This window comes from Sarcophilus harrisii, chromosome 1 (genome assembly GCF_902635505.1).
Source record: "Sarcophilus harrisii chromosome 1, mSarHar1.11, whole genome shotgun sequence".
In the NCBI taxonomy this organism is placed as follows: domain Eukaryota; kingdom Metazoa; phylum Chordata; class Mammalia; order Dasyuromorphia; family Dasyuridae; genus Sarcophilus; species Sarcophilus harrisii.
Genome location: NC_045426.1, coordinates 688,323,019 through 688,395,107, shown reverse-complemented (window position 1 = coordinate 688,395,107; position 72,089 = coordinate 688,323,019). Strand labels below are relative to the sequence as shown.

The 72,089-nt window shown below is 40.0% G+C and overlaps 1 protein-coding gene across 1 annotated transcript; it reads left to right on the top strand.

Moving 5' to 3' along the window:
* The first annotated feature begins 54,481 nt into the window (after positions 1-54,481).
* MYL2 (myosin light chain 2) lies at positions 54,482-69,310 on the top strand. The gene is made up of 7 exons (XM_003761017.2): positions 54,482-54,672; positions 58,611-58,700; positions 59,881-59,956; positions 61,754-61,858; positions 62,721-62,799; positions 65,426-65,474; positions 68,945-69,310. Exons 1-7 carry the CDS (start codon positions 54,670-54,672, stop codon positions 69,041-69,043), a joined length of 501 nt encoding a protein of 166 aa, XP_003761065.1. The 5' UTR covers positions 54,482-54,669; the 3' UTR covers positions 69,044-69,310.
* Positions 69,311-72,089: the final 2,779 nt, after the last annotated feature.

The window sequence follows — 72,089 nt, the reverse complement described above, 5'->3', positions numbered from 1 at the left end:
TTCAATGACAAGAGGGATACTGGTAATGTTAAAAACCTATTAAATAAACATATAAAGGAAGTGATCATGGTTCACCTGAAATGTAGGATAGCATAAAAATTGAGTCACTCAATCAAAAGAAGGAAAATATAGAATCCTTCTCTGTCTACCTCTATAGAAGAATGCTCCAAGAAAGAAAGGAACTATTGAACATTTGATGCTAAGTATTAGATATGAAGGCTTTGCCCAAAGAGGAGAAGGAAGGAGCTGCAGGCCCTTCCAATAACGAGACAGTGTATACACAAATGTTGCCAGCTAAGGAATCATCTAGTAACAATCCAAAGAGGAACAAATGAGTGGTGATGGTCGATGACTCTCAACTCAAGATTATAGAGGCATTTATTTGTCAACCTGTCAGTAACAACAGGAAAGGCTATATTAAAGATCAGACCATTTAAAAAAATGAAAAGAGCAAATGTTTTGTTTATGGTTGAATCTGAACTTTTAATTCAGGTAATTTTTAAATTAATAAATTTAATTAATTATTTAAAATAAATAGATCTTTATTAAATATATTCTATTTTTCTATCATTTAGCTTTCTTCCTTTATCCTTCCCCTAATTGTTCCCAGAAAGCTATCCCTTATAATAAAACGTTTTTTAAATGAGGAAAGTAAAGAAAAAGATCACTCAAACCAATCAATCTCTATTGTAAAGGAAATGTTCCTATAAAATTTGGGAGGTATGTAAAGCCTTTATTTTCATGAATTATCTCCTCAAATATAGTATAAAAATCTCTTGGTCAAAAAGTAGGGATGTTTAACCTATTCTTTGTATAATTCTAACTTTGTTTTTGTAATGGTTGTTCCAAATTACTTATCCACCAACTGTGCATGAGAGTGCCCATCTTCATACATATCCTCCAGCATTTATTATTCCTCTCTTTTTCCATCTTTGCCAATTTTCAGGGTAAGATTTGAAATCTCAGGATTTCTTTTTATCTGCACTTGCCTTTTTATTATTGATTTGGAGCACTCTTTTATATGGTTGTCAGTAGTTTGCAATTCTTTTGATAACTATTTGTTTATATCCTTTGCTCACTTAGCTCCTGAACAATGATTTTTCTTATTTATTTGTTAATTGTTTACATATCTTTGATATATAAAAGCCTTTGACAGAGATATTTGATACTCAGATTGTTTTCCCCATTCTACCATTTTCTATTTTATACTAGATGTACAAAATCTTTTTAATTCCACATAATCAAATGTATCTATTTTTTCTTTTGTAATTACTTATATCTTTTATTTGGTTAAGAGTTAATTTCCTACCATAGCTATGAAAAGCAAATGATCTCTTTCTCTTCTAATGTTTTATGATATGGTCTTTAATATTCAGATCACGTATCCATTTTTATTTTATTGTAGGTTATGGTATAAGATGTTAGTCTAAACCTAATTTCCGCCAGACTGCTGCTTTCCATTGTTTCTAGCAATTCTTCTAAAATAGGGAATTCTTTCGTACGTGATTTACGCTTTGAGGTTTATCAAATTCTGGGATGACTTCCAATATTTCTGATTCTCCCCTGTCTAATCTGTTCTATTTATTTGTTTTACTGTTTTAAAAATTAGTACCAAAGGGTTTTGATTACTGCTGTTTTATAATATTGTTTGAGGTTGGGAAATAATATTCTTCAGTGGAAATTACTAACCAAATAAGGGAAAGAAGCAGTGGGTATATAGTGGATAGAGAACTGGATCTGCAGTAAGAAAGATATGAATTTAAATCTGACTTTAGACACTTACTAGCTCTGTAACCCTCATCAAGTCATTCAACCTCAGTTTCCTCCTCTGTAAATGGAAAGAATAATAGCACCTACCTCCCAGGGATATTGTGAGGATAAAGTGAGATAATAGCTGTAAAGCACCTTGCAAACTTTAAAGCATGCTATAAATGCTAGCTATTGATATTATTACAAAAGATACATCATTTTGATTACATCAAATTAAAATGCTTTTACAGAAACAAAATTAATATAATAAAAAGGGGAGAAAAAACTTTACATTAAAAATGATCTGATTATGATCTGATATCCAATATAAAAATTAACAGAAACCCATAAGACATTGTCCAAAAGATAATGACCAGTGTCCAGTGATCAAAGGATATGAATAACTATCAAAAAAAATCCAAACTATTAACAAACGTGTTTTCATTTCACATCCAGCAAATTGGCAAAGGTGATAAAAGATGGGATTAATGTTGACATGGCAAGGAAAAAGTTCAATTGAGAAGGATTTCAGGTTTTAGTGTATTACCCATAATGAGTTAACTGAATGATATGGAAGTAAAAACTAGTGAAGTCATCACCTGAATTGTGAATGAAGGAGATATGAGTCTCATTGTCCCTTGCTCCATCAGACTACATCTAGGTATGATGTTTAATTCGAATGCTTCATGTTAAGAGGGCATTGATAAGCTGGAAGCATCCTGAGTGATCAACCAAGATGGCAAAGGGCCTCCAAGAAGTTCATGTCATATAAGGAACTCCTAAAGAACCCAGGGAAATTTAGCTCAAATAGACAAGACTTAAATAGGACATGAAGGGTGTCTTTCCATATTTAAACGGTTACCTGGGGGAAGAAAGATTAGGCTTATTCTGCTTGGACCTAGAGGATAGAACTAGGAACAATGAGAAAAAAATCTCAGAGAGGCCAATTTCAACTTAATTCAAGACAAAACTTGTTGACAATCAGAGCTTTTTCAACAAGGAACATGATACCTTGGAAGGTAATGAGTTTCCCCTCTCTAGATATCTTAAAGGAGAGCTAGATGATCAAATACTGAGGATACTGTAGAGACAAACCTTATTCAGACGTGGTTTGGATTATATAGCATATGAGATCCTTTCTGCCTCTGAGATTCTGTGCTTCGGTGTTGCCCAGGGAATTGCATTTTAAAAGACAGCCAAAGAGAGAGAGAGCAATACTTAACCCAAAGGAATGACTCTTCATATAAGGGAAATGGGGAGGAGGGAATTTTCAGGCATCAGTGAGGATGATTGGGGAGGGCAGCACTATTGGGATGGAGTTATCTCCAACCACAATATCACTTAGACCTTCTCTTCCTTCACCCGCATCCTACCCATTCCCAGTAGGATGCTGCTTTTCCATTAGATAGCCTGACTTAGAATGACTGCAGTTTGCCTTTTTTTTCCTCAACAGATGGTCAGGAATTCACATCACACACAGGATAATGAGATGGCAGTCATTTGTTTTCATTTTCTCTCCTACTCTCCTACTCGAAGTTTGCCTATTGATTCAGCTCAGGAAAAATCCATGCTCTGTGTTTTTAGAATCTTCCCAAAGTTCCTACTTCTATTCCTATTCTTCATACCTCCCTATCCCCTGCCCCACCCTACTAAAGATGTGCTCTTCAGAGGGGGCCAAAGGTATCCAGTCATAAGGAGGATTTGCTTGGATCCTAAGGAAATTCAGTAACACACATTTATTAAGCATTCACTACGTGCTAGACTATGGAGCAAACGTCACAGTTCTGTCTTCAAGGAACTTACATTTTCCAGGGAGAAGCAAAACCTGCACATAAGCAAATGGATCCCATATCATTTCAATGGGGACAGATTGATAATAAATTTGAGGAAATCAGAGGTGGTCTCGGATAGGGGGTGGCTCCTGAGTTTTGTTTGAAAGGGAATTTGTTTGATCAAGAAAGGGAGAGAGGAAGGTAAAATAGAAACTGGGCAACGTATATACTTTGGGAAAATCTGAGAAGAAAGGTAGCCCTTGGGAATAGGAGGAGTCAGGGAGTTAGGACACCAAGTCCTAACCAAAATTCATCTGTAAAAATGAAGGAGGCAAGGAGGGCAGGGAGTAGATGAAATGATTTGTTAAACTCCGTTCTAGCTCAAAAACCCCGTGAAACCTTTTTTTTAAATTCAATTTTATTTTATTTTCAGTTTTGATTTTTCTCCCTTCCTTATCCATTTAGGACTAAAAAAAAAAGTTATTATAAATATATAAAGTCATATAAAACAAATTACTGCATTAGCTATGAACAAAAAGAAAGAGGAAAAAGGAAAGAGGGAAGGAAGGAAGGAAGGAACAAAGAAAGGAAGGGAGGGAGGGAGAAAAGAGGAAAGAGGAAAACAAGGAAGAAGAGAAATTATGCTCTTCAGTCTGGACTTTGAGTCCATCACCTCCTTATTTGGAGGTGAATAATGTTTCATCATGAGTCCCTCAGAAATTTGGCTGATCAATGTGTTGATCATAGTTCCTAAGTCTTTCAAAATGGATTATCCATACATGAAAGTGTATATTATATAAATTATTATAAATACATATATAAATAAATTGAATGAAGTTATTATATAAATTGTTCTTCTGGTTCTTTCAGCTCACCTCACTTTGAATTAGTTCATATAAGGTTTTCCAGGATTTTCTGAAACTATCCCCTTCCTCATTCCTTACAATAAGTTTCCATCATATTTATATATCAAAATTTGTTCAGTTGATGGGCATTCTTTGAGTTTTCAATTTTTTCCAATGAACCACATCAAGACCGGCTCTAAACAAAAAATCCCGTGATTCTAAGAATCAGTCCCCTGGACACTGATAGTCACCTGCCTGGTTTGTGGCAGAGCCAAGACTAGAAACAAGATGTCCCAGCTCTCAGCTCAGTATACTTCCGGCCATGCTATGCTGCCAACTCATTGGCAGAGAGAGGTACAAAGGACCTGTCAGGCTTCCTCTGAGGGATGCTCAGTATTGGCAGTGTCTGACATTTCTTTCTTTCTTCCTTCCTTCCTTTCTTTCTTTTTTTCTTTCTTCCTCCTTCTCTCCTTCCTCTCTCCCTCCCTCCCTCCTTCTCTCCCTTTCTTCTTTCCTCCTCCCTCCATTCTCCCTCCCTCCTCCTTCCCTCCCTCTCTCCCTCCTTCCTTCTTTCCTTCTTTCTTTCTTTCTTTCTTTCTTTCTTTCTTTCTTTCTTTCTTTCTTTCTTTTTCTTTCTTTCCTTCCTTCCTTCCTTCCTTCCTTCTTTCCTTCCTTCCTTCCTTCCTTCTTTTCTTCCTTCCTTCCTTCTTCCCTCCCTCCTTCCCTCCCTCCCTCCCTTTCTTCCTTTCCTTCCTTTCTTTCCTTCTTTCCTTCCTTCTTTTTCTTTCTTTCTTCCTTGTTTCTTTTTTCCTTCCATTAAACTAGGTACAGATTAGCATCAATTGCTCTGTGACTTATGGTTTTGAACAGTTGATCAGGACATTGAAATATTATAGGTCCAGACTTGGAAGGAAACTTAAAGTCCATCTTATTCAGTGCCCTCATTTTAGGTACTAGGAATGTTTAGATACCAGGATATTGTAAGCATCATATGTTATTGGTCAGTTGTTTCAATCATGTTGAACTCTTCATGATCCCATTTGGGGTTTTCTTGGCAAAGATACTGGACTGGTTTGTCATTTCCTTCTCCAGCACATTTTCCAGGTGGAAATTGAGGCACACAGGGTGAAGTGATCTGTCCAGGGTTCCACGGCTAGTGAGTGTCTGAAACTGGATTTGAACTTAGATCTTCCTGACTTCAGGCTTGGCATTCTAGGCACCATGGCACCACCGAACTGCCCCAGTGAGCATCCTAAGCAGAGTTCAGACCCAGATCCCTTGGCTCCAGAATTTGAATGCTGGTCTCTCTGCCTCTTGAGCCAGCTCCTGCCCACTCTAGCAGGCTGCTTCTAACCTTTGTAATTACAGTAGTAGGACATTAATACACCTTGGTGGTATTGAGTCTAATTGAATTCTGCTTGCTTTCATTGCACCATTGAGCTCTTCAAAGAAACAGTATGGATTGGTTGTCTCCTAGACGCCAAGTCCAATCAGTAACTGCTTTCCACTACTAAGACTGGCCCAGCTGCATCCCTGACTCTCTGCTCTGCTTTTCTCCTAGGGTCAGTACACATCACCCAGGATCTGTCGGGGTGTGCATTCCCAGCTTTAGAACTCGCCCCACTGATGCGGATCTCAGCCCGGCCATAATTTATAGTCTTAGCGACTGGCTCAGACAGATTAAGTACCCAAGGTCACACCATTGGCTACTGTCAAGTCACTTTAGCAAGCATTTATTGACCACTTCCTATGTGCCAGGACATGTGCAATGCAAATAGAAATAGAAAGAGAGCATGGCCATTCCTACTCTCAAGAGATTATGTTATAATGGGGAAGACAAAAAGGGAGTTGAAAGAAGGGAGAGAGCCCACATCAGGACATGGAAGAGAAGCCCAGACAGTTGGCCATGGAACTAGGAGAGGAGGGAAGAAGTGAGCCTGAAGGTTGCTCGGATAATTCCTCAAAATAGAGCCCACCAACCAGAGGACGAGGCCCAAGGGATGGAGGGTATTTAGTGGGGTGAGAAAGCTGCTTGAAGATGGGGGAGGAGTTGTGGAAGTCTCAGGTCTTCCTAATTCTGTTCCCCCCATTCTCTCCCCTGTACCAGGCTGCCTTTCCTTCCCTCTGACTTTAAATTGATTCTTATTCTTTCTTCTAATATCCTTGTCTGCTCTTCCTTACATCCTTCATGATTCTAAGCAAAATGAGGGGGTGCAAAAAAATTCTCCAGGCCATTTTCCTGTCATCTCAGGTCTGTTTCCAGAAAGCCCTGGTACTCCCACTAATGCACTGCTTCATGAGCTGCCCCTGCCCCTTCCATGGACAATCCATGTCCATTTATTGGATAATCTGTGTATTCATAGCACACTGCCACTTGTCCACTTGTGAAACACACACACACACACACACTCACACATAAACACACACACACTCACATATAAACACACACACACACACACTTCATATACACAGTGTCTCCAAAGTCTCTGTGTAGTTTTAAGCAATTGTACTAAGACTTTTGGGACATCACATGTGTACACACATACACACATATATACATTATTCATAGGCATATATAATTATAATATATGTTCATGTGTGTCTTCTTGTACAGATGTATAATATAGCATTCCTATGCATATCCACATTTTTCATATATATATACATTCAGACACAAAAATATGAACATGTTTCATATATATAAATGCCATCATATATATGCATATACATATATATGTATACATTACTCATTTATACATTGCCCATATACATAAGGGCAGTTACATAGCACAGCAGGTAGAGTGCATGAGTTCAAATACATCTCAGACACTTAATTGGCTATGTGACCCTGGGCAAGTCACTTACCCTTTTGCTTCAGTTTCCTCAGCTGTAAAATGAGCTGGGAAAAAAAAGCAAATCACATCGATATTTCTGCCAATAAAATCCCAAATGGGGTCATGAATATATACATATTATATTATACTATTTTCATTCACATAGACAGATACCATTTTCACATATACATACCTCTTTATATGCACATTCATCATATATTCATACATGTAGTCTTCATACATGCATATGTCCCTTCCTTCCCCATCCTAATTTTTGTCCCTGTGCCCCCAGCACTCAGTAAAGTACCTGGCATATAATAAATGCTTAATAAATGTTTATTGAATTGAATTAAATCATCCTCATATTCATCATCACTTCTACAGCCTCTATCATCATTACCATCACTTCCACTGCCATCATCACCATCATCATCATTTCCACCACCATCATCACCATCACCTTCACCATCATCATCATCACCATCACCTTCACCATCATCATCATCACCATCACCTCCACAGTCATTACCATGATCATCATCACACATTCAAAAAGGAAGCAAATTAGGCAAGTTAAGAAAATGATTTACACCCAGTGCTCAACTTCTAAGGGCACATTTGTACAGATTCTGAAAATTGGGTGCTGTGTCGAGTAAACACACAGTAACTTTTAAAGAACACACGATACACAGCTGAGCTCCGGGGAGTCTGGCTGATACTTAACGTCAGCATAACGAATTTTTTAAAAAGTGTACCATAAATTTTGCAGAATGCTGTCAAGTCAAAAATTATGTGTGCGTGTGTGTTTTTTTTTCCAGAGGTGCAATTTCTCAAGTCACTATTGCTAATAATATCTCAGTTTGTTAAATCTGAAAGAATTGGGTGTGTGCTAGGGAAAAAATATAGAATTTCCATAGCTCCCATTTCAGCTTTGTGCTATATTCCAGCATGGCCTGCGCCAGGGGTAAAGGGAATTAAATATCAGTTTGGTTTCTAAAATGCTGTGCTGTGATGGTCATGGGAGTGAACTTATGGAGGAAGAAGGGACCTCAGCCAATGAATTTCTCCAAGTCTCAATTTCTTCATTTTTAAAATGGAAATAATAATAGCCCTTACCTATTATGAAATGAAATATCCAAAATTGGAAGTCACTCTAGAGGTCATCTAGTCAGAAGACCAAGGTTTAGAGTTGGAAGGGACCTAAGAGGTGAGAATAATGAGGCAGATGAAGGTTAAGTGACTTGCCCAAAGTCACACAGTTAGTAAATGTCTTAGATGGAATGTGAATCCAGTTCACTCTAATTTGAAGTCTGGTGTCCTTTGTATTGTGCCATGCTGCCTCTTCCAACTCTTTCATGTTGCAGATGAGGAGAATGAGAAAAGAACACTAGCGTCACAGCGAATAGAGCACCGGCTTGGGAGTCAAGGTGTGCTGAGTTCAAACTTGACCTCAGATACTCACTAGCTGTGTGACCCTGGGCAAGTTACTTGATCCCAATTGCAAAGAAGGAAGGAAGGAAGGAAGGAAGGAAGGAAGGAAGGAAGGAAGGAAGGAAAGGAAGAAAGGAAGGAAAGTGAAGGAGGGAAGAAGGAAGAAAGAGGGAAGGAGAGAAAGGAAGAAGAGAGACAAAGAGATAAAGAAAGAAAAAGAAAAAATAGCAGTAAGATTAAATGGTTTCTCCAAAGTCACAGAAATAGTAGAACTGGGAAGTCAAACCCCAAGTTCAATGATCATTCCACTACATCATAGTATCTTTCACCTTGTACTTTCAAGGCCCTAATCCCTAATTGCCAAATTTTGGTCCAGCCCAAGTCCTTACTAACTCTAAGCTTATGGTCCAATTTAAGTGTTGTTCAATAATTTTTCAGTTTGTCTGACTCTCTAAGAACCCATTTTGGGGTTTTCTTGGCAAGGATACTGGACTGATTTGTCATTTCCTTCTTCAGCACATTTTACAGGTAAGGAAACTGAGGCAAACAGAGTTAAGTGATTTTATCAAGTAAGTATCTGAAGTTGGATTTGAACTCAGGAAGATGAATCTTCCTGATGCTCTCTATCCACTATGGTATCCCCTAGCTGCCCCAATGAAAGAACCTCCAGAGATTTAGATTAAAGACTTTCTTGTAATTTAGATTTAGAGCTGGAAGGAGCTTCTGGAATTACTTAATCCTATTTCTTTTTGCAAGTGAAGAAATAGAGGCACTGACTCTAAGTGACGCTTATAAGATATGAAGGGGAAGAGATAGAATTAACCTTCTCTGACCTCAATTCCATCACTAGGAATACAACCACTATCCATACATTAAGTGACTTGCCTAAAGTCACACACGCTTGTCCGAGGTAGGAAGCCAGGACTCTCTGATCCCAAAGGTAAGCTTGCTATCTCCATTATGACATGGTAACTATTTCACAACTAATAAAGAGTAAGCTCTTTTTTTTTTTTTTTTTTTTTTTGCTTCTTACTTGTAGACCTAGAATTTAAACTTACATCACTGATCTGTTCCAAATATTATCTTTTTTCTGTTATACTATCTAATGGGTGGGAATAGTGGCCCAGAAAAACCAAAAAGGAAGAAGATCCAAAAATAATTTTTGCAGCCACGCTTGCTTCCTAATGAGGTTTTTGCTTCAATGGATGTTAAAGTTAGGTCCATGGCCTCAATTGCTTGGATGAATAGCTTACCCCTGAAAAAATGCTTCTTCAATATTTCCAAGGATCCCCGTGCTGCTAGCTAAGGCACATCATCTATGAGTGCAGGTCAAAACTCATCCATGCCCTTTTTCTCATAAGGTGTCATCATAGCAGAGCTATAACTAGGATTGGGTAACATAGGTATTGTCCCAGGGCGCTGAAATCTAAAGGGCACTGGCACTTGTATTCTTTAGAATTTAGAAAGAGCTGAGCCTTGCAACTAACTAGCAAGAATGACTAGTTAAAACAGCATGCCAGCACACTGTATAGTTCCTCTGCACCTCACTTCCTATAACCTTTAGTGGCAGGTAAGCACCTCTCCAGTCTTGCCCTGTCCAATTGCCCTGTCCAATCTTCAACAAAAGTTGATAGTTATCATGACCTACTGTCTCTTCTAGCATAGGATTGTGTCTCCCAAGCTATTCCCCGAGATCTCATCACCATCCAATCCAACCCTTGCTCAAATCCCTTCTATAACCCTGGACAAATAGCCTCTGATTCTTTGATTCAAGTCATTCAGCCTATGATTGAAGGCTTCCAGTGAAATAGAACTCATTGTCTTCTAAAGTACTTGTTTGAAATTGTCTTTAAAAAATTGACTTAAACATTGGAGACTAAATGTGGATCAAAGCATAGTATTTTCACTTTTTTGTTGTTTGTTTGCTTTTTTCTTTATCATTTCTCCCCATTTCATCTGATTTTTCCTGTAGCATGATAAATATGGACATTTGTTTAGAAGAATTGCACATGTTGAGCCTATATCATATTGCTTATTGTCTTAGGGAGAAGAGGAGAGAGGGAGAAAAATTATGAACACAAGGTTTTGCAAAGGTGAATGTTGAAAACTAGTTTTGCATGTATGAGGGAAAATAAAATAAAAATATATTTTTAAAAAATGTATTTAAAAGAGAAGCAGGAAGCAGTCCAGAAAGCTTCTCTTATCCCAGATCAGCTTCTCCAAACAGATCTAGAAACTGTATCCAACAAAATCTTGATGTAGAAATCCAAGAAAAATTCACAAGTGATTTTTCTCCAGTCCAAACAGGCATCGGGCGCTAGATTGTGAGATTTATGGACATTAAGGATGGGGTCTACCTAAGAGTGTGCCATTTTCCAAGGAGGCTGACCCAGATTCTCAGATATGGGATATCTGATGAGAATAGGAGTCATCTATTAACTTTGTCCCCCACTACCCAATTCTTAGTCACTGATCCAAAGGGCACCTCTGCTCAGGGGTGACATTGCAAAGTAGAGAGCAGCCTTGAAGCAGAGTATGAAGAAAGGAACAAATTCATAAGTGCGACACGTGAAAGATGAAGTGACTGGGGAAACAAAAGTAAGAGCTTCTGGGCATCTCGATTTATTAAGCAAAGCTTGCCAATTGCATAACAAATCAGGACCAGTTTCCCTTCTGGCTTTGGCACTGGACCCTGAATTCAGGGAGACACAGATTTTTATGCATTAAAAACAATTAATCAAATAAGACCAATTAATTAAAACAATTAAGCAGGATACAAAATTAGGCAATCTGCTTTCTAATTGGAGGAAAGATTAGGGACTTTCCAAGTTGGAAGGGAAGAGCAAAAAGGTACAGTTCCCGGGAATCAGAAAAAGAGATGTTTCATTTCCCACCCCTTGCAAGTACCTGTAAACAATCAACGGAACATGGAAACAATAACTGGTTAATCGGTACAAGATCAGTTATCATATAAGACAAATGTATAATTATGAGAAAACTCCTCATATCAATTCTCTGATATGAGTGTGTTTCTGATCAGCATAAGCTACATCCTTAGTTAAGGGTCTCTAAGAGGCAGGGAGAGGTGGCCCAAGCTCCTAACCATGCAGCTCAAACAATATAATAATCCTTTCTCATAATTCCCACAATTTTCTCACAAGACAGAAATTGGACTAGGCCCATAATTGAATAAATAGTAAGGGAACTAAGCTAGATCCAGAATTGAGTCACAAGATGGAGTTAGTGTGCTTCACTCAGTTCCCACCACCACTTAATGCTCTTAATTCCCTCATAAGTAACTAATGGGAGTGTGGTTCAGACCTTAGGAACAGAGCAGGGGCTCATTTCCATTCTAAAATAGAAGAATAACCAGGGCAGGAATCTGTGACCAGAGCAGAAGCTATAGTTCTCTCCCTCTGAACCAGTAGAGCTTCCCCTGTTTGATAGTGGCTCAGTCCAGTAGGCATCTATTATAGCTCAAGCCCACATACAGGTCAGGAACTAGAACTCAGATCAGCAAAGCAATGAGCAGACTTTTTCTGAATTAATAATAATAATAATAATAGCTAACATTTCTGTAGCACTTTTTGTGTTCCAAGCACTACACTATGATACGACAAGAAGAAATACTAACCCAAAGCCTTTTGACTCCAAAAAGAAAAGAAAATGTAAGATATCTCAGCAAAAACAACTTGCCTGGAAAAATAGATCAAGAAGAAAAACATTAAGTTACTGGACTACCTAAATGCCGAAATCATCCTAGATAATTGTCCAGATTTCTTAGAACCAGAGGGCAAAGTAGCAATAAAGAAAATCCACCGATCACTTCCTGATAGAAACCTCCAAATGAAAACTCCCAGCAACATTATAGCCAAAATTCAGAGCTCCCAGGTCAAATAAATTATTTGTAAGTAGCTAAAAGAAATTATTCCAGTACTGAGGAGCCACTGTCAGGATCATATATTATTTAGCTGCTATCATTTTCAAGGATTGGAATACAATGTTCTAGAAGGCAAAGGATTAATTGCCAGAAAAACTGAATAAATCTTACAGGGGAAAATCTTTTATGAAATAGAGGACTTCCAACTATTCCTGATGAAAAGACCAGAGCTACATAGCATCTTTGAAGTCTAAACACAAGAGTCAAGAGAAACATCAAAAGGTAATGAATAAATATGAGTAAACAATCATAAAGAATTAAATAAGAATACACTTTTATTCTAATATAGGGAAATGGTATATGTTTCCTTTCCGAATCCTATCACTATGTGGGGCCATAGGAGAAATCTAATTAGACAAGGTCTGGGAGTGGTTCTTGCTCTTTACAGAATGGAAAGATAGAGGAAGAATATATTGTGGAAGAGGAGAGAAGTGGGGGGAAAAAAGGAAGGTTAGGGAAAGTCATTCCTATATTATAAAAATGTGTAAGTAGATTTTTAAACAAACATAGAGGAAGGAGATAGAGGAAGAAGCTGACAGTGGAACCTTATTCCTATCTAATTATGTCAAAAGAAGGAAGAGTACATACACACACACAAACACACAAACATATACACAGACAACTGGGAATAGAAATACATTTCACTTAACAGAATGGAAAGCAGTGAATAGAGAAGAGGGAATTAGAGGAAAGACATATTAAGGGAGAGATTATTCCTAAACAAAACAAGTTCTAGCTAAGGTTGAACAAAAATATCTGCCGTCTTTTTGAGGTGGCAAAAAAAAAATGAGAATTTCAGGAAGGTACCTATCAATTGGCAGAATAATTGAACAAGGTTTGGCATGTGAACGTGATGGAATTCTATTGTGCTGTAAAAAAAAAATGATGAAATGAATTTTTCTAGAAAAACCTGGGAAGATTCATATGAACTGAGTGAGGCAAAGCAAAGTGAAGAGAAACCGGAGAATAATTATATAATGACAACAATATGATTAAAGTTAATTTTGATAGAGTTAGGGACTCTGATTAACATAATGACCAGCTACAATTCCAGGGGACTGTAGTGTGCCACCATGCTACCTGCCTTCTGATACAGAAGTGAAAGACTTAGAGAATGGCATGACATATATTTTTTAGACTTCGAAAAAATTTGATTTGAAGGGATTTTTTATGGTTCCCTCAGACATCAGAATTACTTGTTACAGCTCAGCATAGTAAACAAAGCAGGAATTGGAGCCAGGAAGACCAAAGTGCAAATCTTGCTCCTGAACACTTAATAATTCCATGACTCTGGGTGTGTGCAATACACTAGAAAGAGTGCTCCTTTTGGACTCAAAGGATCCGAATTCAAATTTTGCTTCTAATACTTAGTACTTCTATGACTTTAGGCAAATCATTTCATTTCCTGGGTCTCGGTGTCCTTGTATGTAAATGGTTGGGAAAAAAAAGAAAAATTAATTTTAAAGCCATTAGACTGACCTCCAAAATCCCTTCTTGTTCTAAACATGCAAGATGGAACTGATGCAAAAGAACCTTGGCTGGGGCAGGCAGCTAGATGCTGCAATGCTGTGTATTTCAGTAACATTCTTGTCTTTGTATCCCCAATACCTGGAACACAGTAGGCAATTAATAAATAAAAACCACAGTTGGCTGATTGATGATTGTTTAATAGAATGATTATGACTTTTCATAAATTTTGAATAGGGGATGCACCCAACCCACTAGACAACTTCCTCTCAAGCTTTTCAAAGAAGATTGTATGTATTGAGCATTCTGCAAGATTTAAGTGCTATCGTGTTTAACCTATACTGGATTACTTGCTGGAGGGGGAGAGGGGGACAGAGGGGGAGAAAAAATTGGAACTCAAGGTTTTGCAAGAGTGAATATTGAAAATAAAATGGTTAAACTAAATGAAAAAAAATAAAATAAATGAAAAAAAGAGGACAGAAAAAATAAGAAAAAATTGTAACAATAGATAGAAACACTTATGCAAAAGAAGAAGGCATTTTTTTAATTATAGCTTTTTATTTACAAGTTACATGCATGAGTAATTTTACAGCATTGACAATTGCCAAACCTTTTGTTCCAATTTTTCCCCTCCTTTCCCCCATCCCCTCCCCTAGATGGCAGGTTGACCAATACATGTTAAATATGTTAGAGTATAAATTAAATACAATATAAGCATACATGTCCAAACAGTTATTTTGCTGTACAAAAAGAATCGGACTTTGAAATAGTGCACTATTAGCCTGTGAAGGAAATCAAAAATGCAGGCAGACAAAAATAGAGGGATTGGGAATTCTATGTAGTGGTTCTTAGTCATCTCCCAGAGTTCTTTTGCTGGGTATAGCTGGTTCAGTTCATTACTGCTCTATTGGAACTAATTTGGTTCATCTCATTGCTGAAGAGGGCCAGGTCCATCAGAATTGATCATCATACAGTATTGTTGTTGAAGTTTATAATGATCTCCTGGTCCTGCTCATTTCACTCAGCATCAGTTCATGTGAGTCTCTCCAGGCCTTTCTGAAATCATAGAGGAAGATATTTTTGAGACCATTTTGGTTATTTGTGATTCTGCAACATTTTGTGTATTTATGGTGGGTCTTTACATTTGTTTTTTTGTATTTATTCTGTATATTGGGGTTTGTTTGTTTTGGCTCTACATGCTTTACTTTGTATCAATTCCTGTGGATCTCTACTTCTCTATCTATATTTATCATCTTTGTCATTTTTTACAATCCAGTAATGCTGCATATTCCAATACTACCATTAAAAAAGCTACAGCTACAACCTTAAATCCAGTTTAAAAGGAAAAAAACACATTTTCCAAAAAAAACAAAGATTTAAGTTCTATATAAATGTCAGTTACTGTTATTATTACAAGGATTTCCTGGATAGCCATTTTACTTACTTGATCCCTTATGCTTAACTCCAAACCAGAGTTTCCTACACACATCAGTCAGTTAAACTCCTACTAAGTGGAATGGTTTCAGTGTATCTCACCTAGAATAAATCTGTGTGTCTCTGTTTCTGTCAGTCTCTCTGTTTCTCTTGTTTCTTCCTCTCTATCTCTTTGTGTCTCTGTCTCTGTCTCTGTCCCTGTCTCTGTCTCTGTCTCTGTCTCTGTCTCTCTCTCTCTGTCTCTCTCTATTTTTTTTTTTTGTCTCTCCATCTCTGTCTTTCCGTCTCTGTCTCTTTCTCTCTGTGTGTCTCCATTTTGATGTGTCTCTCTTCCCCAGTTGACCCCTGTGTATAGTGCATGGGTTTGGGGGTGGGGCAGAGGATGGAAAGGGGAGCCCTTTGCCAGGTTTAGCCGCGGTGCAGCGAGGGAATGTAGCGCATTGTAATGAAATAACGAAAACATCGCTGGGACCAAGAGAATCAAGTCTCTTCCCTTCTTATCTCCAAAGCGCCCTGTGTTTTACATGAAAAAGCTTTTCTAATTAATAGGGCAGCCCCTCTTGAGTTTGATAAAAACAGAGCAAAATAGGATTTGATTAACCCGCGATCTTTTCAATTTGGTGCGTTCTGCATGAGTGAAACGTGGTCCCTGAAACCGAGCCTGGGCAGGGGGGCCCTGCTCTGGTGCGATAACATTCATTCCCTTCCCCTCCCATCGCACCGTGCGGTCTGGATTCATCTCTCCTTTCCAACCGAGACAAGGGGGCAGGGTGGGGCCCCGCGAAGAAAAAGCTCCCCTTGGGGCTCCAGGCTCACCTGGATGCACACCAAGCCTTTAGAAGGGAGAGGGAAAGCAAGGATGCCTCAGATGACCGAACCCCACCTTGGGAAGTACCACTAGTCCATGATCATACTGGCAGAGAGGGGATGTGGCCTAATCAGCCAATGAGCATTTATTAAGTGCTTGCTGTGTACTGTCCAAATGTACTAAATATTGGGGATGCAGAAAAAGACACAATTGATCCCGATCCTGGAGAAGCTAATGGCGAAGTCTATCTGAATATAGGGCCTGTTGCACGAGATGAATAAAGAGTAGACAAAGAAAATATCCGATGGAAGACACCAGCAGCTGGGGAGATTGGGAACAGAAAATGACTTTTGAAGGAAGCTACAGAAACTAGGAGAGGGAGGAGGAGGGGAAGAGGAAGGGATAGAGTGTTAAATAAACTCAGAAGACCTGGCTCCACTCATGTCTTTTTGGCTTATTGGCTGTATGATGCTGAAGTCCCTCAAGTTCCCAAATTTATGTTTCCTTCTCGCTGAAATTTAGATGGCAAAGCCATATTCTCTCTCTCTCTCTCTCTCTCTCTCTCTCTCTCTCTCTCTCTCTCTCTCCTCTCTAATCTTACAGAGAAGGAAACTGAGTCCCAGAGAAGTGAGATGGATGGGTAGTAAATATCAGAACTGAAATTCAAACCCAAGTCCTAATTCCAAAGTTGGTGAATACTCTGACCTCCCCCTCCCACTCTCGCTGCACACATCAGGAATGATAATGAACTTCAACCTGTTAGTACCAACCATCCACCTTCCCATTATTCCTTGGATCACTTGTCATTCCCGTTTTTTTTTTCAAGAAAATAAATGTAAATAAAGGCCTGGAGGGTCGGGAACATTTTGTTTGTGCTTTGTCTGTATCTGCAGTTTCCATAGAGCCTGACCATGGCTATGTGTAAGTAGATATATACAAACATATAAAGAATGTATGTGTATATATAATCTATATATACACATAAACACATGCACACACACACCCCTCTGTGTATGGAATATGTGTGGTATGTGTCAGTTTATACATAGGATGTCCCTAAAATCTTAATGTGGTTTAAGCTTTCTGTCAGTCTCTCTGTTTCTCTTGTTTCTCCCTCTCTGTTTCCCTGTGTCTCTCTCTGTCTTTCTGTCTCTCTATTTTTCTCGTCTCTCTCCATCTCTGTCTTTCTGTCTCTGTCTCTTTGTCTCTCTGTGTGTCTCTATTAAAGGGGAAAAAAAAGTCTCTGTGTGTATATGCTTATGTATATGGATATATACACATTTGTGTGTACATATCTCTATATATATATATATCACTATGTGCACATATAAGTATACATAATATATGTATACATAAGGAATATATATGTATGGGTGTGCATATAATTTTTAATTTTGCCAGATTTCCTGTGATTTCATCAATATAAGGCATTTCCAGTGAGGAAAGTCCACCTACTCTGCATCTGCTCTGTAACTTACAATCTTAGTTTGTTTGCTTGGGATAAAGAGATTTCCTGTGCTACTAACCTCAAAAAGCAATGTTGCCTAGTGGGTATAGTGTTGGATTTAAGAGGCAGGAAGATGTAAGCTTGAGTCTAACCTCTGACACATTTCCAGTGGTACATGAATGGGACCTGGAAGAAAGAAGAGGATTCTGAGCCTGGAAAGTAAAGACAAGGAGCATTCCAGGCATGGGAAAAGGAGAATCATTCAACTGGACAAAAACAGAATCTTATCTCTAACATACTGTGTCAACATCCATCAATTGAGAAGCATAAGCAAGACCTGAGTTTGAATGTTACTTCAGATATTTATTAGTTGTCTGATCCTGGGCAAGCTTGGTCAGCCTCAGTTTCCTTATCTGCAAAGTAGAGATAATAACAGCACCTACTCACCCATTTACTTGGGCAAAACTGTGACTCTTCCCCAGCCCCATCTTCAAAAGCCTTGTTCTTCTTCTGCATTGCCACAACATTACTGAGGTGAAGGATTGAACTAAGATATTTACAGAATGAATGAATGAATGAAAAAGTACTTAATACTGTTGAATCAGATTGCTCAGATAAAAATACAAGTAAAACAGTCTCAAGAAACTTATATCTGATAGGAAAAAAACAGCATATAAAGGAGAGCTAGAAAGAGAAAATTAGAGAAGTAAATTTGCTATAATATAGTTTTAAAATGACCAGAAAGTGATGTATAAGCCTTGTTCTGGTCAAGAAAAGGTAAGAGATCACTTTTCAGAGCTCAGGGTCCCAGGAATAAGGTCCAAGGCTCCAGTGGGTGGGGGCTGAGGAGGATAAGAAGAATGGCTGAGTAGGTATCATGGATTGGAAACTTCTGGAGAAACTGGACAACAGTGTTGGAAATTAGGGTTAGGTCAATACATTATACCATACACTCCAAATGTATACATAACTTGGATATAAAAGGCATTTTGTAAACAAATTAGGAAAACAAGGAGTAAATTATCTATTATTAAGTTCTGTGGAAAGTGAAACAATTCCAGGTAAAATAGGAGATATAGAAAGAATAGCTGAAGATAAAATGGACAATTTTGATTACATATAATTAACAAGTTTTTGCACAAACAAAATCAATGCAGCTGTAGAAATCATTAATGAGGGAGGGAATCTTTGCAGCAATTTCCTCTGGTAAAGCTTGCACTTTCAAAATATATACAGAACTGATCCATATTAATGAAAATAAGACTATTTCCTAAGAGATAAAAAACCAAAGGATATGAATAAGTAGTTTTTTAAGAAATCCAAGCCATCAATAACCAAATACAAAAAATGCTACAAACTATTAACAATCAGTGAAATGCAAATTAGGCAATTTTCATATCCATAGGATTGGCAAATCTGACCAGAAAGAAAATGAATAATGTTGAAAAGGGGCCCTCTGGGTAAATAGGTACATTAATATGTTGTTGCTGGACTTGTAAATTGATCTAAACATTTTGGAAAGCAATTTGTTGTTTTAAAAGTTCCCAAAAATTACTATACTATGCATATCTCTTGACTACTACTGGACCTATTCCTCAACGAGAACAAAGACAAACAAAAAGGGCCCAAATAATAGAAAAATATTTTGAGGAGCTCCTTTTATATTTTGTATTGGAGCACCTCTCTGCCTCTGCCCCTGGGGAACAGGGTTGCCCCAAGTTCAGTTTTCTGCCTGATATTTCTCCTTCTATAAACAACTTACTTCGTCAGCTTCTCTGGGTCTTCTCAAGTGCCTTCTGGTCATTCTATCTGATTTCTGATCAGGCTCTGAATGCCTCAAATCATGTAGAGTGACCTAGCTCTAACTTAGATTGAGAAATGCCCAAATCCACATTTCTATCAGCTATGACACAAATAGTTATTATACAACAGTCCCATAGTCCCAAAGCAGTTCTTCAGTTCAGAATTTCCCAGACCAAAAAAAAATCTTCTACCTGGTAAAAAACAATCCTATGCAAGTAAAGTTAGGTTCCAGAAAATCATACACTATAGCTATCTTTGCCATCAGTCAATATCTTTTTGCCTCATAGGAGCATGTTTTCCCTCTGGTCATCTCAGAACTTCATGTGTCTCTCCTTAAGCATTTTTATCTGAGAAACTGATTGTTGCTCATGTTTCTATCAGAACTATTTGTTTCTCTGCAAGCTATTTTTCTCTATTTCACACAAGATGTTTTTTTTTTCCTTTCCCTTCTAATAAATGAAATATCCACATAAGAAGAGAGCTGTACCTTAACGTTTGTATCCCCAGTGTTTAAAACGGAGCTTGGTACATAATAAGACCTTAATAAATGCTTGTTGATTGATTTTTCAATCATTCATTCATATGCAAATACAAGTTTTTATTAACATGATTATTGGTCACTAAAACAGCAAATGATGTTGAAAAGAGCCCTGATATTTTTCTTCTCTTGAAACATAAAGTATAAAAGTGTTAAACAATGGTGATTAAGAGAAACTAAAAAGCTCTACTCTGTGGGATTTTAATTTCCCTCCTTGAGTCTCAGTTCCCATATCTGTTTAATGGAGGGGCTGAATAAGTTGTGGTATATGAATTAAAGAAATACCATTGAGCTATAAGAAATGGCGAGCAGGAAGATTTCAGAAAAGCATAGTAAGACTCATATGAACTGATGCAAAGTGAAATGAGCAGAATCAGGAGAACATTATGCACAGTAACAGCAATTATGATAATCTTAACTCTTCTCAGCAAGACAATGATTAAGACAATTCCAGAGGTCTCATGATAAACTATGCTATCCCTTTCCAAAGAAAGAACTGAATGCAAATCAAAGCATCCTTTTTAAAATTTTCTCTAGCTTTCTTTTTATTTTAATCTATGTTTTCTTTTGCAATATGACTAATATAAAAAACGTTTTGATTTCACAGGGCATGAAGAAGGGAGAGAGAATTCAGAAGTCAAAAAATTTTAAATACATGTTTAAATTGTTTTTACGTGTAATTAGAAAAAATTCTTAATTTTTTTTTAAAAGACTCAGCCCAAACACCGTATTATTTCTGTAGAAGACCTTTTTCTGCTCCTGATCCTCTTACTTCTAGAGATTTCCCTTTGAAAATTAACTTCAATCTATTTCAGGGCTTCTTAACCTACAGTCTGTGAACTTTTTAAAAATGTTGATAAAATAATTCCAATATAATTAATTTCCTTCCATTGATCATCCTACGTAAAATACATTTTTAAAGTGCTTTCAAAATACATGATTTTGAAAAGAGTTCTGATAGGCTTTTCTAGACTACCCCAGGAGTTTAGGGTTCCTCCAAAAAAGGCTAAGAAACCATGATCTTGTCTCTATTTATCTTGTAAGTGTTTATTAATTTTCCTGATGACTCCTGAATAAGAAAGGAAGTCTCTTGAGGGCAGGCATAGTTTTCTGTTTGAATTATTATTCATTGACCAGCAGGATGAATACAGAGAGGCTTGGAGAGAATTACATGAACTGATGCTAAGTGAAATGAGCAGAACCAAGAGATCATTATAGATGTCAACAACAATATTATATAAAGATGTAATCTGATGGAAGTGGATTTCTTTGACAAAGAGACCTAATTCAGTTTCAGTTGATCAATGATGGACAGAAGTAGCTACACCCAAAGAAAAACACTGGGAAATGAATGTAAATTTTGCATTTTTGTTTTTCTTCCCGGGTTATTTTTACCTTCTGAATCCTATTCTCCCTGTGCAACAAGAAAACTGTTTGGATCTGCACATATACATTGTATCTAGGATATACTACAACATATTCAACATATATAGGACTGCTTGCCATCTAGGGGAGGAGGTGGAGGGTGGGAGGGAAAAAATCGGAACAGAAGTGAGTACAAGGGATAATGTTGTAAAAAAAATTACCCTGGCATGGGTTCTGTCAATAAAAAGTTATTATAAAAAATGAATTGTTATTCATTCACTTCAGTCATATCTGACACTTCATGATCCTATTTGGGGTTTCTTGATAGAGACAATAGGGTGGTTTTCCATTTCTTTCTTGAGTGTATTTGACATATGAGGAAACTGAGGCAAATAGATGGAGTGACTTGCGTAGGGTCACACAGATAGAGTGGTTAAGACCAAATTTGAACTCAGGAAGATGAGTCCTCCTGAGTCCAGTCCTAGTGCTCTATCCACTGTACCACCTAGCTGTCCCTAGGTATCTAGTAAACACCTAAGAAATTAATTGTTTATTGATTAAATAGAACAAATTCTGAGAAGACCTGAAAAAAAATCCTTTATTAAAGCATCTATTTTGTGCTAGCTTCTGGGCTAGGTGGTAGGGATGCAAATAAACAAAATAATTCACAACCAAAAACCAGGCTGTCTCAAGAAATTTACATGCCAATGAATCCCAATCACAATTGGAATTACATCCCAGCCTCAATGAACAGATAGAACATAGAGAAGAGTTGATGGCTGGGAAAGAGAATTTTTAACTTGGAAGTCACAGGAAAGCTGGATGGTATCCCAGAGCAATTGTTTTCCACACTTTTTCTAGAATCAGTGGCAGGACTGATTTTCTGGGATCGTAGATCTTGAAGGGATTACTTGCTACCAAAGCAAAAGGTGGGAAGTAGGTTGTAGGGGAGAGGGTTTGTGTGGGGTGGCAGGGCTGGAGAAGTATGGCCAACTAGCTATAGTGGATAAGGGGGCCCTCATCCACCCATCAGCCAAGATAGCTCGGGTCTAGTACAAAGTTCTAAAGAGAATTGTCCTTTTTCAATCCTGCCTTATCCCTCCCATTCTTCATAGTCTTTCAAATATCACTGATAACTTCTCTTGAGGCTGAACTAAAATCCCATTTTCTATAAGTCTCTCCCAACTTAATATTAAGTGTCTTCCCTTGAAGTTTATCTCCAAGCTATTTTTCTATATATCGTATGTGTATATGGTTGTTTGCCTGTCAGGAGATTGTGAGCCCCCAGGGGTTTGTTTTTGCTTTTTGCAATTCTTTGTATCATCAGGATTTAGCATATATTGTTGTTAAGTCATTTTTCAGTCGTTTCTGTGATCCCTTTTGGAATTTTCTTGGCAAAGATCCTAGAGTGATTCGCCATTTTCTTCTTCAACTCATTTGCAGAAATTGAGGCAAACAAGGTTGAGTGACTCTAGGATACATAGCTAGTGTCTGAGGCTAAATATGAATTCAGGTAATCCTGATTCCAGGCTGGATGCTTTACCCACAAAGACACCTAACTGCCCTATTTTAGCATATACAGTAGGTGTTTATGAAATGCTGTTGATTTTGTTCCTGCTATTTATTTCAATACTGGATGATGTAATTCATTTGTCTGAGCCAGGTGACTTGAATTCACCAAAGGGTACTCTTTTATTATAACCTGACTTATCTTGGGTATCAATTGTGTTTGCCATTTTTGCTCTGTTATTCTGGGAAATATCATTTTCCTTTGTTGAAAAACGAGAAATAAAATAATCCAAGAAACTCCAAATCCAGGTGTTGCCTTGACTTCCCTTGCCAACCTAACTCACTCTGAGCTTTAGCTCTCCTGGCCCTACCATCCTCGTGTATTCATCCTCCATTACTAGTTCTTGCTTCCTTCTTGTGTTGTCAGGATCAAATGAGAAAATGTAGATAGAGCGTTTTACAGAGTGCTGTATAAATGTTAGCTCTTGTTATTAGGAGCACATCCATTTTTTAAAATAGCATTTTATTTTTTCCTCAATTACATCTAAAAGCAAGTTTTAACATTCATTTTTTTAAAAATTTGAGTCCCAAATTCTCTCCCTTCTTCCTCTCCCCCCCTTCTTGAGACGATAACCAGATATAGGTTATACATGTGCAATCAAGCAAAACATATTTCCATATTAGTCATGTTGTGAAAGAAGATACAGACAAAAACCTCACAAAAATAAAGTGAAAAATAGTCTGCTTTGATCTGCATTCAGACTCCATCAGTTCTTTCTCTGGAGGTAGACGGCATTTTTCATCATGGGTCCTTTGGAATTGTCTTGGTTCATAGTACAGTCATTTTCAATCCAAGTAGGTTAAGCAGTTCATTGTGCAGCCTGTTCTTGTTTCTCCTTATTGGAATTATGCCTTCCGAATTCATTCTTGAGCATATCCCATCTCTCCTCAGCTGACTTTTCCCCAGAGCATTTAGGTCCCTGGGACATGACCTATTCTTTCTCGGAAAGCTTTGAAATCTGTTTGCCCCAAATCTAGGGTGTATGTCAGACAGTATCCAGCTTTCATCTCCTCTATCATAATGGTAAGAGGGGAGTAGTCAATTTTCCCCAAATTATCATCATTTCTACCCTAGCAACTAATTCCTATTTGCAAAAATCAGATTCGGTATAGAATCTTTCTCTTGCTGGTTCCCACAACTTTTGAAGGATAAAAGCATCACTAAAGCAAATCAAGACATTATCTGCTATTCTGTTTTTGAAAGAGAGAGAACGCCCAGCAGATGTCTGGAAAAAATGGAGTCCTCCATCACTCCTATCTCATGTCTCTGTGTCAGGCACAGACTGTTTCCCAAACTCTTCATCTAGTTCCTCTTCTATGCAGGTGGATTGTGGTATATTTGACAAAATTTCTGCTATTTCTCCCTCCATTGATCTTCCCAAATATTCTGCATTATATTTCTACCTTTCAGTTCCCAGATGCTCTCATAAAAGTGTTCTTCTTGCTCTAGGAACAAGTAATCACATCTAAATCTATGAGTTTCTGATATCAATAATAATTGTCAGTACTTTGTAGAACATTTTAAGGTCACATCTAAATCTATAAGTTTGTGATATCAATAATAATAGCTAGTATTTATAGAGCATTTTAAGGTTTGCAAAGTGCTTTGCAAATATCTCATTAGATTCTTAAAACAATCCTAATAGGTGAGTGCTTTCATTACTCCCATTTTGCAGATAAAGAAAGTGAGGTAGAAAAATAAAATGCTCCGTCCAGGGTCAGTGGGTAATCTGGATTTGAACTCAACTCTTCCTGATTCCAGGTCCAGCCCTCTATCCACTGACCAATCTAGTTGCCTTTCTGGAATGGGTGTGAAAAATCAGTTATCCTTTGATTCCACTCCCCACTCTCTTTTCTAAGCTTTTATTGCTAAAGGAGGCACTGTGGACTGCTTAGGGCTTAGTCAAACATCAAGGAAGTCATGGGCTGGATCCCAGGCCATCACCAGTCACTGGATCTCATTGACTCCAGAAGAGAGAGGGAGGGCGAGGGGTTTGTGAAACTCTGCCTCACTTAAATCCAATTCACAATTAAATCCAAGCTAAGACTTCACCTCTTCAAAAAATGGAGGATCATCAACAACAATAACTGGTTTCACCAACTTGGCTCACGTACAAAGTATTTGCTTCACTTGTCTTGCCATTTAGATATGGATGGATGTTTGGATAGATAGACAATGAGACAGACAGACAGACAGACAGATAGATAGATAGATAGATAGATGATTGGATAAATAGGCAATTAGATAGATGAATAAATAGATAGACAGACGGATAGATATGGATGATTGGTTAGACAATTAGACAGACAGATAGCTAGATAGATGATTGATTGGAAAGATAGAAAATTAAATTAGATAGATGGATAGATAGATAGATAGACAGACAGACAGATACTAAATATCAGGAATACCCATAGAAGAAAAGAGAACCAAAAAAAAATGCTCCAGAACTCTAGTACCTCTTCTCAAGGAGCTTACATTCTAATGGAAGAAGACAACACATAAAAGAGACCCAAAAGTGTGTGTGTGGGGGGGGGGAAATATCTATGCATAAAGATATCCATGGACAAAGTAGAAAAATTGTTCAGAGAATCAGGAGCTAAGCCAGGTTAAAGGTGAGTTTAGCTGGCTTGATTAGTCCTTCCAAAGGAGAAAGAAGAGGTCCCAGGAGTAAAGGTATCTCTCATGTGAGAAGACTGCTGAGATAGAAGTAGAGAAGTAGTCCATAAAATCAGGAGTTTAGAAGACCTCTGTGATTTCCCATCTGGGCCTGGTGTTGAAACCTCAAGTTTTCTGGACTTTTCCATTGACCCTGTAATTGAATTTTTTTGGTATGTGTTTTCTCCACAAATGTGATCTCCTTGAGACAAGAAACTGAATATCTGGTGCAGTGGATAGAGCTCTGGATGTGGAATTAGGGAGACTCATCTTTATGAGTCCAGCTCTGGCCCCAGATACTTACTGGCTATGTGACTCTGGACAAGTCACTTAACCCTGTTTACCTCAGTTTCCTTACCTGTAAAAATGAGTTGGAAATGGAAATACAAATTACTCTAGCATGTCTGACAAGAAAACTGAAAATGGGATCATGAAGAATTGGACATAACTGAACAACAACAAAAATATATCGATAGATTTTTCTATTTGTGTCCCCAATGCTTTAACACAGTGTGTGGCACATAGCCTTAGTTAATGCTTTTTCGTTGACTGATTGATCCATTCATTCATATGTGTCAGGCACAATGTTAAGAACCAGGGATAGAAAAATGACATAGTCCTAGCTCTTGACAGCCTTACATTGTAGGAGGAAACTACTTGGTGGGATGCGCAACTTGATGATCAAATATAGCTGGAGTTAGAGGGTCTCTCAGGAGCTGTCCAGCTCTAGGATTCTCTGTAATCAAAGAAGGTTTCCCAGAGGGGTGACACATCATAGAATGAGTTAGAAGATTTAGGGATGGAAAAAACCTTTTGAAATCACCTGCTGCAAATCTCTCCTCTGGCAGAGGAGAAAACTCAGGCTCAGTAAGATGATTTGCTGTAAATCCCACGGACAAGAAGTACTAGAGCAGTTTTGAATCCAGAATTTGGGACCTCAAATCTAGGATTCTCTCCCAAGTACCATCCTTGAGACCACCTTTCTTTTTGAAGATACGCACTTATTCTGTGCATTCTCTTTGGGTGGGATTACTCATTCTAGCTTCTAAGCTTCCTACCCTAGGCCCTATCCAAGTCTCCTGGTGTCTCCTTGAGGGTGAATGGCATGGGGCAACATTCTCCTTGCCACACTGGACTCCCACCCCAGATTATTTTTGAGTTTTCCTGGCAGTGGCTCTGTCTCCAAGTACTAGCTCCCCCTCCCCATTCCTTTTGGCAAATCTGTGTCATAAAATAAGATCCTCAGGATTATGTCTGTCTGACAACTGAAAAATGAGCAACGTAACAGATGTATAGTCTTACAAATTACCGGAGAATTATACATAGCCATCTGCAGCCTACAGCCATCCAGGATTTTTATCCCACACCATGGCCTTCCATATGTAGTCATATGTTTTTAGTATCTGATCCATCCTGTCAATGTCTCCCAATCCATCATATAGCACATGTGTGATCCAAGCCCAGAAGTGCCTGCTAGCATAGTCCCTGCCCGTGTTTCTGAAGTGAGAAGGAGAGGCGGGAGCTGGTATCCCCTGAGCTTTCCTTTAGGATTGGGGTAGGTAGCAGAGTTACTGCTGTACCTTTCAAAGAGGCAGCTAGAGGCTCACGGGAGAAAGGGCTTGTGGCTGGAGCTGAGGCTCTGAACTTACCTGCTGGGTGACCCTGGGAAAGGTGGGGCTCTCTGAGAACTTCCCAGAGAAACCATGTGGAGTAGTAGAAAAAGTAAGGTCTCTGGAGTCTTAAGACTAGGGTTCAAATCTCAGCTTTTCAATTTACTACCTATGTGAATATGTACAAGTCAAGGAATAGCTCTGAGCCTCGGGCAATGCCTTAGGACTTATCTCAGTCAGACTAAAGAGGAAGCTCTGCTTTTAAAAGCAGCCTATGACACCTTTGCTGAGCAGCTCCCTCAGAGACCGGGGACAGAGTTCTGACTTTGGAGCCTGGAGATGTGGATTCAAATCCCAGCTCTTTCCCTTGACCCCTTCCCTCCAGCTCCAGTCTCTGTATTGGCTGAGTCTCTATGCCCCCAACATTTCCCTCCTCATCTCTGATTCTTAAAATCCCTTGTTTCTTTCAAGACTCAGTTTAAATTCTACCTTCTAATTAGTTGAACAAGTCTCTTAACCTCAGCCTCAATTTCCTCAAATGTAAAATGGGGGTAATAATAGCATTTATTCCCTAGAGTTGTGTGTGAGGATCAAATAAGATGATAATTATAAGGTGCTTAGCACAGTGCCTGGCACATAGTAGCTACTATATCAATGTTTGCTAGCAACAACAACAATTGCAGTGGTAGTAATAGTAGTAGTAGTAGTGAGTAGTAGTTGTAATGGTACTAGTAGAATAGTAGTAGTAGTAGTAGTAGTACTTAGTAGGAGGAGGAGTAGTAATGTAGTAGTAGTAATAGTAGTAGTGTAGTAGTAGTTAGTAATAGTGAGTAGTAGTTGTAATAGTAGTAGTAGAGTAGTAGTAGTAATAGTAGTATTAGTAGTTAGTAGTAGTAGTAATAGTAGCAGTAGTAACTGCTTCCCAAGGTTATAAGAATAAAATGGGGTGATATTTATAAAGCACTATATTTGCTACCCAGTTGTGTCTAGCTCCATAAACAGGACCATGCTGTTTATGGAGTTTTCTTGGTAAAGACGTTGGAGAGGTTTTTGCTATTTACTTCTCCAGTGGATTAAGGTAAGCAAGAGAAAGCTGACTTGCCCAGGGTCACACAACTAGTAAGTATCTGGGGCTGGACTGAATTCCCAGCCAAGCACTCAGTTGTTCACACTGAGCCATTCAGCTACCCCAAAGCATCATAACAGATGCTAAATGTTGTAACCAGAGTGGCAGTGATACCTGCAACAGAAACAGGGGAGTTGGAAATGGGGGTTGGCAGTAGGAAAAGCTAGTGAGTTGTTTAGGATATGTTGAGTTTGAGATGCCTATGGAGCATTCAGGTGGAGATGTCTTACAGACAGGTGGTGATTCAGAACCACTTAGTAAATATTTTTGAACAAATGAATGAATAAATGAATGAGTGAATCAATGACAAATAGGGAAACTAAAGCACAAGAAAAAAAAGAATAAGGAAGTCATACAGGGAGCCAGAAATGAAATTGTCGATCTCGTCCTCTTGATCCTGGAAAGCCTCCTGACCCAGGGCTCTTGACTCCTCTTAACCACTGTCATCACATGCAGGGCCACCATCCCTCCCCAGAGAGAATCCAGGATCCCCGCCTCCCCTGTTATCACTGTGTCTAAAGCCCAGTGAAATATCCTTGAGCTTCCACAACTGCTGCTGAAAGGAACAAAGAAAGGCAGACCCCTACAACAGAACTATGTCTCCCTTCTCCAATGCTCCATCAGTTGAGGCAGGACCATAAATGGAGGAGTAAATTCGATCCTATGGATCATCAAGTGCTCCATTCCTCCTTTTCCTGGAGAGGAGACTCTGGAGAACTGAGACTCATTCAGACTGGGAAGTCACTAGCCTTACTAGCCAGCTAGTAAGTGGTCAAATCAGGACCAAAGGGGACTATTGTAGATAAAAGAGAAAAACCATAGACTCAGAGGATCATAGGAGGAGAATCTCACAGGCCAGAAATCTAATCTTCTCACTGTACAGATGAGGAAACTGAGCACCATGGAGGAAAAGTGACCTATACAGGTCCTACAGGTAATAAGCATCAGAGCAGCCATTAGAGTCAAAGTTTTAAAATTCTAATATTGGCTTGGCTTTTGGTGAGGGGGTAAGGGATAAGTTTTTAGCTGTTAAAGCAAAGCTGAGAATATCTACCTAGGAAGCATTGTACAAACAGGATGAATGGAGGATAAATTCAGACCAAAGGAGTGAATAAGTGCTTGAGGATGAAGATTGTTTTGTCTATTTGGGGCTCAGTCCAAGGGAACTCCCAGCATGGGAACCACACTCCATTAATGCTGATTGACAATTAACCTGTAATTTTCGGTTTGAAAGAATTTTTAGAATCCTAAAGAGGATGAGAGGGAAGACATGACTCCAAAATCTTCCTAACTCCAAGGTTTGCTCTCCATCCACTTCTCTCAATAAGCTGTCTGAATTTGAATCCTTCTTCTGCCATTTACTACTTGGGTGACCTTAGGCACGTGATCTCCTTAAGCCTCAGTTTCCCCATCTATGAAAATGAAAGAATTAGATTCAGTGATTGGAAGATCTTTTTCAGCTATATTTTCCCATGATCCTAAAATATAAAAATTATGACTATTGATATTTCTGTAGCTCCCTAAAACTTGTCAAATGCCTTACACTCATGCATCCCTCACAACAGTCCTGCCAAATTATTAATGCCGTTTTTTGTTATTTGATAGATGATGAAGTCAAATCCTAGGGAGGGGAATGATTCTCTAGTGACTTAGCTATTAATAAAAATAATGATGATAATGGTAATTAGTATTTATAGAATATTTTTAAGGTTAGCAAAGTGCTTTACACCTACTATCTCATTTGATCCTCATAACCACCTTGAGGCACAGATGCTATTATTATTTCCATTTTACAGATGAAGAAACTGAGGCAGAGTCACCCAGCTAGGAAGTGTCTGAGTTCAGATTTGAACTCAAAATCAATTTTCCTAACTCCAGGCACACACTCAGGTGTGCACTATGGCGCCACCTGGCAGCTCCAAGGATAAAGATTGGCAAATGCTACAAAGAGTCTCCTGTCCAAGTTCCCACAATCCCCGTTCCCCTGTACATTTCCCAGGACTTTACGTGTCCTGGTTCTCCCACATTCCCCAGGGCTGCTCCAATTTGGAGTTTCAGGGGGGTTGGGGCAGGAGGGAAACAGAGGCTACGGCATCAATGACAATCCCCATGCAGTTTCTGGGCATCACGGTCTGACAGCTATAGATTTTTACCTAATGATGTAAATTAAGATAATTGCACTGGGGTCCAATTAATGTGCTGAACTTTCTAGGATGAACAGAAAACCGACCTTGATTAAATGAGAGGGAACGCTGGCTCCTCTGCTCTTCTGTTCCTAGCTTCTCTCTGGCAAAGCCTGGGCAGAGACGCCCCAAAGAGATTGTCCTCCCTCTCCCCCTCTTCCAACTGGTCTCCTCCAGCCAAAAAAGGGAACCGGACTGGGCAAAGCAGCGGGCAGGAGAGATTTACATTCTTTAGGGTTAGTGAAGCTTAGCTACACACAAAAATGACCCACAAATCCGAAACAAAGCCTTGTGGCCTCCATAGAATTCTGCCCTACTTTGCATTGACTCTTTAATTAATTAAATTTAAAAAAAGAAAAGAAAGAAATTCCGTGGATCTCTCTGCCTGGCTGATTCTTCATCTCTTTTCAAATCTCTGCTGAAATCTTGTCTTTCCTCCTTAGCCCTTGATCACTCTTGAATTTTTCTCTTCATCTCTAGCATGTGGTTCAAATGAAAGAAAAGCCCATGGTTGAGGGGGCTGTATTCCAACCACTGGGAGAGATGAGGACCTTTAAAGGGGCCCCTGATTCTTTAGAGCTTTTTTTTACACATGCTTCGGCTCACTGGATCATATGAACCAAAGGTCATCCAGTCCAAACTCCCTTTTTAAGCATCCTGGAGAAGTTACACTTCTCTAGGTAACACAAGTAGATAATGGCAGAGTCGGGATTTGAATCCAGGACATTTGGCTTCAAATTCATGGTCTCCCCTACTCAACTTCAGCTTGATGAGAAGGATCAAATAATGAAGAGATAGCTTTTATCGGTGGGACTGTGCCAAAGACTTGGTTCCATTTTCCTTGTTCACTTTGTCTCCTCTTAGCCTTTCGGTTATGAATGATGCTCACATCTCGCTGCCTTAGAATTCTGGTGTAGAGAGGTCCTTGGATTCTCTAAAGCTGTGCGCCAATTAATCCACCAGCATTAAGAAAGCACTTAGCATGTACCAGGGAAGGAAACAAGCACTTAAATCCTACTATGTGCTAGGCACTATGCTAAGTGTTTTACAAATATGAGCTCATTTGACCTTGGGAGATAGGTTATTATTATAATTCCCAGTTTACAAATGAGGAAACTGAGGCAAACAGCCTTTCCCAGGGACTCACAACTAGCAAGTGTCTGAGATTAATTTTAAATTCCAGAACCAATGCTCTATCTACTGTACCACTCAGCTGCTTCAGATCAGATCCTGCTTATGACCATGGATAAATGATCTTCCCCTTTTGGGGGCTCAATTTCTTCTGTAAAATGAGGGGATTAGGTTTAAGGAATTCTTGATTCCTATGATTTCTATGATCCTATGACTTCGTGGCATCTAAAGTTTATTCCAATTCTGAAATTCTGTGAATTGCCTCCTCCAAACCAGTATTCTCTGGAATAGTTCTCACTGGAAAAACAAACCAACTCCCTCCGCAAAACAAAACAAACCAAAAAATAACACACACACACAACACACTTTATCCCTGATCCTAAATCTGTCTCTCTACAAATTCTGCCCGTTACCCCTTTGGGACCAAAGAGAACAAAGCTCTGCTGGCTTGGAAAGGATTTGGGCATAGGCTGTCAGAAGCCAAGAGCACAGTGGCTGTCAGAGATCCATTCTGGAGATGCTTGGGGGAGTTCAATCCAAAATGGCCTGTGGGACCCACCAGTTACTCTGAATGTTACTGAACTGAACCACCCAAGAAGAGGTCAAGTCAGACATGGCATTCAAAAACTTCAATCCAGTTTTTTATGTTGTTTCCTCCATTAGTACCACTGGGGACAGGGACTACTTTTGCCTTTCCTTGTATCCTGAGTGCTCACCACAGTCCTTGGCACAGGATGAGTGCTTAATAAATGCTCACTGACTGACTGACAGTTTGGACACAAAAACTGTCTAGGGCCATCCACTAAATTATTATTATGATTATTAAGTCAATTAAGTGTATCCAACTCTTCTTTTGGGATTTTCTTGGCAAAGATACTAAAGTGATTTGCCATTTCCTTTTCCAGGACATTTTTACAGATGAGAGAACTAAGGCAAACAGGGTTAAATGACTTGCCTAGGGTCAAGGTCCTCCTGACTTAAGGCACTCTACCCATCCACCACCTACCTGCCCCTAGTCAATTAAAACGGGGGTTTGTACTGTGTCAGTGAAAAGAGTGTTCACCTGAAGGAAGCCTTGGAACTTTGAAGTGTTCAACTAAAGACCTTGGAGGAAGATTGGTCTGCTTTGTTTTGGGGTGTCATTTGGAGGCTTGGATGAGTTGGGAAGGGGTTAGCCAAGAAGTAACTACTTCTCTGTGATTTATGAATCCTCCAAGGGAAGTTTTAGAAAGCAACTGGCATCAGAAGAGAAAAATCACCCTCATTTCCATTCATATAGACTATTGAACTTGTAAATCAGAAGATATTCATTCAAATCAGTTTGAATTGTAAAATCACGCTGCCACTTTCTGCCGGTATGTCCGTGGACCTCAATTTCCTCATGAGGGAGATACAGGGGATCAGGGGACCCCTGGGTCTCCTTCCAGCTCAAGGCCTTAGGGTGGCAAAGTGCTTTATTTTATGCTCCTTTGAACCTCACAATAAACACATTGCTGCTATGATTCCTATTTTACAGAGGAGAAAACTGAAGTTTTAAAAGAAAAGTAATTTGCCTATGGTCATAGAATAGGTGCTTGAAGATCAAATTCAAACCCAAGCTTACCTTACTCCATTCCTAGGGCCAAATATTTTATAGGACAGGCCATGATGCAGAGAGCACTCGGGTTAACAAAACATCAATATAGGACAGCATTTATTCAACCTTGGGGGGAAAATAACCAAAGGATTCACAACCAAGTTCCTAAGTATTCCTGGGAACATTTGACTTTGGCTTGAATTTAAATCTCCACCAAAAAAATAAAATAATAAAGAAAATAGGAAAAGTTTTTCATTTCCCAAGAGACTCGGGCTAACCAGACATCAAATATAAATAAGCTTTGTTCAGCATTGGAAACCAACACATATCCATCAATTGGTGAAAGGCTGAACAGGTTGTGGTAGATAGTTGTAATGGGATATTATTGTGCCATAAGAAATGATGATTTTAGAAAAGCCTGGAAAGATATTCACAAACTGATGCTGAGTGAAATGAGCAGAAACAAGAGAACATTGTATATAGTAACAGCAATATTGTACAGGGATTGACTGTGAATAATTTAGCTCTTCTCTAGAAGACATTTCCAAAGATGGAAAATGCTATCCACCTGCAGAGGAAGAACTGATGGAGGCTGGATACAGATCAAAGCAGACTATTTTTTACTTCCTGTATATTTATGTGTGTTTTTCCCCCTTTGGGTCTTTCACAATATAGCTAATATGTTAATATATTTTGTGTTAATATACATCCACATGTAATAACCCATAACAAATTACTTACTGTCCTCGGGGAGAAAGGGAGGTGAGGGAGGGAGAAATAAAATCTGGTTCTCAAAATTTTTTAAAAATAAATGTTAAAATTTGTCTTTACATGTAACTAAAAACAACTCCCTTTCGCTATCTGGTGAGCCTTGGTCTTCCCCTACTGTCCATCAGGTATATACTTCTGCCTTGGGGGCCTCCCCTGCAAAGAAATATCCCTTGGGTTGATCTTGTCAAGGAAACCCCTTTTTTGCTGAACCCCTACCTTCCAGGGTAGTCATTAAGTCCTGGGCACTTTATAGGTTTCTATAGGTTTCCCTAGATGCCCTAGGGAAAGAAGGTGAGAAAGACTGTTTATTAGCTTGGGTTTGAGACCTTTTGTGGTTTTTTCAAAGGTTAAATAAAACCTGAACTATATTTGCTACCTTATTTGCTTGAATTCTTGCATATAAAATGAGAATACATTGCTCTTTTAAGAGGAAGCCTAGACAAGAAACAAATTCGAATATTCTCAAGGGAAAACTTGAGAAAACAGTAGAAGGAAATCCCTCCGGCTGACCTCAGTCTTTTCTGAGCTCAGATCCTAAGTAATGAACATGGTACAGAACAAGGTTTAAACTGAAAGCTTCTAGAGGGCAGGGTCTGTATTTTACCTTTTTTTGGTGTCTGGTACATAGTAGATGCTTAATAAATGTATAATGACTGGCTGGTACATAGTTCTTTCTAGTACCTTTACTCTTAATTTTTCCTATTTATTAAGTCTATTTCGGTTTGCTTGTGGGTTTTCCCATTTGACTATAAGCTCCTTGAGAGCAGGGACTTCTTTTGCCTCTTTTTGTGTCCCTTAGTATACATTTACAGCATTTGGCATAGGACCTGGCATATAGTAGGTGCTTAATAAATGCTTATTGACTGTCTGTTATAGTTACTTCAAGCAAATGTGATTTCACCCTTATGGGTCCTCCTTCAAAACCAAAGAGGATGACACGTCTTCTGTGATCTAAGATAATCTTTGAGAGTCATTGGGATCCAATACTCATCATTTTGCTGCGATATTGGAGGCAAACTGCTCTGAACTTGCTCCTTGCTATAAGTGTCTAGATACATGCCCTCCATCCCTCAAAGCCTTTGGCAGTAGGTGAGACCAACCAGATTTTGTGTCTTGGAGATTATAGGATGGAGGATTACCTCCATCCTCTTTTGCAACAGAAGAGCAGGATTCTGCCGGAGTCCTGAAGATCTTGGGAGCACACCTACCAGTGAGTAGCAAGCAGGGGGACAGACAGGGGAAGAGACTTCTCTCCTCACCCTCCCCAAGTCAGTGAACAAGCATTTATTAAGCAATTATTAAGCGCAAAGCACTGAAAAAATACAAAACTTAATACCTACCGTCAAGGACCTTAATGAGGGAGACAAGAAACAGATGATTATGTACCTACTGGGTAGATACAGCACAAATGAAAAATAAGTTTACAGGTCCTGGGAAAGGCTTTTTTATAGATGAGATTTGACCTGTCTTGAAGGAAGCAGGAGAGCCAGGAGGCAGAAGAGAGGAAGAAGAGCTTTCTTGTCTTGAAGAACTTGGAGTCGGAAAATGGAGGGTCTTATGTGAGAGACCCATGAACCGGAATTATAAAATGTGGAGGGGAGGGAAAGGTAAAGAGACTAAAAAGATAAAAGGAGCAGAGGCTAGATGATGAAGAGCTAAATGCTAAACAAAGGAATTCAAGAAATAGGGAGCCACTGCAGTTTATAGAGTGAGGAAGGATGCGATCAGATCTATCCTTTTAAAAAATCACTTTGGTAGCTAAATGAAAAATGGATCGGAATGGGGAGACCAACTGTTATAATATCCTATTCCTTTATATTAAAGCTTATAATGGTTCTTTATGTAAAAGTGGAAAAAGCCTTTAGAAATCATCTAATCCAATCTTCTCATTGTACAGAAAAGGAAATCGAGGCACAAGTGATTTGTCCAAAGTCACACAGCAAATAAACTCTAAAAGCCAAAAGCTGAAGCTAAGACCTTGGACACCAGACCGATCTGCACTGCACGGTTGCTTGTGCCTGCTCCCAATTGTGAATCCCGGCTTTCTCTCCTTTCCCCTTTGCCAGTCTGGCTGCCATCTTCCCCAGCGTCCCGCCCTGTTACAATTCTGCAAACACCTCCCTGGGCTGAGAAACCAGTTTGGCAAATTAGCTTGAAGCCTCGTTCGAAGCCATCCTGCGGGATCGACTCCTTACAACCTCAGCCTGGCGCTGCACACATCTCAGCTTTCATGGCAAGGGCACAATTAATCAGCTTCGCCAACAGAGGGTGTTCCAAACACTGAGATGAGAGGGAGAGGCTGCCGGGGTCCCTTGCCAAGGGAAGAGAGGCAGTCAAGGGCCCATGGAAATATCCTGGAAATCGCTCAGTGCAATGAGTCCTCTGCCCCCGGGCTCATCCCAAAAGGGGCTTTCTGTAAGTAGGAAGGACTTGGATTCTGCAATGTGAATGCCAAGCTGGGGAGGACTTAATGGCTCTGAGCTTCCACAAGAGTCGATGCATCCTTTAAGTGTCATAAAGCTTTGGGCTTAGAGTCAGAGACACCTCAGGAGAAACTAAAGTCAACAGGATTGAGTGATTTGCCCAAGTCACACAGCTAGTAAATCTTACATCACTTACTAGTGGTCTGACCTTGGGCCTCGATGATGACCTCCAAGGGCCCTCTTTTGACTCAAGATCTGGGATCCGTGTGGAAATGAGCCATCCGACTCATTTTACAAATGAGGAAACTGAGGCACACAGGATTAAGTGGGACAAGAAGTGTCGAAGGCCAGATTTGAACTCTGGGATACACTGAGTCTTCTCGACTTCAGGCTTGGCGCTCTGTCCACTGTGCCCCCCAAGATTTTAAGGTTAATCAGGATCCTGTAGGTAGCAAAGTCAAAATCAAATCCCAGGTGTGACTTCAAATTTTAACTCTTTTCATTAATACTGCATCCCTCCCTCCCAAAGTGGCCAACTGATTCCACCACGATCATACAGAGAAAAATAATTTCACATCTCAACGCTCCCATACAAATCTGTTAAATCATAAAGCACCACATGCCATGGTGTCTCCTCTGGGAATTCAACCAGATCAGCTTGTATAGAGATTCTGGGTATCTGATGGCAAAAGCCACGTTTCACGGCAGCCAAATTCAGTGCCCGCTCAGTTTGGCTCATTTCTCCTTAATACATCACGTACTTATAAGATGATTCTCCTTTCCCCCAAACAACTTGGTATATGGAGCACTGACATTAGAGTCCAAAGATCTGGGTTCAAATCGTGATCTTGCACAGATGACTTTGGGGTCTCAGTTTCCTCCTCTGGAAATTAAGCAGGTAGGGCTGGGTGAGTCCTTTCAAGGGTCTTTTCCTATCTATATCTAGGGTCCCATGATCTTTTGGATGTCGACATTTCGTAGAATTCTCAGAGGAAGGGCCATTAGTTAACTACCCTACCAACTCACCTCCTTACCTTACCTTACTGACTTGCCCTACATGCCAGCTTGACCAGTATGGAGCACACTGGAATCTGAAACCAACGCTTTTGATTACAAACCTGGCAATCTCCCTTCACTTTTTTGTTACTGCCATTCAGCTATTTCATTCATTTCTGACTCATTGGAACCATATTTGAGGTTTTCTTGGCAAAGATTCTGCAGTGGTTTGCCATTTCCTTTTCCAGGTCATTTTTACAGATGAGTAAACTGAGGCAAGCAGGGTTAAGTGACTTGCCCAGGGTCACACAGCTCATAAGGATCTGAGTCTAGATTTGAACTTTGGATGAGTCTTTCTGATTTCAGACCCAGCACTCCATGCACTATGGCACCACCTAGTGGCCCCTCTCCCTTTACTTTCTTGTTTCTTTATGTCAGCTAGTCCAAAGCAAAATGGGTATTATTTAATTTTAGCAAATGTCATTTAAGTAAAATAGGTGTTTTTCACCCCAAAAAGGAAAAAGCCATCTAAGAGAAAAGCTCAAGGCCCCACTGAGGGGACAGAAGTGAAATTCTGGTCTCTAGACACAAGTTTGGAAAGAAATTTTATTTTTTCTTTTTCTTTCTTTCTTTCATTTTTTTGTTTTAGCCTTAGAATGAATTCACGCTCAGGACAGCTGCAGGGGCAGATCAAGCCCTTCAGGATGTGCCCCCAGCCTGAAGATAGATGGCATTTGTGAGAAGCAGCAGGCACTTGGCTTTCACGGATTTAAAGCTAAAACGGGATCTTAGAGATCATCGAGTCCAGTTCCCTCCTGTTTCAAAGAAAGAAAATGAAGCACATGGTCATGGGACTTGCCCATAGCTACACAGGTAGTAGAAAGCAATAGAAGAATTGAAATTTGAACCCTGGTTCTTTGATCCCAAATGAAAGTTGTAGAGGAATGGAGTTCAAATCCTCTTTCTACTACTTGGTACCTATATGACCAACCAGGAGGTCACTGGATAGAAGTCTATGTGCTGGGGACTAATGTGTAAGAAGACTGGAAAAGGAGGAGACTGAGTTATGAAGGGCTCTGAATAATAGCTAGTCTTAATCTATCACTTTAAGGTTTACAAAAATCACCTCATCTGTTCTTGGTTCTTGAAACAGTTTGGGGAGGGAGGTGCTATTATTATCCCCACTTTACAGTTGGAGAAACTGAGGCAGGAAGAAATTAAATGACTTGCCCAGAGTCACACACCTAGAAGTGTCCAGGGCAATATTTGAATTTGGATCTTCCTGTTTCCGGGCTCACCCATACTACCCAGATGCTTACATATAATCCCACCGCCTTCTTTTATGGATAAGGAAACAGATCCAGAGGGGTTAAGTGACTGACCTAGGGTCACACAGGAGGGGCACCCCAGAGGCAACATTTGAAACTAGGTGGGCTTTCCATGATACTCCCCTGCCTTCCTAGAGATGAAAGTATAAGGAGTTAAATCTCCAAGATAGAAATGCAACTTTTTTCTCATCTCATCTAGAGCAGGTTGGCATAAGGGGCAAGGAACAGGTGGGGAGGGAAAAAAAACCCAAACTCCTAACTAAGTGTCCAGATTGTGTCTGCTCCCTCTTCTTTCCCTGCCAGAAAGGAGCAAAATAGGAAGGCTGAAATAGCACTGCCCCTTGTGGTCAGCGAGGGGATTTCAAAAAGGAGCCCTCAGCCCTCTCCTTGGGTCTCAGAAATAGAACTGGAGGTTTGGAAATGCAAGAGGGGAGAGAGGTTAATTGGTGTGTGGGTGTGTGGGTGTGGGTGGGTGGATGTTTCCACCTGTTTTTTGTGTAGTCTGGGAGGGGGATGCTATGCAACAGCCTTTGTGGTAGGAAAGAGAGGGAGAAAGACAGAGGGAGGGAGAGGAGGGAGAGAGAGGAGAGGAGGAGGAAAGGAGGGAGAGAGGAGAAAAGAGGGGCATAGAGGGAAGGAGGGAAAGGGGAGGAGGAAGGGCGAGAGAAGACAGGTGGGGGTTGAGAGGGACAAAGTGAGAGAGGAGAGGAGAGAGGGAGGAAGGGAGGGAAGGGGAGATAGAAAAGGAGGGCAAGAAGGAGGGAAGGGAGAGGGAGGAAGAAGTAGGGACTGAGAGAGACAGACTGAAAGAGAAGAGGAAAGAGGGAGGGGGAAAGAGGAGGAGGGAAAAGGGAAGATGGAGTGGGAGAAAGGAGACAAAGAGAGACAAGGAGAAGATAGACTGAGGAAGGTAAGGAGAGGAGGGGAAGGGAGGGAAAAGAGAACAGAAGAGAGGAGTCAAAGCTAAATTTAAGTGAAGGAAAGAGGAGAGAGGAAGACAAACAGAGAGAGAGAGAGATCGACAGAGAGAGAGAGAGAGGGAGAGACGGAAAGAGGGAAAGAGAGAGGAAGAGAGGGGGAGGGAGGAAGGAGGAGAGAGAGAATGGATGGAGGAAAGTACTAGGAATCTATTGGAGGGGTTGGGGCAAATATCCCCACTTCCCAAAAGCTCTCCCTGCACCAGTCCCTGGGGTCAGAAGTCTGGGGGTGACTGAATCAGGCTAATGAAGGACGCCTTCTCTGCTTGGAACATTTCCCTGCTGGTCAGGGCTGGAGCAGAGGGGATCTGGGTCAGTGGGGATCACCCTCGCTAGCCTCGGAGATCCTTTCCCATTCTTGGATCTGGCAGAAATTTGCAGTTAGCAAGCACAGGGGAGGCACTAGCTAAACAGGCAGAGGGTGCAATGGAACTCAGGCTCTCCTTGGAGTCCGAGGATGCTGGTTTAAGCAGACAAGAGGGACAAGGCACACAGGGTAAGGAGGGAGAACAGATGTATCCTCAGCCAAAGGAGTCACTTGGAGGGCTCTGCTAACTTAAGGGGATCCAAACCCAGAGGCCCTGCTGGAATACCTGGTTAGGATTCTCCAATGTTTTCCTCGTAGAACTGAGCCCTCCCAAGCAAAGTGCAGTGACCATTGGGTTTGGAGACAAAGGATCTGGATTCAAATCTTTACTGAGCCACTTCCTACCTATTTAACCTTCTGCAAATACTTCATTTCTCTTGGCCTCAGTTTCCCCATCTGTAATATGAGGAGGTTGGGCTCCTAAAGTCCCTTCCCAGCCTTCAATCTATGATCCTAAGATTCTCTGTCTCCAAATTCAGTTTTTTTTTTCTCACCATTTCACTCAACAAAGGGCCATCTAACTAATTTCCTTCCTACTTTGTGACAGACACTTTGGAACTTCCTCAGGCATCCTACTAGGACCCTCTGGGTATTGGCTTTGGGTCCCTTTCTGTCTCTTGAGTGACCCAAATCCTTTATTCCAGCAACTGTTCTGCCCCTGCTCTCTCCAGTCTGCCTCTTAACTTTTTCTTACAGCTTGTCTATTTAAATCCCCTTTTAAATGCTTTGGCCCCTGGCCAGAATAGATGAAACATTAGCACCCCTTTTATTGGCCCTTTTGAATCCCATAACCTCCTGTTCCTTGGTCTGAAGACACTCGGAGGAGCTGGCCAGCTGGGTTTTGTCCAGCAGGATTTTTTTGTGAAGGAGAAGACACTCACTTGCATTCCCCAGTCATGGCCCCAGGTTGGCTGTTAAGTCACACGTTGACTTATTATCCCTCTTGGACCTACAGCAAAGCCTCAGAAATCATTCTAGAACCTCTGCAAGCTCAACTGGGCCCAAGACTGGCTGAGATTGAATTCGTCAAAAGTGGTCACCGAGGGCTGAAATCTTTGGAGTTTCTTTCTCCATTTAAGTCCATCCAGTTCAGTAGCAGGCAAGGATATTGGGTGTGACCTTGAATGTGATCTTGAACTCATTTTTGGAAAATCTCCAGGCTCACTTGGGTTCGTGAGACTGTTGTGACCATCTAGCATTTCATGGGGGATAGATGGAAAGAGAGGAGGAGGGAAGCAGGGGCAGGAGTTAGATATATAATTCCTCTATGAATCCTCATCACACCTGCCCATTCTTTTCCCTTCAGACATACACCGTGCTCTTTCTGTGATCCCTCTCTCTAAGGGTGAATTTTTACCCCTCTTGTAAATCCAGCCTGATAGCACTACCACTTTCTGATATGCGGAGCTAAAAAGGATCTTAGAAATCAAATCTCCTGTACTGTACTATAGTAGGGGTCCCAGATCAATTTAGTCTCCCCTCCCCAATCCACCTGAGGAAATTGCCAGATATTGACCTTTGACAGAAAGGGCCACTGCAGAATGAAACATGTTTTCAGACACAGTCAATATGATTGTCTGTTTTGCATTTTCTTATAATTTTTTTTTCTTTTTCAGTTGGGGGTGGATGAAACAAAGAAGGTGTCTAGGGATAGAGGTAACAAAAAAAAAAGGAAGAAAAAGGAGTCATAGAAGGATTTGTAAATCATGAAAGAGAACAAAATAAAACACAAATAATCGGGTTAATTTCGAAAGTTACGTGTTGAATTTGTTATGAATAAAATAACATAAATAAAAGAAAAAACAAGGGATATACAAGAGAGCTTGCCAGTTTCATGTATAATCTGTTTTTCCTGTTCTGCCTTATGTGTGGGAATGGTCACTAAGTTCAGAATTTATTATTTATTATTATTAAAGAGGCACCTCCTTTGGAGATGGACCTACATGATGGCTCAAAACTGGGGACAGACAGATGCTTTGTTGGAATCGTATAATAACTTCCTGTAACGGAGGCTGTTGTGTCAAAGAAAACTGGTTGATGGAATCAGAAGAAACTGCTCACTTGGAAGTCTTTAAGACTGGGCAGGCAGATCCTGCTTCTCTGAGGCTCTTTGCTTTGGGACTTTTCTAGGAATTTCTTCCCCTTAGAGTTTCAGGGAGAGGAGGGCATTTCTCTCCCTTCCAGTTTTAATGCATATGATAGGGACTATGGTCTCTGAGTCCCCAGAGACTTTTTCTGACTTTATTGCCTTCAAACCAATAATTCTAAGAAGTAAATATTTCCAGCCCTCAAAGAAGGGTACTGGGAAAGGAAAATATCGATTCCACAGTTAATGCAAATTGGATGGCTAGGAGGCGCCATAGTGGATAAAGTGCCAGACCTGGAGTCAAGAAGATTCATCTTCCTGAGTTCAAATCCAGCTTCAGATACTTTACTATATGTTCCTGGGCAAGTCATTTAACCTGTTTGCCTCAGTTTCCTTATTTGTAAAAATGAGCTGGAGAAAGAAATAAGAAATCACTCCAATATCTTTGCCAATAAAATTCCAAATGGGATGATGGAGAATTAGACTGAAATTAAATGATTGAACAATAACAAAATTTTGTTAATTCAGGCTTGTGACTCTTTTGGGTCTTAAGTTGTTCCTGTGCTGTCCTATATCTGATATCCATACTAAAAATCATGTACCTATCTCTGCCTCAGGATCTCTCTGGTGTCCTTCAAGAGTCTACTCAAGAAATGAGCAGGACCAGGAGATCATTATATACTGCAACAACAATACTATATGATGATCAATTCTGATGGACCTGGCCATCTTCAGCAATGAGATGAACCAAATCAGTTCCAATAGAGCAGTAATGAACTGAGCCAGCTACACCCAGCGAAAGAACTCTGGGAGATGACTAAGAACCATTACAGAGAATTCCCAATCCCTCTATTTTTGCCCACCTGCATTTCTGATTTCCTTCAAAGGCTAATTGTACACTATTTCAGAGTCCAATTCTTTTTGTACAGCAAAATAACTGTTAAGACATGTATACTTATTTTGTATTTAATTTATACTTTAACATATTTAACATGTATTAGCTAACCTGCCATCTGGGGTAGTGGGTGGAGGGAAGGAGGGGAAAAATTGGAACAAAAGGTTTGGCAATTGTCAATGCTGTAAAATTACCCAAAATATAACTTGTAAATAAAAAGCTATTTTAAAAAAAAGAGTCCACTCAATATTACCTTCTGCAGGAAGCTTCTTCCTGGTACCCTAGGAGCAGGTATCTTCTACTTTAAGATTATTATCCATCTATTCTGTGTGTATCATCTATGCATCTGTTTGTAGACTATGGTCTCCTCCATTGGAATATAAGCTTTTTGAGGGCAGAGGTTGGTTTCTTTTTCAACCAATGAAACAATATTTAATTTTAAAAGCATATAGAGGACATCAGTTATGCTTTACTCTTTTTAAATCTTTTTAAAATTGAAACAAATGCAAAAGAAGAAAAGAAAAAAACATTGGCATGTGCACAGCAGAACATCAGAGAGGATTCAAAATATAAAGCAATACATTTTCATTTCTAGAAAGTCTATATAATAAATACCACACAATATGTTCAGAGCTATCCATCTCTGCTTTCTTACAGGTTTTCTTTTGTTTTCTGCCATGCATTTTTACTTCATTTTCCCCCATTTATCCCTCCAAGAAGACTACAATTAAGTACAGCTATCTTTATATAGGTTGATTTTTTTTTCTCTCTCCATAGTTTAGCACAATATTTGGCACATAATCAGCATTTAACAAATTTTGCTGATCGATGGGTATTGTACATTAAGGGAATTTTCTAGAAGAAGGGACCCTGTGACCCACATTTTGGAGAGACTTCAGACATGAGCCATATCTAATCTTTATTTTAAAAGCTTCCCCTGAGTCTCTCCATAGTGGCGAAAATGAGCCCCAGAGAGAAAGCCTGGATCCCCTCTTTGGAGACACGATGAATCTGCTTCTATGTGTGACTTGAGCTACTATTGTAGAAGGGGCCCTCTAGGTCAAGACGAAAAAGACCCAATGAGGTTAGTCTATATGGGTAGTAGAAGAAATGAGATTTGAACCCAGTTCCCCACTGGCTCATTTCCATTGTAACATATGCTTTCCTTGATCTCTCTACCCTCTTAGAGCTCACATAATACTTTGTACTTAGTATAAAATATTGTATAACAATAATCATAGCTCACATTTTTATACTGTTTTAAGGATTACAAAGAGCTTCCCTCCTGAAAACTCTGTAAGGGAATACAAATATTCCAAAAGGGAGTCCAAAGGGGAATAACAATAACAACCAAAATCACAGCAGGTGATATTTATTGTATTTAAGATATATAAAGAGCTTCACATACAGGATTATACAGCAGGCCACTTGGATCTCCCTGAGACTCATCTAACTTGTCTACAAAATACAGATGATGACATTTACCTCATAAGGATAGTAGGATGAGCATATGAAATAATATTGATAAAGTACTTCTTGGTGCTGGGGAAATAGCATCCTTTCTTTTGAGATAGAGGAAATGGGTTAAAATTTTACCTCGGAAATTTGCTACCTGTATGACTTTGAGCATACCACATCCCCTCTGCAGCTCAGTTTCCTCATTTGTAAAATGAGAGGGTTGGGTGACTTCTGAGATTTATGACAGCTCTAGAGCTATAATCTTTTGACCATGAGTCAGTCTGGTCCAACCCATACTTGAACAAGACTTTCCTCTAAAACATTTACAAAGAATGGTAATCCAGACATCTTCTTATGCTGTTTTATCCTCAGGGGTCAGAACAGTATTAGATATCCTAGACACCAAGTGAAGGGAGTGAGTGAGTGAATGAATGAATAAGTGAGTGAAAGATGGACCACCCTTTCCACATTTGAAGATAATGTTTATGAAGACAGGAGGTAGGAATTCTGGAGGAGAACTGAACTTGCCCTACCTTATGCCCAGACCCCCATGCATGAAACCAGATGGATGAAAACAAAATTCAGACAACTAAAATCACAGTGGACCTCAGGAACTAGACCCTTTGCCCCTTACTAGCTGTGGAACATAGGGAAAGAGAGCATTGGATAAGAAATCAGAAGACCTGTATTCAAATCCCAACTGACTTGCTGACTCCCTTGTGCTCTTAGGCAAACCACTTTCCCTTGCTGGGTCTGAATTTCTTCTCCTGTAAAATGAAGAGACTGGACTACATAGTATCTTAGGTCTCTTATGAGCCTACAGGACAGTGATGTTCTAGGCAGAGTCTACTCATGATCCTGGGTATAACTGTTCTGTTCAGTGGTACTCAGGCTCCTTATTGGTAAAATGGAGGAGCTGTGTGGATCTGGACAAGTTACTTAATCTTATTTGTCTCAGTTTCCTCATCTGTAAAATGAGCTGGAGAGGAAATGGCAAATTGTTCCAATACCTTTGCCAAGAAAACTCATGAAGAGTTGGACATGACTGGAACAATCCAACAATAACAACAAAATAGAGGATGACATTGAAGTAGATTATTCAAAAATGGGATGGGGTGTTTCTGGAGAGAGTCAGTCACCCTTCGTTAAGAATAGTTGAGCAAAGATTGAAAAATCAATTTGATTGTTATGAAGGAGAATGTTTAATGGCCATTACAAGATGGCCACTGAGGTGCCTTCCAACTCTTAAATTCAATCATTCTGTCAATCTGTGATTTTTTTTAGATCCCTTCCAGTTCTGTTCTATGATCCTCTCTTAGATTCAGTTTCCTCATCTGTACTTATTGGACAATTGCAAATACTACCTCCCTGGACCTCAGTTTCTTCTTCTGTAATATAGTGGATGCCAAAATGACCAGAAAAGTATTGGATTGTATGTCTGAAGTTCCTTCCACTTCCAAGTGTTTGCCAATCCTTAATTTCTTCATATGTAAAATGGAAGGAAGAAGAGAACTATCAGGGTTTTGGACTGTATGATCTCTGAGGCTCTTTCCTCTTTTAGCTGTAAAAGCCATAGGTCTCAGTTTACCCAGCTGTAAAATGGTCTCTTCCCGCTCTGCAGTTCTCCCATCAGGACCAACCTCCCTGGCTGCCTTGTCCCTGCTGGGGCCCCTGTCCCTGAAACCTTCATGTACCTGATGATGGAGTGTTGAAAAGCCCTTAACCCAGGGCCCCATGTCAAATGATTAACAATCCCCCACCAGGACCTTTATATAGCTTCCAGACTGCACCACTTGACAAGCTGATCCAGCTGAAACAATGTCATTTTCTTGGGGAGGCCACAGGGCCACATGAGGTAGGGGGTAGAGTGAAGGCAGAAGGGAGAGGAGGGGAGAGATGGGGGAGCAGCCGGCAGCTGTTGTTCCAACCTGGGATGCAGTGGGAGGAGAAATGATATCCTCCCCAAGTCTGGGCGTGCCATGGAGACAGCTGAAATCACTATGGAGGGACAGGCAGGGTTACTGCAGGATATTATTAAGCCCAGAGGATTGTTTGGGCTCCATTGTCAACCATGCTTGGACCTCTAGGCAGGAGCCCAAGATCTAAAAATATGAAGGCAGAAAAAAGCCTCCAGCAGGCATTACAGCCATTCTGGGTATGTCCCATATCCACCCGGGCTCCTCTGTGCTCTCCCCATACCCCTCTGGGGAGTAGAAGCACTGGGGTCAGGTAACAGCTGTAGCTAATGGGGAACCGAGAGGATGGAAAAAAAACAGCCAGACACATGGTGCATTGGAAAGGGCAGGGTATCAGGAATCAGGGACCCGCAACTCCTGCTATTTGTTCTTTGTTAGCTTGTGACCTTGGGCAAGGACACTCCCTGGACTCAGTTTCCTAGTCTGTGAATGAGGAGATTTTTGCTAAAGGATCTCTAAGGTCTCTTCCAGCTCCTTATACTATAAACCACGCTCTGGAATCCACCTTGGGATTCTTCCAGGAGGACACTTAAATTTTTTCTTACTCAGCCTCAGTTTCCCCAGTCTTTGTCATAGGAAAAAATTATATGGGTATTTTATCTGGCATTTATAGCCAGAACCAGTTAAGTGGCACTGGACCTAGATTTAAGATGACATGAGTTCTAATATTGCCTTAGACGTTTACTAGCTGGGAGACCCTGAGTGTCTGTCTCAGTTTCCTCATCTGTAATATGGGCACAATAATAGCACCTTCCAACTAGAGTTGTTTATAAGGATGAGGTGATATTTATAAAATGCTTTGCTAACCTTCAAATGATAAATAAATGAATAAAGTGAAATATAAGTGAATGAAAAGAGAAACTGAGACTAAATACCAAAAAATTTCATGAGGAAGAAAACATTTTCTGGGGAAAAGGGAGGATTTATGGAGGGAGTGTCTGACCTTTTCTTTGACAAAAAAATAAAAAACCAGACAAAATTGCACAAGTACCATTTTCTTATCTTTTTGTTCCTGAGAGAAGGTCACAAAAGGATTGAGTATTGTCCATTTAAGATTTCAAGTGGGGAAGCCAGTTCTCTCCTGGTGGGTCCGAATGGTGTCGATACCTCTGCTGTCCAGAACCTCGGGGTGAGTGATGGGCTCCGGCAGCAGGGGACAGCTCCATCTTTACAATCTCATTTTCTCCCAGAAGTCAATGAAAAGAGAGCTAGTGAAGTCAATTTCTTCTGAAATTGACATACACCTGAACTTAGGGGGAGACAGAAAAGGGATCCTCCTCTTTCTATTATGGCCCCTCAGGACTCTAAGGAAGAAGTGAGAGATAAAAGGAGATTCTGGGTTAGGAAGAATTTTCTTTTTTTTTTTCCTTGAAGCGATTGGGGTTAAGTGACTTGTGATCCACACAGCTAGTAAGTGTTAGATGTCTGAGGTCAGATTTGAACTCAGATCCATCCTCAAAGTGCTTTATCCACTCCCTGGACCAGCTAGCTGCCCAGGAACAATTTTGTTACAGAACGAGGAGGAAGTCATGGAAGTGGAGGCTGTGTGTTGAGAATTTGCATTAAGGGATGTAACTGAGTCCCTTGGGGTCCCAAGTCCTTGCCCAGAGAAAGACACTGTATTCTTTTGGAAACTGTTACATTCCCCAGGAGTCCGTACAAACAGACAGCAGAGGATGGCGTCCCCTCGAGAGACCAGACTGGGAAATCTGATAATTAAAGGAGGATAGGTACTGGCTTTGGCTGGCCTTGTCCTGTCAGGACAGTTGCCTCCTTTGAAGCTTTACCTGCTTCTCCTGCTGACCCCGGGCTTTGGGACATTGATGGACAATACTGGGAATATTGAGACTTTCTATCTGCTGAAGCCAGACTTTGGGCAGTTTCCACATCTGTAAAATGGAGGCATTGGCCATGCCAGCTTTAAGGTCCCTTCTGGTTCCATATTAAGAACATTAAAATCCAAAATGTTTACTGTTTATTTTCAAAGAGGACTAATGACATCACAGGTGATGATTTGAGCATAAATTAGACTTAAATGAGGCAGAGCTGCACAAAGTCATCAGCTCCACTCTCTTTTCCTGAGACATCAGAGTCCAATGTCAGGACAAAAGTCAAGACTACTGGCAAATTACTGGGTCTGTATCCCAAGGATATCCTAAAGGAGGGAAAAGGACCCACATGTGCAAAAATATTTGTAGCAGCCCTTTTTTTTTTAATTTCAGTCATCTTTTATTTTTAGTAAGATTGTTCTCCAAACGAAATTTATTTATTTTTCTTTTTTTATTATTATTATAGCTTTTTATTTACAAGATATATGCATGGGCGATTTTTCAGCATTGATAGTTGCAAATCCTTTTGTTCCAACTTTTCCCCTCCTTCCCCTCGATGGCAGGTAGTCCCATACATGTTAAATATGTTAAAGTATAAGTTAAATACAACATATGTGTACATGTCCAAACAGTTATTTTGCTGTATAAAAAGAATTGGACTCTGAAATAGTGTACAATTAGCCTGTGAAGGAAATCAAAAATGCAGGCGGATAAAAATAGAGGGATTGGGAATTCTATGTAGTGGTTCACAGTCATCTCCCAGAGTTCTTTCGCTGGGTATAGTTAGTTCAGTTCATTACTGCTCTATTGGAACCGATTTGGTTCATCTTTATTGTTGAAGAGGGCCACGTGCATCAGAATTGATCATCATATAGTATTGTTGTTGAAGTATATAATGATCTTCTGGTCCTTTAGCAGCCCTTTTTGTGGTAGCAAAGAATTGGAAAAGGAATGGATGCCCATCAATTGGGGAATCACTGAACAAGTTGTGGTATATGAAGGCAAAAGAACATTATTGTTCTATAAAAAATGATGAACAAGCTGATTTTAGAAAGGCCTGGAAGGATTTACATGAACTGATTGCTCAGAGAAACAAGCAGAACCAGGAATACATTGTATTCCTAAACAGCAAGAATGTAAGATGATCAACTATGACAGACTTGGTTCTTCTTAGTGGTTCAGCGATCCAAAGCAAACCCAATACACTTTGGACAGAAAATGCCATCTGCATCCAGAAAAAGAACTAAGGAAACTGAATATAAATCAACACATGCTATGTTCACTTTTTTCTGTTTTTTTTTTTAATCTCTCCCATGGTCTTTCCCTTTTGCTTTGATTTTTCTCTCCCAACATGATTCATAAAGCAATATGTATTAAAAATACAAAAGAATACAGGCAATGGCCCAGGAGGCAGTAGATGTCCATGGTGTCTTCCATGTTTAACTAAGTTCTACATATTCACAGTACTCTCATGGCCACTGGAAAAGTTGTTCTCATTCGCCTATTCCACCATCCACTTTGCATGCTTGGGGTAAAACTCTCCCCAACTCGGTGACTTCTTTGAGGCCTATTCGTTACCCATACATACACTGGTTTAGTCCATCTGGCAAGGCAGTTCCTGTGGATGTGGCTGCTGAGTATGTTACAGCTTCCTAGAGCCACGGGTGAGCATCCGACGGCAGGTGGACACCAAAAGTGAATGAGCAGCCGTCACATCAGAGGTGCTAGTCCTCCTGTAACATCCCACACACTCCAAGGTCCAAAATAAACAGAAGTCAACAGGATTTTGTGCTCTTCTTTGTCTTTCTGGGGCATCTGATTGATTTTTTTCCCTCAGGGTCTTTTTCCACTGGCTGGGAAAACCCAATTGCTCCAATCCAGATTGCTGTAGCCAGCCCATTCAGCTCTAGGATGAGTCTGGTAGCAGGATTCTGGCCTCCCTGGAATCACCAGCCTCTGAGCCACAAAAATAGTGGGCCAGAAGTTGCCAGAAATACCAGAGTTGATTCCGGTACTCTCCAGCCCTGCAAAAAGGGCAAGGTCCCTGGAACAGACAAAGGAGAGTCCCTGGTAATTTATATTTTTCATTATGATTTCCATATTTTATAACATTATTTGATGAATAATGTGAGAATCAGTGGTACAGTAAAGCAATGTCAGAGCTGGAAGGGACCTTAGAACAGGGAATGTCAGAAATGGGAAAGGCCTTAGAATAGGGAACGTCAGAACTGGGAAAACCCTTAGGTGAAAATATCAGAGTTAGGAGGGAGCTTAGAACAGGGACTATCAGAATGGGGAAAAGACTTAGAACAGGGGATGTCAGAGCTAGAAGGGACCTTAGAACAGGCAATGTCAGAATCGGGAGGGTTCCTTAGAACAGGGAATATCAGAGCTGAGAAAAGGCCTTAAGACTAAAAATATCAGAGTTAAGAGGGAGTTTAGAACAGGAACTATCAGAATTGGGAGAGAGCTTAGAGCATACAATGTCAAGACTGGGAGGAAATTTAGAACAGAGAATGTCAGAGCTAGGATGGATCTTAGACCATAGAATGTTAGGGCTGGGAGAAAGTTTAGAATGTGGAATGTCTAAGTGCCTTAGAGGCCACCTCATCCAAACCCATCATTCTATAGATGAAGAAACAGGTCTGAGAAATAGCACACTGTAAGTCAGTCACCAAGTGAGAACCAGAGACCCTCCGGGTGCTTCTCCTCAGTCCCGGCCATTTGACCTAACCCAGGATGAGATATATAACATCAGGATGGCCAGGGACGTGGGGGCAACATCCTGCCACAGTTCTGGCTGCCCGGCTCATTCTGCATCTTCTCCGGAGGAAACAACCTTTTCACTTGGTCATTTACAGTTAATGACTACACCCCGAGAGGTTTTAAAGAAAATCCATGGCATGTTCATTAGCTCAGGAAGCTCTAATTCTAGGAATGTCAGAGAGTTTGGGGGCAGAAAAGAAATCCCCTCGTGAGATATAAACTCTGTCTCTCTCACGCTCATAAGGACTTGTCCTTGGTTTTCCAAAGCCCTGCTGATGCCCCTTGGGATGTGTGAGCACAATTCAATTCAACAAACTCTTAATCAAGTTTCTTTCTTAATAAAAGTGTGTCGAGTACTATGATAGGTATTGGGCGTACAGAGCCAAAATGAAAAAAGCTCCTGCCCACAAGAAACTCAGTTTCGTAGTTGAAAAACTCAACAACTCCATTGGGGTAGGTCAACTGAGTCAAAATTTCATCTTGGGAAAAATTCTTTACAGAAAGCTGAGGAAGATTTCTTTGGCTCACTTCTCTCTCCTCAAAGGGGAAAGGGAAAAGACCAAGCATTTATTAAGTACCTACTATGTGTCAGGCTCTGTGCCGAGTAATTTGTAAATATTATCCCATTTGATTGGTTTAATGGATAAAGAAATGATGTCACTTAGGAAACTTGAGTAGAGTTCTGAAAATATTCTGGAGAAGGAAATGGCAAACCATTCCAGTATCAGACCAGCAAACCAAAGAAAAACCAAACTTCCTCTCATTTTGATCTTTTCCTTTCCTTGTCATCACTCTTCCTGTAAGTGGGTTTCTCAACAAAATGCGCTTAAAATCACAGACTTGGAGGTGAAAGAGACCCTCGAGATGTGAAGGCTCCCAGTGGAGAAATGAATTATCCAGCATCAAAAATTACTAAGTGTTAGAAGTAATATTTGGACCCAGATCCCTCTGATGATAGTCTATGACCATTCCAAGGTACTACACTGTCTCCTGCTTACTGTGCTACTAGAATGTAAGGTCCTTGCAGGAAACAAGGATGCCTCATGTCAGTCAGTCAAACATTTATTCCAGACACTGTGTTAAGTGCTGGGGATTCGAAAAAAGGAGGGATCTCAGGGAGCTCAAGGTCACAGCAAGCAAACAACCGGCAAGATAAATGGAGATAATTAGCAGAGGGCAGGGACCACCACTGAAGAGGGGATTTTACAGAAGGTGGGATTTTAGCCGAGATTGGAAGGGAACCAGGGAAGCATGAGGTAGAAATAAAGAGAGAGAAAGCATTCCAGGCCCAAGGAAGAGCCACGGAAAAGGGAGTCTTCTTGACTCCAGGCCCAATGCTCTACCCATTGTGCTAACTAGCTGCCCACCTGGAATATTGTAGGTGATAAATAAATGTTTGTTGTTGACTGATTGGTTGGTTACTACTGTTGTAAACTGGGGAAAATTACTTCACTTATCTGGGCCTAAATTTTTGCTTCTGTGAAATGAAAAACTAAGCTTCCTTTTAGTTCTTCCATCTGTCTGTCTGTCTCCCTACCTATCTCTGTAAACCAGAGATACTATGTACCATGCAATGTGCAAAGTTTTAGGGATACAAAGAAAGGTAAAAGACAAAGCATGGGCTCTACCTACCTAGCCAGCCAGCCATCCTTCTATCTATCAACTTTTCTGTCTCTCTTTTTCTCTTTTTCTGTCTCTCTCTGTTTTTCTATCTGTCTCCTCTCTATCTCTGTCTATGTCTCAGTCTCTCCCTCTCTCCCTCTGTCTCTTTCAATGCCCCTCTATCCTCCTTCTCTCTTCCCCAAAAGAGGGATAAATAGATTAAACCTCAAAACAACTTTATGTGGTTAATGCTACTTGCCTCAGTTTCCTCATTTGTAAAATGAGATTAATGACAGCATCTTCCTCCGTGGATTGTTATGAGGCTCAAATGATTTAATAATTGTAAAGTGTTTAGCACTGGTACTTAGTAGACACTATAGAAATATTAATTACTACTATTGTTAATATTATAGAAATGTCAGCACTTTGTATGATGCCCAAAACACAGTTGTTGTCCATTTTCAAAGACAACCAATGGCATCAGTGTTGGAGTTGAGGCACAGTGTGTCCACCTGTGGCTGATCAGACCAATATGAGATCAGAATGCTTTCCACAGGTCAGACACAAATACACCATATGAACATTTGGGGTGAACTCTCTGACTTTGCACATCTTGTATTTCTTCTAAACTAATTCAGTTCTGCTTTTCTCTAGAGCACAGCCCCTTCTCTGATGAGGGCACGCCATGCTAGTGGTCCTGTGCCGGGGTCTCCCAGGTCATACAATTGATTCTAAAGTTCTTAAGAGAGACCTTGAAAATGTCCTTGTATCGCTTTTTCTGACCACCTTGTGAGCACTTGTCCTGTGTAAATTCTCCATAAAATAACTTTTTTGACAAGTGTACATTTGGCATTTGAACAACATGGCCAGCCCACCAGAGTTGTGCCCTCTGCAGGAGAGCTGGAATGCCTGGCAGTTTAGTTGGAGAAAGGACCCCAGTGTCCGGGATCTCATCCTGCCAAGTGATCTTCAACATCTTCCTGAGGCAATTCATATGGAAGAGATTCCGTTTCCTGACATGTGCATTTACAGGCACATAGTAGGCACTATAGAAATATTAGTTTCTATTACTACTACTACTACTACTACTACAGAAATGTCAGCACTTAATATGGTACCTGGCACATAGTAGGCACTATAGAAATGTTAGTTATTACTACTACTACTACAGAAATATGAGCATTTAGTATGATGCCTGGCACATAGTAGGCACTGTAGAAATGTTAACTTCCATTGGGTAAATGACTTGCCCAGTGTGACCCATCAATATGTATCTGAAGCAGGATTTGAACTCAGATCACTCTACCCACAGAATCATCTCGTTGCCTTCCATCAATATGTTAAGACAGGAAAGTCTTGCCCAAAGTCCCCTTGCTAGCTGATGCCAGAGCCCAGTGGAGAGATAGGGTTGCCCCATCCCTGGTCCCCTGCTCCTTCCATTAGCTCTGGAGAGCACCGGGACCATGGGAATTCTCCTAGGTGGGGAGTGACCTTCCCATTCTGCAATGACGGGCTTCTGAGACTGCTGGCTGCCCTCCTGCAGGGCCCGCTGGGCACACGTGTCCCCTGGCCGAGTCCTGCAGAATGCCGCCCTGTCAGCATCTTCCCCGCCCCGGACACAACTGGTGGGACTGGGTAACCTTGAAAGCCTTTGGGTCTCACATGTCACCCAGTGATATGAGCAGTTATTCCAGAACAAGAGTCAACGGAATAGAATGGAGTTGGGGGGGTGGGGGGGGGGAATCGCTTAGGTGGGGCCTCTTACCTATTACTGCCAAAAGTGGTCATGAGGTTATTTTTAACCTCAGGCAGGAAGTATTTATTGTTTCGGGGCTGGAAGGGGAGGGAGGGGCAGCAGTCGGCATCCCACTTGTCAGAGTGAAGGAGGACTTCTTGGCCAGCTCCGCCATGGTGAGTGGGGACCGGGTATGGCCAGGAGGAAGGTCAAGGCGGCGGCCCTAAAGAGACCCCAAACACGAAATGGGTCTCTTCTTCAAAGGAGAGTCTCTCTGGCTACTTGGGACAAGGAAACAACTGCAGATTTAGAGCTAGGAGGAACAAACCCTCGGGGTCATTTGGCTAGTCCCACCCCCTTATTTTATAGATGAGGAAACTGAGGAAAAACAGGGAGAATCAACTCCATAAACTTGTTTTCTTTTACTCATTTGACAGCTATATTTCAATCTAACAGGTTTCTTTGATAATCTTATATACTTTATTGTATACACTAAAAGGGGGTCCTTAAAAACCCCCAAACATGGTGGAGAGTCCTATCTTGGATCACAGATGTCGAACTGGAAGCGGTCTCAGGGGTCCAGACTCTCCATTTCCCAGATGAGGAAAACAAAAGCCCAGGAAAGACATAGGATCATGATTTTAAGAGCTGTAAGGAACCTTAAATCAACTGCTGCCATCCCCTCATTTTACAGATGGGGAGATTGAGGTCCCCAAAAAGTAAAGGCGCTTGCTCCAAGGTACAAGGTATGATAGCTGGAGGTGAATCTAGGGCAAGTCCTCAGACCTCTGGGAGAACAAGACTGTTTCCACCGGCCTCCCCCACCGTTGCCCCCACCTCCACCACTCCCAAACTATCATTCTCAAAGCTCTGAGTTCGTTTAGCCCAACTCTTCCACTTTCCAATGAGAAGACTGAGGTTCAAAAGGGGTCTTGTCCAAAGGTCACCCAGTCAGAGGCAGAGAGCTAGGAGTGAAGCCCAGATCGGCAGCCCTCCACGTCCAGGCTCTTTCCATTTGGACACAGTTTGCAGTACTCGGACTACACAAGGTTCGATTCATTGCTTCTCGTGATGGAACCCCAGTCAATACACTGACGGGCCACAAATAATGCAGGCTCCCAGGGAATAGAAGAAGAAAAACAGAATAAGAAAGAGCTAGGCTTTTTTTATGGGTTGTCGACTGACCTCTCTCGAAATCAATAACTCCCAAGGCTTGCAAAATGGGATTGAGTGCTTTTAAGGATCAAATTGTAATTCTTTTTTCTTGTTTGGGCACCTGGGGGGGGGATTAAAAAAATATATATATATATGGCTAGATATACACACACATATATATGTGCCTATTATATTACATATGCATACAAATATAATATGCATGTGTATACACAAATGTAATTATATTGAGTAGGAATATCTTATACATAGTATAATTAGATGTGCAAACATGTATATATATATATATATTTATGTATACATATACCTATATCTATATGTGTATTAAATGTATTGATATAATGTTTATAGATAATATTTAGTAGAAATATATTATACATGATATATTTGTATATAACTATATATTCACATACATTTGTGTATTCATATATGTATGTATATGTAATTGTATATTAATTTATGTGTACATGCATATTTTATAAATAAAATTATATTTAAAAGAAATACCTTACACATAATAAAACTATATACACACATGTATTCATACATGTATATATAAATTTACATGTGCATACTGTCCATCTATGATATATGTGTTATATGCGTATATATATTCGTATATATATTTAGTAGAAATATATTATACTCGATATATATACCTATATAATTATATATATGTGATAGATATATGTAAATTTTATTGTATATATGTATATATTTTATATAGCCATATGTACATTTTAATATGTGTATTATATGCATATGCATACATATTTATACATAATTTTATTAGAAGTATATTTTATAAAATATATTTTTATATAATTATATAAGCACATATCTATATATGAATATATAATTATATATAAATCTTATGTATATATACACACATATAATTGCATATATATGCAAATACATAAAATTATATTTAGAAAAATATATATATATTCCTTTTGAAAGGTAAACTTTCAAACTCTTAGATCCTTTTTGGAAGCTTCCCCCAACAAAGGCAGCACAAGAAAATGCACATTTATGTCTAGAAATGGTGTGTCGGGGCATTAATCTGATGGTAGCAAGTTCTGGCAGCTACTCTAAGAAAAAGAGGCTGGACTCAGAGCTGGAAAGGAGCTATCTACTCTGGAAAAGTGAGGAAACTGAGGATCTGGCAGGTGAGCAGGAATAGCTATGGATCTACAGGCTGGGAATCCTGGAGACTAGAGAGAGAGGCTTGTTTGAAGTCACAGGAGTTTTAAACATCACGGTTTGGATTTAAAACCAGATTGTCATCACATCCTAACATCCCAGTGCCAACATTCTTTCCTCAGTTTTGCCCTGCTCCTAACTCAGAGACTCAGAGACTTAGTGATAGAAGTCATCGAGTCTTTCTGCCTCTGTATTAAAAAGAAATTGAGGCTCAGAAGGTGACTTGCCCAAGGTCACACAGCTAGTCAATGTTGAAAGTAGGATTCAAAATCAGGTATTCTTGCCTCCATTCCAGCTCTTTATCAAGACACCAATTTGTTTGTCTGAACTAGGGTTTCTTGAGTGTTTGCATTCAAGAGAAAGAAAGAAGACGAGAGAAAGAGGGAAACAGAGACACCCACAGACACCCACAGACAGAGCTGTTATTTCCATTGTGAAAACTCTCCTTTCATCTCCCCATATGTTCCAGTTTCACGGGCCTGATTGTCTCCCAATCAATGCTCCTCTGATCGTTGACTGACCCATTTGTCAAATAGTTCAGCAGAAGCCCCCACTGGCTCTCTCCTGGGCAGGTTCACAGCTCGCCTCTTATTCCTACTTCAACACGTGGTGCCTCATTAGAGCATCCAACCCAAAGGCAGGTGATTATACTCCCAACAGTAATAGAGAGGATTTAAATGCATGTCTCTCTACAGTACTGCCTCTCTGTCCTTCCCACAATCATCTCCCCCTCTCAGTCCTATATCGCTCTGGCTCCCACCTTCCACCCCACAATTCTCAGCTTTAGATTCTCCTGATCTGCCCGCCCTGTCACCCACCCACAGACATTAGGATGTTAGCTCTAGAGCAGTTTGGGATTTGGTTCCTGTATCCTTGTGCCCGGCACAGTTCTTCACACCCAATAAGATATTTTGGGATTAAGTTGAATCATGCAGAGGCAGCAGCAAAATGAGTTAATTCGACTTAACAGCTAAAGGAACAGCTAACCTACCAACAGAGATTATAATTAAGGATAAAAAGTTAGCCAATCAACAACAAGCACTTATTAAGCTCCTCCTATATGCCAAATACTGGTCATTGAGGAGAATCTATGGAATTGTGCAGTTCTATAACTATTGTTCAGTTGTGACTATTTGGGGTTTTCTTGACAAAGACTGGTTTTGCCATTTCCTTCTTCATCTCACTTTACAAATGAGGAAATCAAGGCAAGCAGGTTAAGTAGCTTGCTCAGGGTCACACAGCTAGAAAGTGTCTGAGGTTGGATTTGAACTCTGGTCCTCCCAACTCCAGGCTTGGCACTCTATGAGCCATGACATCACCTAATTGTCCAAGTATCTCATTATCTATTATCATAATTATTTCTATGCATCGTTTCATATCTTCATAGAGTATTCTAATTTTAACAAAACTCTCTCACATCTATGATCTCATTCTACCTCCCCAACATTCATCTCTGCTCTCTGCTCATTGTGTGACCTTGGACTTAACCTCTCTGGGTCTTTTATAAAAGAAGGCTGCACAATTGACTCTCTGAGACTCCTTCCAGCCATAAATCTTATGATCCCTTTGAGGATAAATCGGGCAGGAAATATCCTGATTTTCATATGAGAGATTCAGTAGACAATGGGTCAGGTCTCATTCATACTCCTGGCGACAGAGCCAGAATGAGACCTCACTTTCCTGGATTCCAGCTCGTTGCTTTTTTTTTTTTTTTTAATCATGGCTATCTTTTCCGCAGGCACCCAAAAAAGCCAAGAAACGGGCAGAGGGAGCCAACTCCAATGTCTTCTCCATGTTCGAACAAACCCAGATCCAGGAATTCAAGGAGGTAAGTTGCCGTACTTGAAATGAATGCCGTACTTGAAAACTCCAAGCCTTTCCACGGGGCTATTTATTCCCCATGATTCCTAGAAGCATTAGTGAACATTTGGGTAATGTGAATTTAAGGTCCTCCAACAGCTGATGCTAATCTATCTTTCACTACTGATGACAGTAGCAATGTTTTGTGTATGTGACATTGTATCCCCCTCACCTCCTGCCCAACCACGGAAAGGCTCCCACTTCATTTTTCTCTCTGAGAACTCCTAGATTCCTTTAAGATTCCCTCAGTTGTTAGCAATTCTCCTCTCTCTTCAAGAATGATATTTTGTATTCATTTGTATTTTGTATTGATCCGGTTTATATGATGTTTCTTTACAGTTGATTCTCCAACAGAATATGAAATCCTCAAAGGCAGAAACTATTTAACAAAAAGGTTTCAGTAAAAATTTATTTGAAAACTGTCAGGAGAAAGAACCTTAGGTACCTTATACAAAGTCCTTATATGCAAGTGATCATATTTTAATGGTCTAAGGAAGCTTAAGGAGAAGCAATACTATTGCTTTCAAACAGGGCTTCTTAAAAATGGATTACTCCTCAGTAATGAATTGAATCAGCTACACTCAGTGAAAGAACTCTGGGAGATGACTATGAAACACTAGATAGAACTCCCAATCCCTCTATTTTTGTCCGCCTGCATTTTTTATTTCCTTCACAGGCTAATTGTACACTATTTCAAAGCCCGGCTTTTTTTGTACAGCAAAATAACGGTTTGGTCATGTATACTTATTTTGTATTTAATTTATACTTTAACATATTTAACATGTATTGGTCAACCTGCCATCTGGGGGAGGGGTGAGGGGGAGGAGAGGAAAAATTGGAACAAAAGGTTTGGCAATTGTCAATGTTATAAAATTACCTATGCATATAACTTCTAAATAAAAAGCTATAATAAAAAAAATAGCACAGATCCTTCAACTCTTCTTGATTCACTCATTGGTTCTTGATGCATTTAATTACCCTAAATCTGGGGCAGCTAGGTGGTGTTGTGGATGGAGCACCAGCCCTGAAGTCAGGAGGACCTGAGTGTTCAAATCTGGGCAAGTCGGGGTCAAAAGTTACCCTAAATCTTTGCCAGCCTCAGCATGGCTTCTGAAGGACCACCTCTCATTTCTACCCTGCTTCAACAGGCATTTACCATCATGGACCAGAACCGGGATGGATTCATTGACAAAGCAGATCTAAGGGATACATTTGCTGCCCTTGGTAGGTCTTTAATTGAGTCGGATTCCTACCTGCTCTAAGTGGATGAGTGCCAAGCATGATAGGGTGGTGATAAGAATTATTTATATTATTTTTACTTTATTGATGATGATTGCTTTTATACTGGCATAAAACTGCTTTTTGTTACAAAGAAAAATGATTACAGAGAAGGAACTCTGACAGTATATACAACATTTTGCTATACCCATAATCCACTCCCCAGTCCCATCAATTGAGAGACAGAAAAAATCTCATTATGGGAGGGAGGGAAGAACAATAATAGTGAAGAGTAAAGCTGATGTCTTTAGAACTTGATGATGCTGTAATAAAAAAATCATTTAACATAGGCTATATTATAGATCATGGAAATAGTATCAAAAGAAACCCTTAAACATGATGTTTGCTAAGATAATTTTTTTTGCCTGTTGTACAATATTCACATGTAGATGGCACCATAATGGATAGAGCACTAGCCTTGGAATCAGGCTATGACTTTTATAGAGTCATCTTCCCAAGTTCAAATCTGGCCTCAGACACTGACTAGCCAGGTGACACTGGGCAAGTCATTTAACTCTGTTTGCCTCAGTTTCCTCCTAAGTAAAATGAGCTGGAGAAGGAAATGGCAAACCACTCTAGTATATTTGCCAAGAAAACCCCAAATGGGATCATGAAGAGTCAGCTGTGCCTGAACAACAAGGACATTCACTATGTGTCTTTATCCCCTCTGAACTCCAGGCTCATCAGCCTGTAAATTGGTATAATAATGTGATTGAGTATAATTTAAAACTTTAATGAATAGAAGTGTCCCAAGGTGAAAGGGGCCACAATGGGAAATAATGATCACCAGAGGTCTTCCAATAGAAGCTGGAAGCTATTCATCAGTTTAAAGCTTAGAGGGACCTTACAATTTATAAGGTCTTAAGAACTTACTGAGTTCTATGCCCTTCCTTTCATAGATAAGGTAACTGAAGTCCGTAAAAGTAAAGTGATGGGCCCAGTGTCCCCCAGACATTCATTGGCAGAATCAAGATTTGACCTTAGGCCTTCTGATTCATAATCTTGGGCTCTTTCCATGGAGCTACAATGTCATTTATGGGGGATATCGTAAGGACTCCTGTTCAGAAAGGGATTGAACCATATTGCCTCAGAGAGCCCTTATTAAGCCTGAGATTCTGTGAGTCTACTCTGAATAAGATGTTATGAACCTTCTCTAGAATGGCGATTTTTGTTAAAATCTTAAGAAGATAAACTTCAGAGACTAAGAACCAGAGGATTCTAAATAAGGAGGGGTCTTAGAACATAGAATGTTTATACAGGCTGAGAGGGACCTTAGGACAGGGGACGTCAGAGCTGGAAGGGCCCTTAGATCAGAGGATGTCAGAGCTGGAAGGGTCTTAGAATGGGAGGTGATAGAGCTGAAAGGAGGCTTAGAACAGAGAATATCAGGATTGGGAGGGAGCTTGGAACAAGAAATGTCAAAGGACCTTGGAATAGGGAATGTAAAAAGCTGGGAGGGGCCTTAGAATATGAGTTGCAGGGCTTGGAAGAACCTTAAAATAGGGGTATCAGAACTTAGAGGACCTTAGACTACATCACATCAAAGTTGGAGGATACCAGAGATTCTCTTAAGTACAAGTGTCCCCCATTTTATGGAGGACGACGACTGTAAGATCCATCAGGTAAAAGGGGCTTGCCTATGGTCACATAGTCTTGACAAATCAGGGTTTTGTGACCACCCCATCCATCCTCTGATCCCATTTTTTCCTCGTTATGGATCCCAAAGTTTGGTTTGTGTCTCAGGTCGTGTGAATGTGAAAAATGAAGAAATCGATGAAATGATAAAGGAGGCTCCAGGACCAATCAATTTCACTGTCTTCTTGACCATGTTTGGGGAAAAGCTCAAAGGTGAGTAGTCTTGGCATGAGGAGCAGGCTGACCTGCAACATTCATGGATGGGTTGGAGAGAGAAGTCCTGTGCACTCCGATAATGTGGGGATGAGCCATTTCCTGGGGACTAGGATGCTGGCAGTATGTTTGACCATCAAAAGTGAGCTATAAGGACACTGAGACTTCACTGAAAAACTGATATTCTCAACACGCATTGATCTTCAGGCTTTACCTCATGTCTCTAGGCCTAGTTTTCCCTTTAAAATCAGCAGGTGTAGCACATTCCCAGGGGAAGCCCTCGGGTACAGAGAACCAGCTTTGTTTCAAATCTTTGCATCAACTGGAAATTGGAGACTCTGATGCTCAGAACAAAGACCACAAAGTGGGCTCGAACCAAGTAACTCAAAAAGTGCCTTGAAATCGGCTTTTGTTCAAAACTAATTCAGTTGGGGGTGAGGAGGAGACTTGGAGAGCTTTGCATCATAAGGAATCAGGAAATGAAGGTTGGAACATCAGATATGTTCCACTTAAACTATGGTATCTGGTGAGGGGAGAAGGGAGGAAGAAGAAGAAGGAGTAGAGGAAGCATTACTCCTTGTCTAACTATTCTTACTAACTAAGTATTAAGCCTAGTGGTTTCTACTTGTTGGAGGGTAACATTCACTGTCAGGATTTCAGTTCCTATAAACCATGGTAAGTCCATCCCTGTTATGGCTCTCTCTTTGCAGAGCTTCTTCCATATAAGGCAGCTCATCACCTTGACCCTCCCTAGCTTCTCCTGCTCTTGGGGATACTATTTATTGTTTCTCAAGGATATCTGCTGGCTTGAATGTGCTTCCCATTTATTCATGATCCACGGGGTCTCTGCCTTCCATTTCAGGTGCTGACCCAGAAGAAACTATTCTTAATGCATTCAAAGTGTTTGATCCAGAAGGCAAAGGGGTGCTAAAGTCTGACTAGTAAGTGGGGAATAAATTCTGATCTTTCCCAATTTAAAAAAAAATTCCAATCTTAGTAACCTTCTACCAATACAATTATCCAAATATGTCAATGAGAACCTTTTCAAAGCTTAAATATAAAACAGCAAACTTCCATTTTTTTAATAGTGTGTTCAGAGAAAAAAGTGTATATGATCTTGCCATGAAGATGACTGTAGTTAGCAAAAGATTTTGCTCTCTGTGCTCTAGTTCAGCCATGTCCTACATATCTTGAAAGAATATATGTCCAGGGGTGGATTATGGGTCTGTTTTCCAAAGATCATTATAACTAAATCTGGAGGATTTCATTACTAATGTATTTTTAGCTATAATCTCAATTCAGTTACAGATGAATTATAATATTAGAGGAAAGAATGATGAATTTGGAATCTGAATTGCCAGATTAATTTGGATTAGATGGATTAGATTTGATATTAAAATGTTTTTTTTTGCCAGTCATATGACACTCCTTATGAATCTCAGTCTCTGTAGTTTATAAAATGGGCACAAAAATGTGGATAAAATGAAAAACTTCCTACTGAATACAACTGTCTTATTAAAGTGAAAAGATTCATCCATCTCTAGATCCGTTTGTGGTTCATACTTTGTATGAAGTAAAGGTCTCTGCCTTTCAGTTTCTTCCTTTGTTAATAGGGGCCAATCAGTTAGAATCCCTCATAAGTCTCCTTCTAAATTCTAAATCTATAATCTCTGAACCTTTGATATTCACTGAAGAGAAGATCCACACTGACAAAAATCCTTAAGATACTAAACTATATAGACCAGATATTAAAATTCTTCAGATCATTTTTTTTCTTGTAAATGCGTGTGGATGTCTTTGTACCATGTGAATGTTGGCCATTGGTCCGCCATTCTTTTCACTCCCCCTTTCTAAGGAATAGGGACAGTCTCGTATCCTTCCCAGGCTTTGTCTGTCTCCTCTGGGTGGAGTGGATATAGGATATGATCTTTAATCACTACCCTCTCCCTTTCTTTCTCACTGAAGATTTAATCTGTCACACCCTATTACGTTAGCATCTTTTAAATTGTAATAGCAATATAATGAACCCTTTTATCAATAGTCTGCTATTTTATGGAGTTTATAATAGACAAAAAAGTAGTAGCATGACAGTAATAACTCAGAGCCCCCAGTTAGAAAAAAATCCTAACATTCAAGTCAAGCTTTGACTTGTCAAACCTGACAAGTTAAGGAAAAATGACAATTTATTATTGCTACCCCTAGGTGGGGCAGCTAGTTGGTATAGTGGATAGAATACTGGGCCTGGAGTCAAGAAGATTCATCTTCCTGAGTTCAAGCATGGCCTCAGACACTAACTGTGTGATCCTAGGCAAGTCATTTAACCCTGTTTCCCTCAGTTTCCTCATCTGTAAAATGAGCTGAAGAAAAAAATGGAACTGAAGAAGAAAATGGCAAACCACTCCATTATCTCTGCCAAAAGAACCCTAAATTGGGTCATGAAGAAGTAGAAATGACTAAACAATAACAAAAATTCTAGCTAGCCCTCTGAGTGTCAATGCTTGAAAGGAAAATTAGGATATAAAAACATTTAGATTTTTTAAAATGAGCAGAATATATTACAGAGGTTGTTATACACAAGCATGAGGAGGGGAATATGGAGGAAAAAAAACTTTTCTAAACTTCCTTCAGTCTTTAAAGAGGCAAGTACAACTTGCCTGACTCTTCTGTTTTTAGCTATCTAAGAGACTATGGGCTCTCCTTTTTACTTTCTTCTTGTTCCCAAATCTTTCCTTCTTAGCACCTTAATTCTTGGACAGAAATGCTTCCCCCATCTATTGTATCTACTCAGTTTTCAAAAGTCCCAATTTCTCTCTTGTCTTATCTATTCTGTTTCTCTTTAAAAGTTTGTAAGTATAACTCCAGTTCACATTCTTTCTCAAAGATCATGGTAGCCCTAAATAGTTCTCAGGACTGAGAGGAGAAAGCCTCAGAATTATGAATCCCAGGACACCAATTAATTCTCTCTATTACATACATATTTTTCATGATGATGATATCAGTACATTGATGTTTTGGTTTAAATTTTTTATGCCTTCTATATCTCCCTATTGTTCTTATTTCACTAAGCAAAGATGAAAACTACAAATGTCTTATTCCATTCATGGAGGTGGCTTGGTCTAGTGGATACAGAGGACTGCCTCCGAGTCAGAGTCTAGCTTCTGGGTTCGAGTCTAGCTTCTGGGTTCGAGTCTAGCTTCTGGGTTCGAGTCTAGCTTCTGGGTTCGAGTCTAGCTTCTGGGTTCGAGGCTAGCTTCTGGGTTCGAGGCTAGCTTCTGGGTTCGAGGCTAGCTTCTGGGTTCGAGGCTAGCTTCTGGGTTCGAGGCTAGCTTCTGAGTTCGAGGCTAGCTTCTGAGTTGTAATGGCCAGGTAATTCAGCATATTATTTAGACTTTCAGTGCCATAGGCAAATCTCTAAGACTAAATTATAGCTGATTTGCTGATTGTCAGTGGTGGAATGGATTAAAAATCCATATTCTACACTTTTTTGGTCATTCTCCAACCCCTTTTGGTAAGTCCTTCCTAGCTTCTTGCCTCTGGAGTCATTAGGTTGCTTTTCTCTCTTCACAGTATCCAGGAAATGCTCACCACCCAAGCAGAGAGGTTTTCTAAAGAGGAGGTAAGTGACCATCTCTTATGCTCGTCAACCTCTCAGGTCCCCGGACCTGAACCCATCATAAAAGGGACAATAAGACCCACAACCTCAGCAGCCTGATAGACACCAAAGTAAGCTCCTTGAAGGAAAGTGCTGGATTTGTTTGGGGGCATTATATCTCTGATATCAAGTACCAAACCTGGCACATAACAGGTGCTTAATAAATGCTGATTAGATTTGAAATAAATGGTGGTGGGATAGTAGGGGCTTAAAAAACCTGAGTTTAAAGCCTACCACAGACTACTCTACCCATACATACTACTAGTTTTTGGGAAAACAATATATAACTTTTTTTTTTAACCTCTGGTAAACCGTTTCTTCTCTTCTTGTGAGAAGATGATGGTGACTCAAGGAGACCGAGAGGCAGCTGCTGTTCTCTAACCTCTCTCCTCTTCCCTCTGCCTCCAATTTATTTTCCCAGTCCACAACAACACCTGTGTCAGTAAAGGCTGCTTTGCAACTCCTTCAAATGTTACGATCCACAGCTGTGGAGGCTCTCAGAGAATTGACCTGCCCCTTCACTTAGACATGTCCTTAACAACTAGCTATGATGCCTTGAGCAAATCATATCACCTACCTCAGTTTCCTCATCTATAAAATGGCTGCTATAGAATATATATATATATATATATATATATATATATATATATATATATATATATATATATAAATTAGCTGTATCACTCAGCTTCACAGCCCTGTTGTGAGATAATGTAGACAGAGAGCTATATAAATTTCAATTATTATTGTCATCCTCCCCATAACACAGGTGGCCATCAGCTATTCACTCTGTCTTATAGGGATAGAAAAATAGATTCAGAAATGCCTTTGGAGACCTGCTGAAACTGTCACTTTCCTTTTGGACCGACGTTAGCATTGATATGCTCCATGATCTTCCTCTTAAAAAAAAAATAGCACTTGGTCTCCCAGGATGGAGTCTAGAAAATGCTATACTTTACATATTGATTAGCTCGAATTCTGCTGTCCTTTCTTCCTAAGAACTCAAGCGATGATAAAGAACAGTCGTGAGCTCCATTCTTCTCCTTGCTTGCTGTGATTGAATACAAACTACATTATCGTTTGTTACTTAATCCCCTATTTCCCAGACTTTCTGAAACAGGATTCCTTTTGATATCTATCTGAAGTCCACAGACATATTCCTCACTTCCTACAGTCCATAGTCATAGATTTGTAGATTCAGAGCTAGGAGACAAGTCAGGGACCAGGTAGCTTAATCCTTTCATTTTACAGATGGGGAAACTGAGGAGTCACTTGACCAAAGATGTACCGATAATAAACATCAGATCTGAATCCAGGTTCTCAGACTTTTGAGCCTGCTCTTTCTATTGGACCAAAGTGATTTTAATTCAATTCAACATAGATTTATTTTTTCTTTTTTTTAATAGCATTTTATTTTTCCAAATACATGCAATAGTTTTCGACAATCATTTTTGTAAATTTTTGTTCCAAATTTTTCTTTCTCCCTCCCAAGATAGCAAGCTATCCAATATAGGTTAAACATGTGCAATTCTTCTAAACATATTTCCATATTCATCATCAATACAGATTTATTAAGCATCTACTATATCACAGGAAGGGCTGATATGGAAACAAGATGAAAAATAGTCCCTGCCCAAAAAGAGATTATATTCCACTGGGAGGGATACACTATAAAAACAGATAAATAAATAAAGGATAATCTAAGGAAAGGATCTACAAAAATATAAGATCAGGGAAAATTCCCCATGAATTGTAGAAATTGAATTGATCTGGAGAAAAGGATTCTAAGAAGTGACAGTGAAGGAGAAATGCATTCCAGGAATGGATGACAGTCCATGAGTTCAAAAAACAACAAATCTAGTTTGCTGGAAAATCAGCTCTGAGTATAGAGATTAAGTCCAAGAGTTCCATTCTCCTTATGTCCCATAGCTAAGTCTCAGGAGGTCTCCTGTCCCCATCTCTTTCCTCCCTCTATTCCTTATCAGACAGTTACTAGATCTTTTGGGTTCGTGAGCGATGAATTTCCAAGAACTATAGACAAAGTCTCAAGTTTAGTACTTATTATCTGCGTGTGAATTCTCTATTGTGGGTTTATTGATAGCATACAAATTTTATGGACATACTTCATAGGAGAAGAATCCCATGATGTGCTGGTAAATATTTAATATACAACTCTCTGGGGGAGGAAATGTATGCATAACACACTTTTAAGTTTAATATGCATTATTAACATTTTTCTATCACTTTCTTAAGTCTAAACAGTCAACAGACCAATAAATCAATCCCTGAGTTGTAGCATTTGCCAAATTTCAAGTTTTAAATGCTCAGGCTGAAAATTTAATAATGTTCTCTTGAGGAGCAGCAACTTGGCTCCGTGGATAGAGCACCAGCTCTGAAGTCAATAGTATCTAAGTTCAAATCCAGTCTCGGACACTTAATACTTCTTAGCTGTGTGACTCTGGACAAGTCACTTAACTTCAATTGCCTCTCCCCCCCAAAAAAATAATCTCTCACAAGACAGGTATAAGCTGTCTCTAGCTCCACTCTCTGTGCATTCCCCTTCATTAGTCACCTTGACTTGACTCGGAGAAGGTAATCTATGCATTTTAATAGCTGAAATTTAAGTAGCTGTTTCCAGGCAGATAACTGACTGGTTCTGGAAGACCTACAGGAGTTAGGGGCTGTGCAGTTTTATACTCTGATAGACATAGAGAGCTCTCACCAGCATCCTTCTCATTGGGTAAGCAGATTAGATACCTTTGTATCCACTAATCAAGAGGAGATCAGAGAAGGCTAAATATATAGAAATATATAATCACGGTTCTATCAATCAGCCCTTTTACACCAGGTATTATTCAAGGCTGAGGATACAAAGTCAAAAACTAAAGCACCTCTGCCCTCAAGGATCTTACATTTTATGAGGGGAAACAATAGGAACACACACACACACACACACACACACACAGAGTGAAATGTATACAAAAATCCAAGATACTTTTGGGATAACATGTAGGGATATACTAGCAGGGGTGAAGGATCATGGAATGTTTCATGTAAAAGTATGTATGTGGCCTGAGCTAGAAACTAGAAATTCTAATAGATGGAGGTGAACAAATTCTTCTAATCTATAAAAGTTTAGAGACAGAAGATAGAATGTTATATAAAAGCAGCAATAAATAAACTAGATTGTCTGGAATGTAGAATGAGTGGAGAATAATAGTCTTTGAAAAGTAAACTGGAGCCACATTAAGATCATCTTTAAAAGTTAAAGAAATTTGTACTTCGTTCTGGAGGCAATAGGGATTGTATTGGTTTGGTGGACATTTATCAGTTGCTGTCTCTAAGGGTCTGAGCTAACTGTCCTGCCTCACTCATGGCCCCCATCCCTTCAGAATGCATCCTTTCATCCTATATTTTAATGTGCTTGGTTACAGATTGACCAGATGTTTGCAGCCTTCCCTCCAGATGTAACCGGAAACCTAGACTACAAGAATCTCGTGCATATCATCACACACGGGGAAGAAAAAGATTAAGGGTGGGAGTGGGGGGTAGGTTCTCCTGTTCCTTCATGCCTTCCATGGTTAGTAAGTGCCCCATCCACCCACTTGCTCTGGTCCAGCCTGCATCCCTAATCTTACTCCCATTTATTAGATGTGCTCGTGCCTTCTCCCATCACTTAGTTCTATGGCACCCCAGCCCCATCTGCTCTGTCCCTCCCCCTCCTGGATCCTGACTCTAGCTTTCCTTTTACAAAATGAGATTTAAACTTGTCTCAATAAAGTGAAGTTATCACTTTGGTGGCCATGACCCCTTTCTACTAGAGAGTATCTCAAATGCTTCGCTCAAGAAGATATTGAAATGGGCTGTTTGTTTGTTTGTTTTTTATTTTATTGTTTTGTCCATTCACATTGTGGTCATTATTACTTTTTGCTGGTCCTGCTTGTTTTGTTCTGTATCGTTTCATATAAGTCTCTCTATGATTCTCTGTATTTGTTACATTCATCGTCTCTTTGAGAACAATGATATTTGGGGACCACCACTTGGGGAGCCATTCCCCAAATGATGGGCAGCTATATTGTCTCCAGTTCTCTGATATCATAGAAAGGGTCACTATGAACATCTTAGCATACATGGGCCTTTCTGTTATTAACATCCATGAAGTCTATAAATGGAATGCCTTTCAAATGGGTTATCCTATACTCATGTTTATTGTTGTTTAGTCATTCAATCCCATCCTACTCTTTGTTCCCCCATTTGGGGTTCTCTTGGCAAAGATACTGAAGTGATTTGTACCAGTGAAATTGAAGGAAGTGGATCAGGAGGAAGAGGAGGAGAAAGAAGAGGGAGAAGGAAAAGAAGGAAAAGGAGAATGAGAAGAAGAAAATAAATAAGAAGAGGAGGAGGAGAAAGAAGAAAGAGAAGGAAAAGGAAAAGGGAAAAGAGAATGAGAAAAAGAAAATAAAGAAGAGGAGGAGGAGAAAGAAGAAAGAGAAGGAAAAGGAAGAGGAGGAGGAGGAAGAGAAGAAGAAAGTGAAAAGAAGATGAAAGAAAAGATGATGATGATGAAAGAAAAGAAGGAAGAAAGAAAGAAAAGAAGAATGAGGAGGAGGAGGAGGAGGAAAAGGAAGAGAAGGAGAACACTTTGCATATATCATCCCATCTTAGATTAACAACAATAATAGCAATTAACATTTATATAGTGCCTACTATATGCCAGGCACTGTGTTAAATGTTTTATATACATTATTTTATTTGATCCTCACAACCTCCTGAAAGGAGGTGCTATTATTATAATACCCATTTTGCAGTTGAGGAAAATGAAGCAAACAAAGGTTAGCTCACTTTCCCAAGGTACCACAGCTAGGAAGTGTCTGAGGCAGGATTTGAACCTGGGGCCTCTTAGTTGTAAGTCCAGACTTCTATCCACTACACCAAATTATAGCATGCTTCCCTAAAAGCAATGACCCCCTGGAGTCAGCCCAGGAGACCAAGCTGCCTATGTTAGGATTCTGTGAGCACTGAATTCTTTTCTTTACAGTGTTTTCATGTTCTCTGAATGTTTGAAGATATTGAGGTTTAAAGGAGAACAAGGGCTTTGTGCACAGCATGCAGAATCTTCCCCTCTGCCCTCATCTTTTATTTAAACCAGGGTCTGGGAAGGAATACGCACATCTCCTGCTGTCAGGAGGCAAGGAATATATTCTCCCTGTATCCTTTTAGTCCCTGCCCCTGACTACTAATCACATCTCCCAGTTCATAGGATCCTGGCTCTAAAGCTGGAAGGGACCTCAGAGACCTCTCATTTTATAGATGGGGAAACTGAGGCTTAGAGAGGAAATGACTTGTGCAGGGTCACAGAATTTAAGTGGCAAAGCTAGATTAAAAAAAAACCCACATCTCCTTTCTCTGTCTCACATCTCCTGTTCTTTCTCCCAAAGTTCAGTTCTTTATCCCCAAGACCTCTTGAAATGCCCTCACAGCATTGGTTCATTGACAAAATGAGTGATCTGGACAAGGTGACCTTTGAGGGGCTAGCTCGTGCAGCTCACTCTACAGCCCTTTGAAGCTGTCTTCCCATAGAGGGTCCGTCACATGAGAGTTTAGATTTATTGTTTTGGGTCCCAAAGGGCATAACTAGGAGTGATCGGTTGAAATTGGAAGGAAATTGGAGTCTGTAAACTCTAGGTCAAGGAGACTTAACTCAATTTCGGGCAAAACTCTTGAATGTATTATGAAAGCAAGAGATTGGACATATGATGAAAGGAAAACAGTAACCCCCAAGAGCCTGGATGGCTTCATCCAGATGAGTTCATGGACAGAGCAGCAGAATAGTTCAAGAGTTGAACTTCCAAGTCCTCAATTCTCACCATTGACATACACTGGCTGTGTGACCCTGTGGAAGTGACTTGTCTCTGTGCCCCAAGCAGCTCTCTGAGACAAAAAAAAAAAAGTAGCAGCCGATGGCTAGAGGGACTTGGACACAATGATGAAATCCTAGATCCTGCCTAAAATGGAGTTGGGCTGGCCATGTAGAGTGACATTACAGCTAGATTCCATACTTATTACTTGTGTGACCCTGAGAAAGTCACTTAATTATGTTTGCCTCAGTTTCTCATCTGTAAAATGAGCTGGAGAAGGAAACGGCCAACCAGTCCTAATATCTTTGCCAATAAAATTCCAAATAAGGTCCCAAAAATTCAAACATGATAAATAAATGGCCAGCCATAACCACAACCTGGATCTCAGCAAAGAATCTGACAAGGCTATCTCATGCTGCCCTTGTCATCAACATGGAAAGATGAGAGCTGCATGTTAGGTGAGATTTGTCATCTGTTAAGTTACTGGATCTGAAGAAGAGGTATTAATGGGTCAACATCAGCTGAAGGTGATATAGTGGGGAAAAGTAGCAACAGAGCTTGAAGTCAGGTAAACCCGGCTGTTTAACCCATCTTGCTGTGAGATCATAGTTAAGTCACTTAAAGTCTCTGAGACAGCAGGGGTGAACTCTGAAAATGATGATGCCTACAGTAACTCCCTTCTAGCATCATTGCGATGGTCAACTAGGATGCTATAAAGGGT

Bases quoted from the DNA above. Each gene is read 5' to 3' on its own strand.
- MYL2 (XM_003761017.2), top strand. The intron at 58,701-59,880 runs GTAAGTTGCCGT...CTGCTTCAACAG, and splicing joins AGATCCAGGAATTCAAGGAG to GCATTTACCATCATGGACCA. The intron at 62,800-65,425 runs GTAAGTGGGGAA...CTCTCTTCACAG, and splicing joins GGGGTGCTAAAGTCTGACTA to TATCCAGGAAATGCTCACCA.